Source organism: Bidens hawaiensis, unplaced genomic scaffold (genome assembly GCF_021521415.1).
Source record: "Bidens hawaiensis isolate Kalapana, Puna unplaced genomic scaffold, B.hawaiensis_p1.1 tig00001960_1, whole genome shotgun sequence".
Taxonomy (NCBI): domain Eukaryota; kingdom Viridiplantae; phylum Streptophyta; class Magnoliopsida; order Asterales; family Asteraceae; genus Bidens; species Bidens hawaiensis.
Window position 1 is genome coordinate 620,023 of NW_027491108.1, and position 60,948 is coordinate 680,970.

Consider the following 60,948-nt stretch of genomic DNA (forward strand, 5'->3'; position numbering starts at 1 on the left):
TCCTAAAGTCTCTCTCAAGTCCAAATTTTAAATAATTCTAAGAAAAAAAGGGCTACTTTAGGAATTCTCTCTCTAAAAAAGGCTATTTTGGGAATTTTCTCTAAAATCAAATGTTAAAAGTTTCGGTTATTAAAATTAATCATCATTTTTTATGAAACATAAGTCATAGAGCCTTAAGTTCGCCATTATCCTAATTTCCATATAACGCTAAGACAGTAAAATATGGTTAAACATGATGAAAAGATCCCAAATTCGTCTATATACGATACTAAATATCTTTGGAGCAATGAGTATGCAACTATATTATTATCATAAAGAGCAATGACCATGCAAATAAATTATAAAGTTAAACCTTTGGAGCAATAGCCAACAAAAAACTAGAAGGGGTATTATATAAATTTCTTCTAAATACTTTGGGACCTAATTAATTATAAAGTAAAATTTGGAGGGCCTAAATGAAACAACGGCAATTAATTCCTTATAACAACACGTGAGCTGCTCTTCTACTTCATCTTCATCCTGGTGAGCTGCTCTTCTACTCCATCTTTTTCGCTAGCCTTCAAATTCATTCTAAGTTATTTTCGCAGCTCCATCTTCTTGCTAAACTCAGGGGAAACATAATATAACCTCAGGGGTAGCATTATACATAAAATGTAAAAAGAAAAATAGAAATTCCATTACACCGGAAAAGTTGAAGGGTAGAAGGTGCTACCCCTGCCTTTGCCTTATATCCGCCACTGGAAGGAACCCATGGCGTTTGATTTCTACATTCTTCATCTCTTTTGTTCTCAAAATTGGACCATCGTAGGGTTTCGTTTATCATACTTACTTGAAAACAAATTAAAATTAAAAATAATAATAAATCTGTTTTTAAGTTAGAAACTATGTATTTCTTCTTCTTAAATTACCTCTATACTTCAGATCTGTTAGGTATTTCCTTTTTAAATAAATATTTATTGAATGTTATTTACTCTCTTTTCTCGAAATTGGACCATCATCGGGTTTTGTTCATCATACTTACTTGAACAGAAATTAAAATTAATAATAAATTTGTTTTTTACGTTAGAAACTATGTATTTCTTGTTGTTAAATTACCTTTATATATGTATTGCTTAATAAATTTGTTTTTTAAGTTAGAAACTATGTATTTCTTGTTGTTAAATTACCTTTATATATGTATTGCTTAGTTTACCTCATGCTGATGTTAAATAGAGAGCATGTATTAATATTTTCCTCATTTATTTTTAATTATTTAAAACTTAAAATAAAACTAGTGGCTCATATTCATTTATCTTATTTTTCACAGTAATCTCATTTCTCTCATGTACCATATATATATATATATATATATATATATATATAGGGTAAGGATCCTAAGAGAATCATTGGCAAATTGAGAACTTTGAAAACCATTTTGGACAACTAAAAAACCCTCTAAAAAATATTAAAAAAATTATAAAACAAACAAAACCGAAAATTTATAAAAAGTAAAAAAACCAAAATTCTTATATTTCATTCCGGTTTCATTAAAAAAAAACAAAACTTTTTTTTCTTTTTAATTCGTATTATACCTATACACATATGTATACTTTCATTTAATCCCTAGTTATGTAATGTACACATATGTACATTATCATTTACCTTAAATTATACATATGTGTATAGGAAAAAAAACATGTGTGTACATATATGTATATGTATAATTTAGTTAAACCGGGAATTTTTTTTTACGTTTTTTTAGAAACCGGGATGATAAATAAGAACTTTGGTTTTTTTACTTTTTTTATTTTTGTGTTTTTTTTGTTTTATGATTTTTTTTATTTTTGGGTTTTTTTGTGATCCAAAATGGTTTTCATAGTTCTCAATTCCCAAAAAGTTCTCACATTATCCTGATCCTATATATATATAGGGAGAGTATCAAGAGAAAACTCATCTTTAGAGAGAAAACTTAAAAACTCTTAAAGAATTATTTTTAACTAAAAATTAAAAAATATTTTCAAATTTCTATTTTTGCCATCATTTTTATATTTCCTTACCCTTTGCTCGAAAAAAATAAAAAAAATCTCGCTGTAATGCACATACGTATTACTGTGCTATATTGTTATATTACACATGTGTATTACTATGTATTTTTAAGTTTAATAATGTTTAATTACATATATTCAATATTTGTGTATTGTATGTGTAATAGTGTTGTCTTATATGGAAAAAAATAATAATAAAATAAAAGTCGATTTAGTGCACATGTGCGTTAATATTGTATTACACATTCGTACTAATGTGTATTCGATGTGCGTATTAGTCTTATATTGTATATATACAATAGTGTGTATCAAATATGTGCAATGATGTTGTATTCTATGCAATACAAACATTTTTGCATATATGCAATACATGTGCATTACACCGACGAGGTTACCGACAAGGTTTTTTATTTTTTTTTATTTTTTGGAACCAATAACAACATATAAGATTAATGAAAAAAAAACTTCAAAAATTTTTTTTAAAAAATGTTAAAAATAGTTTTTTAGGAGTTTCTAAGTTTTTTCTTTAAAAGGAGTTTTCACTGGATCCCACCTCTATATATATATATATATATATATATATATATATATATATAGGTAATTCACACGGTACTATCCATGTGAAATATAATTATCATGGATTTTAATGTTTGTGAAATAACCAGATTTATGACTTTTAAAAAAATATTTTTTTAACCTTATTAAAAAGCTATAATAAAAATTTTTTTTGTGATTGCATAACATTTTTGAAAGACATTAAGTTAATAAATTGTTTTCAAACTTAGTCCCAAACTACACAATTTTAATTCTTTACGTGAACCACAAATAATGCTTCACGTAAAGTTATGTCTCTCATTCTTATCCCAAAACTTGATATCAGTTCGCTATCATAGATTCGTAGGCAAAACTTAAATATGAAAACATAGCAGGGGATGAATAATTTGAAACTCACTTGAGTTGTGAGAACCCGAAGGAACCCCATTTAGCTAAAAAAAATAACTAACTAAATAAATAAAAATTAATAATAATGTGTGTTATATATAGGTTACATTTACTAGAAAATGTTTTTAACATTTTTAAACACGAATCGACTATTGAAATAGGTGTAACGAGCTGTAGCATTACACAAATTTTCGCTATTCGCGATGTACTGTAACAGATAGTCAGACCTATTTCAATTGTTGATTCGTGTAAAAAAAGAATAACTTTTTACAGCTATTAAATACACGTTATGATGCTTTTTAGCATACATGAATGAAACTCAAGAAAACGAAAGAAATTTACCTATTGGAACAAAAGGCCCATCCAGGACGCTTGCATGCATTTATCATTGCGTTTCTCCAAGAATCAATCTCCTCAGTTTTCCTCCCAACATGCAGGTATTTATCTAATGCCCCGGAACGGCCCACTCTATTCTAGCACATCGCTTGGATTTACATGGTAAATAAGGGCATCACAAGCCCTTCGTAATGTGCCTCCATGGCATGTGCGAGCTGCTCCAAGCACATGGCAGAGTGCGGAAAATTTTTGCTAAAGATTACTTTAACAAGTCGTGAGTGTCTGATAGGTCGGAGTAACTTTTGAAGGACTTTTTCACAGTAATGAAATGGATCATTGTCCGGGTAAGGAATAGTTCTTTTTTTTACGAATGGCTTCATAAAGATAGTTGAGGAAACCGGCTCCAACATCTTGACCTCGGAAGATAAGAATGACATCGCTCTTTCATTTGTTAAGGTAAAAAGATGATTCCATTGATTTGCTGTTAAATTTCTGGAAGTGGTGCGAGTTAGTGTAATCAAAGTTTCACAGACACAGATACACAATACACATGATTATGGTCAGAACATTGTAAACAAATATCATAACAAAGGGTTTTAAGTTAGGGCAATGAATTATATTAATAGTGGTACCAAAATGTTAATCATATATTATTTGTGTTCATTAGATCTTCATCTTCTTACACATGCTCGTTTTTCTATAATGAATGTATTAGATTGGTTATATATTATTTATCATTCAAATATCTTTTAGTGATATCGGAAAATTCTTCCGGTCAAATGATCCCGATTTTACTAACGAATGATGGAGATTTGGTTGGGGAAGTGATGGTTGGCGCAACAACAATTTGATGGTTTTGTTGATTAATGCCCACTGCCGTTACCACCAACGAAGTTTTCCAAGGTGGATTAGAAACAAGGCCATGCTTGAACTGAGTGTGACTGGTGCGATTATGATCGAGTAAAAATATAAACCTTTTGAACTTGTTAACTGCGACATATTAAAAACTGTTTTACTATGACGAATTCTTGGTAATTTCAAGTCTATAACAATTTCAACTAACCCAAGTGATTATTTACCATATATGTTTTGTTATTAATGTATTCTTGAATTGGTTTTGATGCACATAAATGGTATGCTATAGTTGTGGGTAATAGAAAGAGTAGTGTCGACCAGTGTAAAGTATATATTTTTCTAGTGGAATATAGTTTGGCATTTGTTTATTTTACAATTTTGTATGTTTTATTTGACAATTGAGTTACCCACATAAAGCCGTCCCGTTTAAGTTTATCTTGGACTGTATGATAAAAGTTTTTATATATTGTGAGTGCGACAAGTCGACAACACAATTCAAGCTGGTATGCTACTATAGTCCATAGACACCAGTCCTCTTTCTGCGTAAACTATAAGTTATTCACTGTTACAATTTACAGCTATAATGAGATGCACATAAATAAGCTGTATTTTATCTTTATCTTTTTTTTTTCCTATTCTTGTTTTTTTTTCATTACGCATTTTGTTATTTTAGCTTTTTTTTTTCTTTTTCTTGTTTTCATACTTTTTGTAGTTTTCCTTTTCAGTTTTTTTTTAAAATTTTATCTTCAATTCCATGTTTCATGTTTGATTCTCATATTCTTGTCTTTTTCCTAGGTTCTTTTTCCGTATCGTTTGCTGCCAATGTGATGAGTGATTGACATTTAATTTTACTCTTATAAAAGTGAATTCAAATAAGTTTTGACGTTTTTAGCTTTTACTTATGAAACGATGATGGCATAGGCCAATGTTGCCCTATCACCTTTTAATGATGGCTTCTTTCCTGATTTTTCATAGAAACCTTGTCAACTCGGTATATTATTTTAAATATATTTTTAACGTGACGTAGTTGTAAGAAGTCTAAGTTTTTTAATGGAGACTCAGGCTCACAGACAATACCGGGCATGGGTGGTTTTGTGAAGAAAGACTGAAATCTTTGTGCTCTCCAGTTCGATCTTAAGGGCGTCTGGGTTTTACCATCAATAGGTATTCTGACGGGTGGGTTTTCCCGAGAACTACTGATAACTTGGAGGCACTTAACGACTCCGTACGACTGGGTTTAGCTAGCAGGCAAAGGCATTTCGCCATTGAATTACCTCGTCCAAAGTATCTAAACAATAATCTGGTTTGTTGGCTGTTTAAAAAAATTACATATTTAAAATTTTAGTATTTTATATGAGTTCATTGTAATTTATAATGATTTTACCTTGGTTAAAACCAATTTATCTTCATTTTTTTAATGTGGTATTCGCTTTACAAAAAAGCCTTAATTTTATTTTATTCGGGGGGTTTTTACAAATTTTTTTTTTTTTCAGTTGATTCATAAGCCACTATCACATGAAGCTTATCTAATACTCTGTTCTTGAATGAGTAAAGTGTTATTTTCGTCCTTTTGGTTTAACAAAAAATACGAATTTAGTCCAAAAAATTTAATTTTTTGCATATGGAACATCCACGTTTCCTAATTATTGCCAATTACATCCAAATCACTAACCACGTTAAATTTAATCGTTAAGTCAGGGATAAACATGTCTTTTCACTCTTTCTTTATTATACGAGTAAAGTGCCAAAATCGTCCCTGAGGTTTGGTTACATTTGCGAATTTCGTCCATTTTTTTTTTGCAATTTGATCCTCGATGTTTCTCAACCGTTGCCAATTTCGTCCAAATTGTTAACTCGGTCTAAATTCAACGTTAACTGAGGGGTGTTACTGTCCTTTTATATGTTTGTTAACCTTATTATTATTATTATTATAATTTATAACACTATATCACAAAACATTTTGGACTGATATCTGCTGGTACATCCATCGGTAATGTGCCCTAAAAATGTACCCTATTAGGGCAGGTGTGCTGGGCGAGAAAAAAGGGCGATAAAGGGGTGATATTTTTTGGAACCCCCCCCCCCCCCGGTGATAAGAGGGGCAACATGGGGGGGGGGGGGTCGACGGATATTTGTCGCCTGTCATTGTTATGTGTGGTATATATATATGTGTATGTGTGTATTGGACGCCACTTGTCAAAACCGTTCTCAATTTATAGCCCTCACTAAGCATAGCCTTAACACCAATCTCTGTTTGTTTTTAAAAAACCGTAAGTTAGTAGATTTGACATGGTTGACACATCAATAAAATACGATTGACCTATTTTCATATAAATAAATTTATAATACTGGATCACAAAAACATTTTACCACCAGAGCATATTTCAAACCCAAAATGATAAAATCTATTAGCATCTCTAACAATAATTTGTAAATATCATAAATACTTTTAGAAGTTATTGAATGTTTTAAATATTATTATGTATATTATATTATAAGTTATAATATAAATATTATTTGGTGTGACTGAAAATTTTGAAAACGTGTTTCAAAAACCTGCATTCCAGTTAGTAGCTTTCTGCACAAATGGAATCCTTTCTTCCATCTTTTCCCTTTTATATATATATATACCTTTCTTTTTTCTTTTCAAACATTACAAATCCACTCTCTGGTCTAATCTTCTTCCTGCTCTCATATTTAGACTAAAAAGTGTGGATTTAATTTTACTTTCAATTTTACAGTGTCACGTTAGCATCACGTCATACCTTACTACACTTCACTTTTATCCATAATATTATGGAAATAGTTACCAATTCACCACTTTCCTCTTTGTTCAAATAAAATAATAATATCTATATAGCTAACTTAATTTAATGTAACTAAAACTAAATCCGTATGAATAAAAAGCATAACGACCAAACTCGACACATATTACATTCTTTCCGTTTATGTTTTTATTAATTATAATATAACTAAAATAAAACATCAAATTATAATATTAGTTGTGAAAAAACTTTTGTGTCTCAAAATAAAAATAACATAAGTTTTTAATATATTGGTATAATAATTAATATAAAACATAATATAATATTAGATTTTTAATAATATAAATATTAGGTAGGGTTAGGTTCAAATAAGAAGTTTGATTTTCCTAAGAAGGCTAAGAATGAGGGTATTTTTGTCTTAACACTTTTATATCAAAACCCACTTACTTTAATCTCAAAACCCACTTACATTAATTTCAAAAAACACTTACATAAAACGAACTTACATCTTCACTCATCTCCTACACCCACCACCACTTCACCGCCCACCGCCACCACACCCGTCACCCACCGTCACCACTTCGCCGGAAAAGTTCGAAAAAACACAATGGAAAACACTATGAAAAACACAATGTAAAAATCACAATGGAAAAAAACACTACAAAAAAAAACATAATAATAAAAACACAATAAAAAACACAATTGTATGACACAATGTAAAAAATATAATGAAAAAAACACAATGAAAAATAATACTGTTGTATAACACAATTTTGTAAAACACAATTTGTAAAAAACCCAATAATTTTTTTTTAATTTTTATATTACAATATGGTACTCATATTAAAGATAAAAAGAGACTCGTTATTATGGTGAATTTGTTTTTCAATAAAACGGTAGTAATAAAAAGTTATGGACGTTTTAAAATGATGGAGAATTTGGCATGTACCTTGCATTTGGAGAGAGAAAGTCAACAAGTGTGTTATTCCTTTTATACTTGATTTCCTCCTAAACTAATCTCAACCCTCCGTGTTTAAAATCAATGACCAAAATTACTTCTTATCCTTCATACAAAAACTATTCTTCCTGTTATAACCCAACCCATAAATATTAACAAACACCTTCTATTTTACCAAACACTTCAAAATCTTCTCCCATCCATCTTTTCCAAGCACTCCCATATTCTCCAACATTTCCCAATCTCTCTCACTGCACCATACTTCACCACAAGAAACCCATGGCGTTTGATTTCTATATTCTTCATCTCTTCCACTTCCCCTTCCCTGTGATGTAGGTGCTGTTTGTTTTTTTAGAGGTAAAATGTCTGCAGTCTGCGGACCACATCTAAAGACATCTGTAGCAGAAGAGGTGGACCAAACCTCTGCACTTTGCAAGAAAAAGACTGTTTGTTTTTTAACGTCTGAAGGCTGTTAAAACTTTCAATATAAGCTCTATACCAAAAACACAAATTATCCAGCAACATGTAAAAATATATAAATCTAAATTTTATACCTCTGAACAAGCAAATTATAAAACTTACATTAACAAATTTCCACGTGAATGTTTTTTCCTCAAAAAGTTTCTTCAATTGTTTTCGAAAGCAAATAGTTCATACATAATGAATGAAACGAGCCAAAACTCGAGCTTAAAACAACTCACAAGTCGATGACATAAACCTAAACTTTCTACAAACCTTTTTTAACTAAAAACTTTCTATAGACTTTTTATAATCCTTAACTTTCTTCAACCTTTTTCAACTAAAAACTAATAATACTTGAACAATTATGCAAAATTATAATTGAACAAAAAAAAAACTAATCAATTAACAACTCAATTGAACAAATCAATTAACAAGAATTCAATTAACAAAAAATTTAATAACTTAATTGATATCTGATGGAAATAATGAGTTTAGAAGAGGTTGGAAGACTATGGCCCAAGTCTGTACCAAGAAGAGGGCGCGCAGACGTTTTTTAATGAAACGTCTTTGAAAAAACAAACAGTCTGCAGAAGGCAATGTCTGCGCGTGGTTTGCGCGTTGCAGACAAAAGACGCCAGGAAGATCTTTTGTAAAAAAATAAACACTACCGTAGTCTAAGCTTCAGATCTGTTTAGGTATTCCCTTTTTACTCAATGTTATTTACTCTTTTCTTATCATCATACTTACTTGAACAGAAATTAAAATTATTAATAATAATAAATCTGTTTTTAAGTTAGAAACTATGTATGACTTGTTGACTTCAAATCTGTTATGTTTAGATTACCTCTATGTATGATTTTGGGAAAATGTATAGTATATATTTGTTATTTTTTGGAAAACGTATGGAGAATATATTGAAGGCGGCATTTACTGTTCATGTTTTATTGAATCGTATCACTTTGTTTTTTCTATCACAATTTATTAACTGAATATTATCATTGGGTTTTGTTTTTGTTGTTGTGCATCTTCGTCATAAACTCTTGTACCTGTTTATGATGTTTTGCTATAGTGACTAATTCATTTAACTTTCATCTCTTTATCATTTTTTTTAATTATTTATTTGTTTTAACAGTTTTTCTTCTTGTCTTTGTCAGGAAAGAGTTTATTATATTTCCTGAAGAGGAATTAAATTTGAGGGTTGTGGCTTCGTTTGGGAAGAAGATGAACTGGCCTCCTGCTGACAACCGGGTGAGCTAGTTTTTATTCCTGTTGCATCCTAATGTTATTATGAATTACAATTATTCAAAACTTCCTAATTGGTTATTTTGTTACTCATCTTTTCGTTTCAGTTTGACCAGCTGGTTGAGGCTGTTTTTGGTAGTGGCCCATTGGCGGGTGTTGTCGTCGATGGGATATCGTCAAAGCTTGCTGATGTTAACGTTTTGTTAGCTTTAGATGGCCATATTAGTCGGATCAACAACCCAGCAGTGAGGGTTCTGGCGCAAGCTGGCCAGCTTGCTGTTAATGAAGTAATCAAGGGAGCTGTTTATTGGGTTATTGCTAATTTGTGTACACCGAAGCCTGCTGGGGAGGACAAGGAAGAAGTTGGTGGTTCAGCAGGGAAAAAAGATGGTGGTTCAGCAGCAGATGGTTAGAATGAAAACAAAGGTGGTGGTGGTTTTTAGTCCACGGTTGTGTTTTTTGCATTATGTGTCGATCGTAAACTCAGTTTCTTTGTATATGTTTGCTTTTTGGGGATTCTAGTACTCGTATGGATGAATTGTTTTGTGTTTCAAGTTAATTGTAACATGATTGTAACCATAACCGGGAAGACAAGACGGTAGCATCTATCTTTATTTAGTTATGGAAAATTAGACTTTTCAACTTTTTTGCTTTGTTTATTGTTGTTATTAACACATAATTGAATTAGAGATGGTTAAACGGATGTTAGGTAATTTACAGTGTCGACAAATGGTAGGCTGGGCCTTGCTGTTTGTGGCTGTTGATCGTTTTAAGTAGTGATATATTGTTGTTGAGGAGGGTGAAAGAGATTTGGTCTTTTGGACAAGCATGGTCAACGCATACACGATGCACGGATTGGAGATGAGAATATTAGTCCGGATGATGCAAGTTTCTTGGCAATTGTTTATGCTTGTATCCATTCATTGTTGGTTGATGAAGGTAAAGCTTTTTTAAAATTAATGGTGGATGGTTATTATCAGTGGGCCGAACATTATACTTGTATGGTTGATCTTCTTGGTCGTGCAAATAGATTAAAAGACGCAATCTTGCCTATTAAAAACATGAAAATTATTAACCAAAACGCTTCCATTTGGCGGTTGCTTCTTGCTGCATGCGAGATACATCGTAACATAACTTTAGGCAATTTTGCAGCCAAAAAGCTTCTTGATTTAAATCCATACGATATAAAGAATTATGTTATCGTATCAAATTTCTATGCTTTATGTGACCAAAAGGATGATCTTGATCACATAAGAAAGAAAATGAGACAAGAGGGTTTGAAGAAAGATCCCGGTTGTAGTTGGATTGAGATCGGGAACAAGATTCATGTTTTTATAGTTAGAGATAAGTCTCATCTGGAATCGGGTGAGATTTACATGAAACTAGGTAAAATTAATGATGTTTTGAAGAGGGTATTTAAGTTTGGGTTGTGCTGAGTTTAACCCGACTCGGCTCGGCTACAACCTTATCTCATGAAAGTCATAGGTTTGACTTTACTTTTGTGAATGTATATGTGGAGAAGGCATTGCGTAATGTAGAGATGAAAAATAAAGAATCTGTGTATCAGGCGTGAATCTGAATTTGCAAGAATTCTTTAGTGTATGGTATCTTGGTATCTTTCGTATCTTATTAATTATTTATTAGTTTCAGCAATATGCTTTGTTGACTTTTGCAGGTTTTCGTTGTAAAAAATACCAGCTATGTATAACAGATGGGGAGATCATAATGTTGGCTTTCATTTGGGTTAAAAAATGTATCAAAGTGGAATTCATTGGTGTGGGAATCGTGGCTAGCAAATCCAATAAGCTGCTTGTAGATGAATTGGATTTTTCTTAATATGTGAGAGCTGGATTGAGCCATTTAGTTTCTCTTAGAATTAGATCTGGACTACTGCATTATTTGGAAAAGTTGAAAGATTGACTTTTTTACCCTGAGTCTTTGTTTGGGTTTGTTTTGGCCATATGTTTTGATTGGTGTACTCAACTTTATCGGTTTGTTTGGTTAATTCCAAAAACACTGTTTTGTTCAGTTAATTCAGTTTAAGTTTTTTGACATTCGGTTAATGCAAACTCATTGTTATTACTTTCAGTTTAACTTTTTCAGCAAAGAACAAAGGGTGTTTGACATTGAAATATTATTACCTAGGCGTCGAAGTTACCTTTTTTTTTAACTCAACTTATAGACCGGTGCTATAGTAGTAACAAACATCTCTACTTAGTGGATTATAGCAAATCCATTATTATTACATTCAAACTCATAGTTAAAATATTGATTTGTTAAGTTAGGTAGGTTAGTTTGATTTAAGGGTTTTTTTTTTCTTAATATCTTGGCTTTCTTATTTCCAATATTCTTTTATTGTTTTTTTATTCACTTTTGTTTTAGGTTTAGTGTTCTTTTAACTCTCATGCTTTGTTTTATTAATGTTTCGACGCCAATATATTTTAATGATTCAACGCCCCCGCCGCATCGCACGGGTTCCATACCAGTATATATATATGTGATTACAAAAAACGTTTCACCACAAGTCTTTACAAGAGCATACTCCAAACCCAAAATGATGGAATCTATTAGCATCTCTAACAATAATTTCCCTATCATAATACTTGGAAACAAGCTTACTAAAAGTATGACAATCATCACAAACACGAAGATTCTTTGTAACATGAATTGGGGTTCCTTGTGTTCTAAGTAACCCATAAGCAATGGCCAATCTTTCACTATGACCATTTAACATCTCTCCTTTATCTTTCTCAGTATACCCTCCTACCCTCTTCAAAACATCACTAATTTCGCCTAATTTCATGTAAATCTCACCCGATTCCGGATGAGACTTATCTCTAACGGTAAAAACATGAATCTTGTTCCCGATCTCAATCCAACTACAACCGGGATCTTTCTTCAAACCCTTTTCTCTCATTTTCTTTCTTATGTGATCAAGATCATCCTTTTGGTCACATAAAGCATAGAAATTTGATACGAGAACATAATTCTTTATATCGAATGGATCTAAATCAAGAAGCTTTTTGGCTGCATAATTGCCTAAAGTTATGTTACGATGCATCTTACATGCAGCAAGAAGCGACCGCCAGATGGAAGCATTTTGGTTAATAATTTTCATGTTTTTAATAAACAAGATCGCGTCTTTTAATCTGTTTGCACGACCAAGAAGATCAACCATACAAGTATAATGTTCGGGCCACGGATCTAGACCATAATCATCCACCATTAATTTGAATAAAGCTTTACCTTCATCAACCAACAATGAATGGCTACAAGCATAAAGAATTGCCAAGAAACTTACATGATCCGGACTAATATTCTCAACCAACATTTGATTAAATAAACGAACGGCTTCTTTCCCGAATCCATGCATCCCGTATGCGTTGATCATGCTAGTCCACAAAACCAAATCTCTGACCTCGTTCGACTTAAACATGTTAAACGAACTCTTTAAACATCCACACGAAGAGTACATATCTACAAGAGAGCTTGAAATTGAACCTTGAGAAACAAACTGTTTTCTAATTATATACCCGTGAATTTCTTTTCCTTTTCTTAATGCTGATAAACTCAAGGCAGTTGAGAGTAAGGCGAGTAACAAAACTGAATCAGGCTCGGTTTTTGTTTCCTTCATGGAAGTAAAAACATCAAAAGCTTCACTTGCAAGCCCGTTTTGTACGAGACAACACATTATACTTGTCCAAGAAACAACATTCTTTACCTTAATAAGCTCAAAAACGTGAACCGCGTAATCTATACATCCGCATTTCCCATATGTGTTAACGAGTGTATTCACAAGAACAAGATATTGTGCCCCTTTCCGTATTATACGCGCGTGGATTTCTTTCACACCCGAATTTGACTTCAATTCACCACACGCTTGCAGAATGCTTGCAAGCAGTACCGAATCAGTTTCTATTCTGTTTATTTGAGCTTGGCGAAATGACGATAACGCCCTCGAATAATATCCGTTTTGGGCATACCCTGAAATAATGGTCGTCCAGGAAATATTATCTTTATATTTGATGCTTTCAAATAGGGACTCCGCATAGCTCATTTTACCACACTTTGCATACATATCAACGAGTGTATTACAAACCTGCAAATCAGAGACCATCATTCTTTTCAAGGCGTATGCATGAATTTCCAGACCGTTTAACAAAATCCCCAAACGACTGACTGCAGATATGATGCTTATAATTGAATAAAGGTCGGGTTTTTGTCCCGCATTTTGCATTTGGTGAAACAGATCCACAGTATCGTCATAAAGGCCGTTTTGAACGAATCCGGATAGTAAAGAGTTCCAAATAATACTTTCTTTTCCATCCATAGAATAAAAGATACTTGCAGCTTCTCTCATTTTGCCGCATTTTGCGTACATAACAATCAATGCATTCGTCACATGTGTATCTTGATAAAGACCTGATTTTAAAAGAAAAGCATGAAGCTCCTTGCCAGATATTAGATACAACGACTCATCACAAGCGTTAAGAGTGGCAACGAAAGTATACGCGTTCGGCAGAACATTAAATATCTGCATTTCTCTAAACAATTTTAACGCCTCTAAAGACAACCTGGAAGCAAAATAAGCTGAAATAATCGAATTCCACGACACCACATCGGTTTTTACATCAAGTTTCTCAAACAACATCTTTGCCGAATTCGAATCCTTGCATTTTGCATACATTCCCATTAACGAATTAATAACATACATGCTACAAACAAACCCTAATTTAACAGCCGTGGCGTGAAGTTGAGCCCCGCAACAACGGTCTTCAACCTCACCACAAGATTTCAAAACCGACGTAAAAGTACTCGCATCGGGACGAGTTCCCGACATGTTAATATCCATAAACAACTGAATTGCTTGAAAGGGGTCTCCATTTGTGATATAAGCTCCAATCAAAGCGTTCCAAGTGAAAACAGTTCTTTCAGGCATTTCATCGAAGACCTTGTGTGCATCCAACAAGGACCCGGATTTCCCATATGATAACACGAGCTTGGTGCTTAAAAAATTTGTGTCAACAAGGTGAGAAGATTTGATGAGATGGGTATGAATTTGTTTGACTTGTGGTAAAGATTGCCTGGTGACACAGCGCTCAAGAACTGAGGCATAGGCGTGCGTTCGTTGATCGTTTGTAAGTGAAACGAAAGCTTGTTTGAACGTCAATGGAGGGTTCATCTTTACGAGAGAATTAATTGGGTCAAAGATTGAGGTTTATCATCATCACTGTATGGGTGACTTCACTTGGGATATATGTCATGGATAATAAGTGCAGGGGTTTGTTTGTATATAATAAAACTTGGAGGTGTGTTTTGTAAGTTTCTAACTAACTAACTGAAGTTAGTAGCTCGGATATATAACCGTTTTATTGAACCTTAAACAGTGGATTGAGTAATAAGAATGGCATGTCAAATTCAACCTTATTCTACTTTTCATTTAAAATATATAGGATTACCGCTAAAACAATTAGTCATAAGTAGATTGTAAGATTAAACTAGTCGCAACAAGTTAACTACTAGTAAACTACTCGTATTGGAAATACAAACCGGAAAAACTACTCGTAACGACTAATTGAGCTTTCAAACGAACTGTTCCAGTTAGGCTTTTGTAAAACTAACCGGTTTGATGTCTTTGGTAAACAAACACCTTGTCATGGTTAGTTTGGCATTGATTACGAGGCATGCAACTTCTTTATTCGTGGCGAATAAATTATTAGTGAACATGCTCGTTATGGTCAGTTTATGGCCACGTGACATGTTTTAATTGGCTTTGCAAATTACTCGTGTGCTATCATAATATATTCGTCACGACTAGTTTATAATACATATTTCTAGAATTTCTTGCAAATGACACCTAAAACTTGAAATTTGTTTTCATAAATGCTTATTTTGGGAATTTTCCCTTTTTATTTTTATTTTCAACTATATAAACAATATTTCATTAAAGATAGTGTTTACATTGATATAAAAGGCATACAGGCAACAAGTTACGATCGAGAAACAAAAATGTTTGGTTGGTCATTGGTGGCCAAAGGCGGTACTGATAGTGGTTGGCGTAGTTGGTGTTTTATGTCAAAAATGATTTTGTGTGATTGTATGCTAACTATGATGACTTTGTTTTGAAGATTTTGTGATAGAGTGTGTAAGCAAGCTTTACGCTCATAGTCGCGATACTATGTGCATAAGTGGAAGTGTTACTTGTGTGTAACGGGGAACTTTCGTACATATTTATGTTTGTGTGCTAGACATGTGGAATCGTCATGATAAGTGTTCATGAGATATTAATGGATGGATTAACTTTATAATATTGGTTGTTGATAGTGGCAGACCCAAAAAGTTTTTTATAACAATCGGAAATTTTTTAACTCGGTACTTAATTGATTATTGGTATATATAACTTTTTTCCTCAGTCTAGTTCGGGCGTTTGGGTTGAGTCAAATCGGGTCGTGTAATATAAAAAAAAATATAATTAAACAAAATATCATCTAACAAAAAAAGTACGTAAAATGACGTAAAAAAATACAACTAATATACAACATATCTAAAGTTGTTCTTTACGAGTTTTCGCTTTTTGAAATATAATCATAACATAATCTAGTTTGACATTTCTAAGCAAGTCTTTTTCAATTAAACAAATAGAAATATCATTTAAATTCTCATCACCATCCTAACATATCTAAAGTTGTTCTTTACGAGTTTTCGCTTTTTGAAATATAATCATAACATAATCTAGTTTGACATTTCTAAGCAAGTCTTTTTCAATTAAACAAATAGAAATATCATTTAAATTCTCATCACCATCCTAACTAATGATACAATCTAACCTTTGGCGTATTTAATTTAATTACATAAAATATGCGAGCTTTTTTTAATGACCAACAAAGCGATAATATTAAAACTTCTAGCAAGACACTAGAAACCCTCCAAAAGGCCAAAATACAAAACGTTTTGACGGTTTAAAAAAAAAAATTCATAACCATGTAAACTAAAACTAAACAACAAAGTTCATAGATAACATATACAATAACAAAAAATAAATAAATACATAAAAATTAAATGTACCTCAACTTGGTACATAGAACAAGGAGAAAATTCTTAAAATAGTCCATTTTAGTGAGAGAAGTCTCAAAATAACCCTTTTTTCCTTAAAATCTTTTTTAATTTTGACTGTCAAGACGCATTGGGAAAAGATAAAAATTAAGATGAGATTTCGAAAGAAAGTCAGGTAAAAGACGAGATTTGAGGAAATAATGTCGGTAAAGTCCAAATTATTTGTAATCTTGGAGCAAAAGTTCAAATTTTTCAGAAACTTTTTTACTCAAAAAAACCGTCTTGAGAGACTGGTTTTTTATGTTTCCTACCTTTCCCGTCCAAAATTTTAAATTCTTGAAAAATTATATTTTTACAATTATACCCCTGAACCACCATCACCACCTTGAACCACCACCATCACCGATGCCGTCGGCCCCACCCCATCACCACCACCGTAACTACCACCGTCACTCACCATCTTCCAGATCTGCTAGTTTATTTTATTTAGAAAGAGATTGTTCTATTTCCTATTGTTTTCATTTGATTATTAATAAAAATGAACAAAAAGTTCCTAAACAGAAGGAATGGCAAACAATAATAATGAAGAATCAATATTGGGTTAGAAATTACCAAGCCATGGCCTTCGGGTAATGAAGAATCCAGCAGCCCGCAATTGCGAGGCTGATTCGAGTTCCGCAACAATATTATTCTTGGCATAATCTGCAGCAGCATTATAATAATTAGGGTGCGTTGTATGTGTTGTGTTCAATTTTTTTTGTTACTGACGGTGGTAGTGACGGTGGTGGTGATGGGGTGGGGCCGACGGCGTCGGTGATGGTGGTGGTTCAAGGTGGTGGTGGTGGTGGTTCAAGGTGGTGATGGTGGTTCAGGGGTATAATTGTAAAAATATAATTTTTCAAGAATTTGAAAATTTGGACGGGAAATGTAGGAAACATAAAAAAAAGTATCTCAAGACGGTTTTTTTGACTAAAAGAGTTTCTGAAAAATTTGAATTTTTGCTCCAAGATTACAAATAATTTGGACTTTACCGACATTATTTCCCCAAATCTCGTCTTTTACCTGACTTTCTTTCGAAATCTCATCTTTATTTTTATCTTTTTCCAATACGTCTTGACAGTCCAAATTATAAAAGATTTTGAGAAAAAAATGGCTATTTTAGGACCTCTCTTACTAAAAAAGGTTATTTTGAGAATTTTCCTAACAATAAAATAGGTATGCAAGAATTATGGACCGGTGTATTGTCAATTGTCAACTTTCTCTGACCTCTCTATATCCACTATTCAGCTCGCTTGGTTAATAGATAAAGCCACAAAAAGACAAATTTATAATATGAACGTATTAGTTATTAAATAAAACGACTTGGACTTTTCTTTTTCTGAAAAAGCCCATAGTACACTATAGAATGATGTTTAAATAGATCCATCCAACATCTATTTAGCTTGTCTTCTTCTTACACTTCAATAACTAGTGAGGTGTTGGGAATTTTGGTTTAACAGGTTACCTGGTGTGCACGGTTAAGTTATGGGTTTTAAAGAATGGATAATTTGTAAACAATTAAACATTATTAGATTTAATTGTTAGTTACAATTATTATGTTATATTATTTAGCGATCCTAGTCATAGTCTAACATGTTACATGATAGGTTAGATTACAAATACCTGATATTGAAATTGTAAGAGTTGTGAACTTTCTCAATAATACACGTTTTGTGTGTTTTAACCATTAACGTCCCAAGTTCATTTTTGTTATGGTAGTACCAATTGTTTTATGAGGCACTGAACAAGATAGCTACACCGTCGCTGGCCGGAGAGGCAGTGAACAAGACAACTACATCTTAGTTTCATTGATTTAGTTGTTAATATATTATGTTATTTGTTCATACATATTTCATTGATTGAATATAACTTCTAAGTGGACTTATTTAAGATTGATCGAACAGAATAAAACGACTTTGTGTTGAGTTTTGTACATTCGTTTTAAAATATTTTAACGGTGTGAAAACAAACAGTTCTTGATTCTCATCGAGAACATCAATCAAGAGCTCAGTTGCAACGATAGCAACTTTATGTAAGTACAAAGACCGCCCATGATCATACACCCTATATTGGACTCGAGACAACGGTTGACCGCTTTAGTTTGACCAAATGAACAATACATGTATGTTAGTTTTTGAAGCTGTGTTATTTTGCCCAAATGCCTTGTAAGGTTAACTAAATGCACAAAAGTATCACCAAAAAATTATGGCCCCTATCTTTGTAGTGGACCGAAAACATATGTACTAAGTGTTGTAGAAATCACTAGTCAGGTGGTGGATGGGGACTAGGGATTAATCAGGATTCATCAGATCCGACTTTAATATTCAATTTTTAGTTTATATATGCACACATTTTTATATGTAAATTTCAATTTTATATATACACATATACATTTTGGCTGGAATCTCTTTAGAAATTGCCGAATTTGGCTGGAATCTCGTGGGAAACTGCCGATTTTGGCCAGAACCTCGCCATAAAACGTCGACTAAGTCCGATTAATTGTGATTTTGGTCGGATTTGACCATTCACCCGATTTGGCTGACTAGCTCAAAATTAATCGGGGGGGGGGGGGGGGGTGAGAACTAGCGATTAATTTGGGATTAATTGGCGCCTAGTTGGGATTTTGCAATACTGTAATACACAAACTTGATTAACCACTTGAACTTCAATTACCATTTTGACCTCAACCTGACTCATGCTAATTATCAAATTTGCAGCACATCTCCCTCCATTGCACAAAACTATACATATTCAAATTATATAATCTAAGCTTTAATTAACCCCTTCTATATACACACGCACGCGTGTTTATCAAAACAAATACAATAAACAACGTATCATGTGTCCCGATAAGCCCGTCTCATTTTTCATGTACTCCCGGGCTAGCCCATTTCTCACTAGGGTTAACGGGGAAGACGAAAACATTTCCATATACCTAAATTACCCCCGCCTAAAAGAACTTCTCATACTATCATCGGGCAACGCCCACGATATCAAATGGCCACCCGAATCACCACTCAAAAGTTGCTTCAAATCACCCGTGAGGTGAAGGGCAGTAACTGAGTGCTTGTGACCCCTTAACACCTTCCGAAGGACCAACGTGTACTCGGGCACATCACCTAGCCCTAGCCCCAACCCTAGCCCAACCGGTTGCACATTTTCACTAGAGTTATGAACCATTTGTCAAACCTTAACCGCACCACTTTGGTGACCCGACACGTACCAGTTCGTTTCCATCCAATCTGAAAACGTACACGTGGTCACCGACACTATGAAGTCAGATGGAAGTTGTGATGCATTCACAACCGATAAACAATCACCGTTTATACTCCAAACCGCTAACATAATCCCCGCACCCGTCACGATCTCACCCGTTAATTCGTTCATATAAATAGCCGAAACCGGACAAGTGAACATGGGTAACTTTCTGATAAACACCAAGGAGCTAAGGTCCCATAGCACCACGCTGCAGTCATCAGAACCGCTTATTATAACCATGTACCGTTGGCAAATATGAAGACACGTGATTTTAGCCGAGTGAGCCGAGAGTGATTTTTCCAACTGTAATGTACGTGGTGCACGGGGCCCGTTGTAGCTACCGACCCGCCACACACAAACCAACCCATCATCTGCACCGGTTACCAAAACCTGACCATCATGGCTCGCACTCGCACACTGGATCTGGTTCCCACCATGTAGATTTTCGTGTGTCGACGGAAGTTTATCTTGATCGTAGCTCAAGTATCTTAAACTACGATCTGGAAAACCCCATGCAACGTAAGTCGCGGCGTATGGTCGGGGTTTTAACAAATTATTGGGGCCCACCATAAGAATTTTGTCGTTTGATGTCGCGATTTGCGCGATTGAAGATGCACTTTTGCGAATCTCGTGTGGGACGAGATAGTTGGAATATTTGAGTGGGTTTATTGGGAACCTTTTGTTCATTCGTCTTTTCGGGTGGGCCCGTTGGAATAACTGTTTTGGGGTTTGACCGAAGTGGTTAATTTGGGCTAAAATGGAAGCTTTCATGGCGGGATTGGTGACTGCGTCTATGTCTACGCTTCCTTCGTATGTGTAATGGTAGAAGACGTTAACCGCTTCCTCTGCCGCCTGTCAAAATAAGTAATGTTTCGATAACTGATTATTGTAATTTGTTAATATGTTGATATGTACCTTTCCGCGTTGTTTGTAACCAAAAATGAGGTCGATCCAGTGATGTAAATTGACTGAAACGTAATCGGATTCGAGAGCTTCTCTATGCTTTTTTATAAACTCTCGAGCACTACCGTTGGCCCATGGGGGTAATATAACGTCTCCAACCTGTGTTTGAAAAACACATTAGCAAGTTGTAGCGGTTCAATGACGGGTCAAATGGTTTGAATGCCTTAACCTGATAGTAACTCGGTTTCACTATTTGTTGTGAATTCTCTTACGAATGTTGAAATTTAGGGACAAGAATGGAACATATATGAAATTTGTTCAATCTAGGCCATTCAATTTAATGGAAAAATCACAAAAATGGAACAATATTGAAACTTGAGTGGCTTTTATAGTTGAAAACAAGTAGAGATGTGCACGAAACCGCAATAACCAAACAGTAACTGAAATAACCAATGTAAGCAAACTGAAATAAACGAACCCAATTAAAAACAGACGGTTTGGTTTTACGTATTTTTAAACCAACTTTTCGGTTCAGTTTTGCCTTCAACCAGAAAACGAGAAAACGGAACTGAACCGAAAACATTTTAAGTAATTAATGAGAAAGTAATATATAATATAGTGTAACCCAAAATTTTCAAATCGAAAAATGTAATAATCAATTAGTTATTAATTAACAAAAAAAATTAGGCCCAAGTTTCATGCTCATACACAATACTTTGGGCCGTTTTTTTGTCAGCCCAAAAACCAAGTGAATTTACTGGAACAAAATTGAAACTTGATGACTAATTCATGATTTTATCCTCATTTTAATATATAGTACTGAAAATCATATTTAACACATTAACAATTCATAAAAAAGTATAAATATACAAAGATATTCAGAGGTCAACCTAGCCCAGCTTGTTTTGACCCATATTAAAAAACACATGTTTGACCCATAACCTCTTTTGACAACTTACTCTCAACATTTGAAAATTACAGAAACAATTTTTAAAAGAAATTAACGAACACAAACGAAAAAAGTCAACCGACCTTTTCTCCTGATTGTTTCTCACCAAGGTCAAGATCAAATCTGTTTTCCAAGAATTCCGGCATATAAAAGAATTCTGGAATAAGTTCTTTAACATCGGATGTGTTGCCTCTTCCAGCAGCACTTGACCATGTGTCCCCTACACTGTTGAAGAGGCGGTCAGCATGGTCAAACTGACCACCCTGCAGTTTTTGATTCTCAGTGCTAAATGGTGGCAACCTTAAAAGATAGAAAAGAACAATCCCGGCACTAGAATAATGAGAACCATAGTGAAATTTTGGGATCTCAGGATCGTCCCAGCTCTCAAACCTGCCATAAAACACAAAAGATAAAAAAAGGTAAAATAAACCCAAGTTCCTAGACAACAAGTTCACGATTTCCCAAGTAGAGCTGTTTGAAAAGCTCGTGGCTTGCTTTAAAATAGCTCAAAACAAAACTCCCTCGAAATCGGCTCTTTTGTAAACGATCTGAGAAGAGTCAGCACAAACTGTAAACAAGACAAGCCTGAACCAAGCTAAGCTCGGCTCTTTGCCTCACTTGTTACACTCGCTTAGCTGACTCTTTAAAATTAAAGCCCAAATTTTAATATATATATATATATATATGTATATAGTTATGCGCACTATTTGTATGTTAAAAATTTATCATATTTTATTTTATATATCAGTATGTGTGAAATTATAAAATGAAATCTTTTTAAAAGTCAAACGAGTTGGCCCAACCTTTTTACGAGCCAAGCTCGAGCTCAACATTTCAGCTCGTTAAGATGAACACCCGAGCCCGAGCCCTACCTGGCTCGGCTCGAGCAATTCACAAGCCAAGCTCAAGCTCAACATTTCAGCACTTCAAGTTCACGAGCCAAGCCTGAGCCCAACCTGGCTCGGCTCGGCTCGATTCGACTCGTTTACAACCCTATTCTCAAGTTAACAGAAGATCCCAACTTTATGATGCGGGTGCTATTGGGTTGATTCGGAACACTTTGTATCCAAACTTTTGATAAATAATTAGTCTGTAACATTCGATTACAAAAACTATATTATTTCAATAATAACCAAGCATTCTGGATAAAATGAGTTAGGAGGTTTATATTCATTTAACCTAACTAAACTTATTTACCCCATTAGTAATAAAACACAACCAGAATCAACCCATTCATTAGTAATCGAATCTACATTAGTATATATAAATGAAGAATTCAACCTTCTCTTGAACTCTTCTTCTCCCTCTTCTGTTTGACAACCCATGGACTTGTTAAGTTTACGGAACGACTTTTCATTCGTTAAGTCGAGATTTTTACTCTCATAATCTGCCAAAACCCAAGGGAAGACCGGATACTGTGTAAGATCACTATACCCGCGACCCGCAAGCGTGTTGAGATGCATCAGGTATTGGAAATTACTAATTTCTCGAATTTGCCACCTCTTGGAGAAGGACTTGGCCATAATCTTAAATGCATATTCTTGTTTCATTGATCCTGAAATTGTGGTATCCAACCTGATTTTAAAAGAACAAAAAGTTTCAGTAACTTCTAAACCCATTATGTAAAATCAGGTCAATTCGGGTCATATAATAACATAACCTTAAGCATTTGGAACCACTTAAATGTCATAATACAAACAGGAAAATCATTCTTGTAATATTTTTTGTAATTCTAATTCATATTTCTTACTATTTACGGGAAATAAATAACAAGGTATTGCCACGTTAGCCTGGCCCACTTTTACTTGCCTTATAAGTTTACATGTTTTACCAAACCACCCATGTTGCCACCTATTATTAAGATGTGAAGATACCAAACATACCCTAAAGAGAGAAATTACAAATATAATATGCAAAAAGCACAAATAACTGGTGATTGTAGGGGTGTGCACAAAACCGAAATAACTGAACAGTATACGGAATAACAGACTAACCAAACCCAACAAGGAACCAACAGTTTGGTTTTATGTTGTTTTCAAAAACCGGTTTTCAGTTCAGTTTCAGTTTGGCTATCAACAAAAAAAAAATGATTTTAAGTAATTTATATAAAAAAATTATAAATGTAGCCCAAACTCTTTTTGGCTAAATGTGTAATAGTCAATTAATCATTAACTGATTAAAAAAAGGCCTGCAGTTTCTAGCCCAAATGGTAAAATCAGAAAAACTAAAACCGAACCAAGCCCTGTCTAAAAACTGAGACCGAACAGTATACAAAAACCCAAAAAAAAAAACAGGAAAAAAAAAGAACTATCATTTTAACAAAATTTGGCTCAGTAAACCTACCCAACCCACATGTAAATACTACCTCAATAGAAAAAAAAAATTAATTAAAAGGCATATAAACGACATACATGCTGTTTCTAGGAAGATTCATGGCCAACAAATTCTTAAAAACTTCTTCCCGCTCTTTCTTATGAAAAACCAGAAGATCATTACACCCATCCATACTAAATATCTCAACCGCAACGGGACGCAACTGATAATCACGTTTCAACATTTCATGAACACTATTAAGCTTCCACATCCTCCACAAATGAGGAATATTCCCACTATTACTCACCTTTTCCTTCCCCCATGCGCCACCATTGTAGGCCCACGCCCTCCCCTCACTGTGTGATTTTACCATCATACCCCAACATGGTGTTGACTTTGACTGTGAGTCAATGGAGAAATCTTTTGTCACACCTATCGCTTGATCGATAACCGAAAGGTCATCTTCGGTTTCCTTCTCACATATACAACCCGATTCATCAATGTAGAAATTCTCAATGACGTATAAACAAAGCTCACCGATAAGAAATATCCCGTCATGTTTATCGAGACCCACGACGCGTTCACAGTTGTATTTGAATTTTATTTTCTCGGTTGGTAATAAATAAGGACGGATCAAATACTCCCCATTGTTACTCGATTCCTTATCCACTTTATCCTCGATTGCCCTAATTTCATCAAATCTTGTTGAAGGATTTAAGATTGACTTCCTTGGAGAGTTTAATGCTGACTTTTCTTGAATACTTTCTGACATCGTTGCGGTTACTGAGCCGGACCGGATACTGAATTCAGCAGCCGAGTGAAGACTGCCGTCGTTAATGCTACTATCACAATCGTTAATATTATTCCATCCCACTTTCACACCGTCGGATACCTTAAATATCGGTTCGTCATACAACGATTCGTTTAACAAAAGATTAGCAAACGGGTCCGGTTCGGGGACGAGATTTGGATCGATAACATCGGTTTCGATTTTCTCCTTCACAAATTCGAAATTCCCGCTTAGAATATGCTGAACCATGTTTACTTTCAGTTTGCACCGCTCCAACTTCTTCCGCATTCGATATGGGCCTTCTATTGGGCAAAGTTGCCATTCAGGCCCGTTGTTTGTAACCGATTTGGGTAACGAGAATATACCTTGTTCATGCATAAGTTGTTGAAGATGTGTTTGCCACTCGCTCTCGGCGTGTAGGACCCACCCATATTTATCTTGAAGAATGACTCGTAACTCGGTCGACATCACGTCACGAACCGATTCCAATGCCAATCTCCTCTCGTTAACCTGCTCCCAATGTCGTTGATCCAATTTCATCGACTCCCGTAATTTTCGCCCAATTTCCTTCTTGCGTCGACCTTCCAGTCCTTTTATTATAACTCCTGGAAACTTAATAGAACCCGCAACAATCTGGACCCACATAATTGCAGCACATTGTTCCAAAGTTTTGTTAACAAGTAGTTCTGATACATAAAGCCATTCAAAAAACGCAGATACATTTCCAGTAAGCAGAAGGTCAAACCCACCGTGTAAAACATCCAAAACCGGGCCATGATTCGGTTTTGAAACGAGCAGGTCTTCAAGCGCAGCCCGCCGGTGCACCAGAAGATGCTTGAGGATGTCCACAGCTAAGTTTCGTGCACTCGGTCGTTGGTCGTGTAAAAGTGAGATTAGGTTTATACAGAGACAGCAAGTTAAATCGGTGTCACGGTTACACGGGCAGAATATTATTCTGATATGAGCTACTAATAATTGTAAAACCGCGCATATGTCCATCACACTGTCTTTTTGTGAATCGTTAACTATTAATCTCTTTTTCGGTTCCATTTGTAACCCTAATCGTGACAGAAACTCGTCTTCCCTAATTGATATTAAAAAAGATGGAAGAAAACAGTACATTATAACTCGGTTCATGTTTTTGAAAACCGTGTACAAGTAACCCTCGAGTTGCTTTGTTCCTCTCCCGATTGAGAGAATCCCTTTACCAGCTGGCGGTGCCTGTTCAATTCTACCGTCTTTATTCGCCAGCTGTAACATCGAAAGCAAAAACTCGAGTGTTTTCAATACCGCAGATGCTTGAGGAAACGCACCCATATACATACGGTCAACTATCAAATTACATAATGCGTCTAGATTCAATGACCAACGCATTTTATCAAGTTTTTTCTCATCTTCGTCATCGCGCAAAAGCCGTCTTTCTAGAAAGTTCATGAGTCTAGTAAGACACAAGCCTTGGAAAACGAGTACGGAATTGGGTTCGGCATACAACGGGACGGTATCCAAAATAATTTCAATAAACGGCGTTGCTTTTATCTGTTCGGTTACAAGATCCGCAAGAACTTCCGCCATGAAATCTAGAATGGCGGTTGCTGCCACGTAACACGGGCCGCCACCGTACCCAGAATCATCAACATCAAGAAGCAGCTTCGGGTTGACTGTAGCAACCGAGTTTGTTGGGATTTGGGATACGGGTTTCCATTCGGGAGTTGACCCAAATTCACTGAAAGACACGGAAGATACCACGGAAGGCGACGCAGCGGATCCTAGCCAACATGTGAAACTGAGAACTTGTGATGGAGAGGGTACTGACTGAAACCGAGAGCCCGAGCGCTCGGATAATATTGGGAAAAAAATAAATGCTTAAAGACGGAGAACGTGGTGACCCTGTTGGGTGTACCTTAATGGGAGCGATTTTGAGGTCATCGAAATTGAATTCCTTAAATTCTTTCAATTGATTACTGTTGGATGGCGGGTCAACTTCTTCAGTAGATTTTTGTGATTCGGGTGGGGACAAGACGGGGTTATTGTCAGTTTTGGTGGTATCGATGTTGTCTGGATCAACAGGGGTGTCTTCAGAACTTGCACTTCCTTGAACTGCAGGAAAGCTTGTGATACTTGTGGAGGGTTTAACAGGTTCTTCTAGATCAAATGGCAAGCTGGAAAATGTGTTCTGTGAACCACCATTGTTGTCATCTGCATCATTTATGTTTTTGTCTTCCGTCTTTGCTGACAGCTCTTTTGTCATCATCACAGCATGAGCAGACCTACAATGTTATTCATACATTTAAGGCATTAACCATTTATTACGAAGGTTTAAAATTTTGACAAAAAGTACTAAAATTTGCTTGTTACCAACCCGCCCAGAAATAATAATAATAATACAGATTATACATACATATATATATATATAGGAGAAGTATAGTTTGAAAACCCTCTTGAGTTAAGAAAACCTTATGAAACATCGTTTTTTTTTGTTACATGTAATATATGTTGTTACATTTAATACAAAACATCGAAAACATAAAAAAAATGTTTTGCTACTTTTTTTAGTAATTTTTATATATGTTTTCAGGAGAGAGAAAATGTAAATAAACTTTTACATTTTTTATTAACTTTAATTGTGGACCACAAGATTTAATCTTTAATTAAAAACATGTGGTTGAGAATGGGTTTCTAGAGTTTTCACAACTCAAGTGGGTTTTTATCCTAACCTAACCCTAAATATATATGTGTGTGTATATATATAGGATCAGGATCATGTGAGAACTTTTTGGGAATTGAGAACTATGAGAACCATTTCGGACCACAAAAAACCCAAAAATAAAAAAAATCATAAAACAAAAAAATACACAAAAATAAAAAAAGTAAAAAAACCAAAGTTCTTATTTATCATCCCGGTTTCTAAAAAAAACGTAAAAAAAAAATTCTCGGTTTAGCTAAATTATACATATACATATATGTATAATATGTACATATATGTACACACATGTTTTTTTCTATGTGTACATTACATAACTAGAGATTAAATGAAAGTATACATATGTGTATAGGTATAATACGAATTAAAAAGAAAAAAAATCGGTTTTTTTTATTATACATATATGTATAATATGTACACACATGTTTTTTCCTATACACATATGTATAATTTAAGGTAAATGATAATGTACATATGTGTATATTACGTAACTAGAGATTAAATGAAAGTATACATATGTGTATAGGTATAATACGAATTAAAAAGAAAAAAAAATTCGGTTTTTTTTTTTTTTAATGAAACCGGAATGAAATATAAGAATTTTGATTTTTTTACTTTTTTAAAATTTTCGGTTTTGTTTGTTTTATAATTTTTTTAATATTTTTTTAGAGGGATTTTTTAGTGGTCCCAAATGGTTCTCAAAGTTCTCAATTTGCCAATGGTTCTCTTAGGATCCTTACCCTATATATATATATATATAGGATTAGGTTCATTTCAGAAGTGATTCTTATAGTGAGAAGTGATCTCAACCATTAGATTATTAATCAATGGCTGAAACATTATTGCATTTATTGTAATTAATAAAATTTGAAAGGCATTAAAATAAATATGAAAAGGTTGGCTTAGGTAGAATAAAATAATTAATTATTTAATTTATCTCATCTAGCCCTAAATAAAAGCTCAAAGCATAAATATCCAAAAGTTTACGATTTGTAAGTTACAATTTAATTATTTTATGTTAGTGTAAGATCTAATTTTGTTCTTTTTTCACCAATAAACAACTTTTAATTTATAAGATTTAAGCAAAATAGTATCTTCATCATTGATTACTCTTTTGAAAAAAATAATAATAAATTGAATATTTGTAAGACGGAAAAAAATGTGTACGAAGAAATTGAAAATGTGTAGGAAAAAAAACAAGATGTGTATGAGAAAATTAAAGATGTGTAGGACGACAAAAAAGTGTACGACGAATGTAGATGTGTAGGAAAAAAATATGTTGTGTATGAGAAAATTAAATGTGTAGGAAAAAAAATTAAGATGTGTATGAGAAAATTAATGTTGTGTAGGAAGAAATTGAATATGCGTAAGAAACAATTGAAGATAATGTAGTTGTTTAGGAAAAAATATGTTGTGTATGAGAAAATAAAATGTGTGTAGAAAAAAAAATTAATGATGTGTAGGAAGAAATTGAATATGTGTAGGAAACAATTGAAGATGTGTAGGACGAAAAGCATAGGTACGAAGAAATTGAAAATGTGTAGGAATAAAAATTAAGACATGTATGAAAAAATTAAAGATATGTATGAAAATTTTGAAGAGGTGTAGGAAAAAATTGTAGTTGTGTGGGTGAACTCAAGAGATAGGGTCAAAAAGATAAATTTATTGTATTATAGATTTATTGATTTTTTTAATCTTTTAGTTATTGTGATTAGATTAATATATTAGTTAGAAATGTAACTCATGTGGTTTAATTATATATATTAATTAGAGAGAGAATACATTTATATTATTTTAATACCATTTTCATATATTTTAATGATCGAAGATTGAAAATTAGATGAGTGGCCCAGATTGATTTCTCGCACTTCTCACTGTAACTTGACTTCTCGCAAGATCCATCCCCTATATATATATATATGGTAAGGATCCTAAGAGAACCATTGGCAAATTGAGAACCATTTTGGACCACTAAAAAAATATTTAAAAAATTATAAAACAAAAAAAACGAAAATTTTAAAAAAGTAAAAAAACCAAAATTCTTATTTTTCATTTCGGTTTCATTAAAAAAAAACCGAATTTTTTTTTTCTTTTTAATTCGTATTATACCTATACACATATGTATACTTTCATTTAATCTCTAGTCACGTAATGTACATTATCATTTACCTTAAATTATACATATGTGTATAGGAAAAAAACATATGTGTACATATATGTATAATTTAGCTAAACCGAGATTTTTTTTTACGTTTTTTTTAGAAACCGGGATGATAAATAAGAACTTTGGTTTTTTTACTTTTTTTATTTGGTATATTGGTTTTTAATGGTCCCAACTATTGTCTTTTGGTCACTGCTGGTCCCAACTAATGAATTGGCTACTTATGGTCCCAACTTTTAAAGTATTTGTTCCTAATGGTCCGCGACTAACAGAATCCTAACGCCGTTAGTTTCAGGTCGTCGGGAAAACGTTTTGGGCCGGAAAATTCAAATTTGTTGCCGCAAAACACCACCTAAACACCGCAACCACCACCAATGGACTCACCGCTAACCAACTACCACCACTTGAGCACCATCAACTGATGACAATGGTTCTAAGGTTTCCGACGACCTCAATAACTGGGGCTTTTACTAGAAAAAGGTTCCTAAAGGTCCGATACGAAGTTACCAAGATGTTTGGGACGAAAATGTAGAGTTTTCGGGAAAAAGTTGAGTTTCCGGCCAAAACCGTTTTTCCTGCAACCTAAAACTAACGACGTTAGGATTTCGTTAGTCGCAGACCGTTAGGAACAAATACTTTAAAAGTTGGGACCATTAATAGTCAATTCATTAGTTGTCAGCAGTGACCAAAAGGCAATAGTTGATATCATTAAAAACCAATATACCTTTTTATTTTTGTGTTTTGTTTGTTTTATGATTTTTTTTATTTTTGGGTTTTTTTGTGGTCCAAAATGGTTCTCATAGTTCTCAATTCCACAAAAGTTCTCACATGATCCTGATCATATATATATATATATATAGATACAAGGGAAGGATGAAGAGACAACTACTTAGAGAGAAATCTTAAAAACTCCTAAGATTATTTTTAATTAAAAGTAAAAAAATATTTTCATTTTTCTTTCTTTCATTCTTCTTATATTTTGTTACTCTTCACCGGGAAAAAAATAAAAAAAAAATTCAATGTAATGCACATATGTAGCTGTGAAATCTAGTTATATTGGTGTTGTATTACATATACGCACTAGTGTGCAATAGTCTTATATTGCATATATACAATAGTGTGTATTAAATATGTGCAATAGTGCTGTATTCTATGCAATACAACACTCTTGCATATATGCAATACAACTATTGCACATATGCACTACACCGACGAGAGTTTTTTTATTTATTTTTTTTAACAATATCAACATATAAGAAGAACGAAAGGAAAAAAAAACTACAATATATTTTTTTTTTAAAAGTTAAAATTAATTCTTTAGGAGTTTTTAATTTTTCTCTTTAAGAGGAGTTTTCATTTGAACCCACTATATATAACAACTTTAAATGTATATAAATTAACTAATAAATTATAGGAAAATTGGATTTTAATAATCCCAACTTTCTGTTATTGGCCGATAATAATCCCAACTCAGTTTATTCTCACAAGTGGTCCCAAATTTAAAAAAGTTGGCTCTCAATGGTCCTTCGTTAGAAAAAACCTAACGGCGTTATGTTTTTTCCTAATTTCAAACTGATTATTTAGGGCTTTTGATCAGAAGGAGGATACGAGTCGATTAGCGTAAAACTTAGCTTGAAATGATGCTTCAAATGGCTTGATTAGTGCTTCAAATCGGGTGTTTGAACTTCAAATTAACAAAAAATTAAGCTGTTTGGAGTATCGTTTCAAGCGAAGTTTTACATCAATTGACTTGTATCCGTCTTCCGATCAAAAGCTCTAAAAAATCATTTTGAAATTTGGAAAAAACTTAACGCCGTTAGGTTTTTCTTTAACGGGGGACCATTGAGAGCCAATTTTTTAAAATTTGGGACCACTGGTGGGAATAAACTAAGTTGGGATTATTATCGGCCAATAATAAAAAGTTGGGATTATTAAAATCCAATTTTCGTAATTTATATAGCTATAAAAATAACTATAATGCATTATGCTATATACTAAAATTATATTATAATCAAACTATATGTATAAACAACTTTATATGTATATCAACTAATCAATAAATAAAAACAAGTCAAGCCGAACCGAACTCGAGCTTAATAAACTACTCATGAGCCAAGCTCGAGCTTTAGAGGTAGAGTTTGAAATAAGCCGAGCTTGAGCTTTAGAAATAGAGCTTGAAACAACTGAGCTCGAGCTCTAGTAAGCTAAACAAGCGGACTTGGATCCTCTTGTTTACAGGCTAGAACTTTCTAATTAAGAAAACCAACAACAACCAAGAAAGATAAAGTAGAACCTGGCACAAGAGAAATAAAGATCCACACAGCTCTCAATAAACTCAACCCGTCTACAAACAGCAGAAAACGGAGGACACATTTTCACCAGGTCAACCATGAACCTAATAACAGAAGCTGTAGCCGCCGGAGCCGAAGCTTCACCGCCCATAAGGCGTGCTGCATAAGTTTTATGCATCAAAGCTTCACCCTGAAGATCACCAGCCATATCAGTATATTCATCCACAAGCTCCGCCACAATGCCACCATCAACTTGAGTCCGAATCGACAACCTATCAAATGTTGATTTTGCCATTGCAATAACAGAATCCAGAAGTTCTAAAAACTTAAGTTCCACATTATTTCCATCATTTGGTATTAGCGCGTGAAAGTCAAGCATGCGGACTTCTGGTAACCTTGGATACACAGGCTTTCCGAATACCAAACAAAATAAAACATAATAAATATCGGGAGTATCATAAAAACTCGGGAGCACTCGCATTAACCCTTGATATCCATCACTTGTTCTAAATTTGTAAGCAAATGTAGGAGATGATGATGTAAGACAAACACCAAGAAGAGTCATGATCCATCTCATACTTGTGGGATGAACACCTTCATCTAGAAAACAAGTTATTAACTTCGATGAAACAATCTTATGCCATTGTTCAAGCAACTCTTCAGATGCAATTGTGACCAAAAGATCGATCAGCATCTCGAGCAACATGTTTCTAACAATAACATGCTTCCCCATTGATTCTCTCATTATTTGAATCCGTGAGGTCGGTTTTGGTGGGTCGAAAGTCATGATCACAAACCGAACGACGTGTTCAAGCTCAGAAATGACGAAACCGTTCCCCAAGATAACTCCTAAAAGCACAACTAGCCTTTCCAACACGGGAACCTCAACATCACCTCGTTGTAGGGTTACAAGGAGATGTTGCACAAGGTTAATTCTTCTCAAAAGTGTAAGATTATGATTTCGGTACCAATGCATCGAGACAAGATTTTCAAGAAACCCGAGAAGTGCAATTTGGATTGGGATTTCGGCTGCTACCCAAACGGTCCAGTCTAATAACACGTGTTCAACCATATCTGGATTTGAAAGAACCATGCAATTTGATGTTTCAGTTGGTATGTCGTTATCGAGCTCTGAAATAAGGTTAAAAGTGTCTTTTTGCATGGAGAAATCATCCATATCTTCTTGAGAACTAGCTGAAAACGCATCATCATGAAACTTAGATAAAGTCAATTCGTCAAAGGCGGATTCGTTCTCGGTCAACGGAGGTGAAATAGTATTCTGGACTTCTTCCAACTTTTTAGGTTCGGGAAACGAGGCCTTGCAAGCAGTGATTTGAAAAAAGATATCAAGTGAACGCGTGTCGAATATTGACATTCTTGAATGCAGAAAGAGGGCTAGTAAGTGATAGCCCCTGAATGCTTGCATGTCTCTAATGTTTTGTGGGTTTTGATTGAGTGCGCATGCGAGCAGCATAAGTGCTGTGTGTAGCATGCCACTGGTTTCTGCTACTTCAATTAGAGCTAAAACAACAGCTATTCCACCAATCGGACGCAAGGTTTCACCAATTGTACAATGCTTACATACATAAACATCACCATGAAGACGTCCAAAGCGCGGTATACCTGAAGAAAGGTTATTTATAAACTTTAGAAACCGCATACAGAGAATCTAATATAAGTTTTATAATAAGGGAATTCTAGACGGTTGTTATCACTCACAAATTCATAACTAAAAGGTCAAAATTGCCTTTACTTTTATGATATAGACTTATTATCAGTCACAAATAGAAGTGTAAACAAGCCAAACTGCTCGAGAGCAACTCAAGATCGGCTACTAAAAGCTCAAAACGGGCCAAGCTTAAAAGAGCTCGAGCCTAAAATTTAACTTGTTTAATAAAAGAGCTCGAGCTTCCCCGCAAACCTGAATGAGCCTATTACTTTTATAACTTTTATTTAATATATTTATAATTAAAAAGACTATTATAAGCGAGCCGAGCTCAAGCTTTAGAAACAGAACTCGGGCTCATTTACACCTTTAGTCAGAAGTAATAGACAAACCTCCAATAGGGGAAGCAGCAGCTGATAATGGATCAACTAAATTGAGCATTGACAAAGTTCCGGAAGCCGGAAACGCTTCTGTAGACGTTCCATCAAATGCAAATATAAGTTTTCTTCCGGACAGCTGTAATGACAGGTACCCTAATCTCTCAAAATCCCAAACGATTCCACTCCGATCAGTCTTAGTGTTCCCTAGCTTATTACCACTCTCACCCCTTTGACTAGTCAACACCAAATCTGTTTCCAAAGAATCCAAAATAGCCATACTACCCCCACGACACGCCTGGTTAGGAACAAACTGCAAAATATTCTGGTCTTGAAAAAGACCCCTATACCCTCGGCCCAAAATATACATGAAATAAATCGAGCCAGGTGTCAATACTTCTTCAAAAAGATAACAAGATCGTAGGGTCCACGAAATGTCACTGGCACGCGCGCACGTTATCGGTGTGCCAATTATTACTTGTAGACTCTTGCCAATTGGAGATGGAGAATAACCTAATCTCCCTGTGTCTCGAAGCTTTCCGTTAAGATAGACGTATGCGACACTCGCTTGGAATAACCCCGCCAAAGCGTTCGGTTTGCTATGAACCACTGCAAGATGATGCCATTGATCTTCGGTCAAATCCAACCCGGAAAAAGTCAAAGATGAAGAGTTACTCGTTGCAAGGGTCAAACTTCCGTCATCTTGAAGGCGAAGTTCGGCTAAGAACGTATCACCGCCCTCTATAGCACCGACCGAAAATAGGCGTAGGGTTTGTGGGCCCTTGGTGGTTGTGGTCGGGTTTGGTTTTAAGAAATTGCGGTACTGGAACCAACAAACGAATGAATAACCTGCAGCTGGGGGCCACGAGCGCTCGCCTAAAGACACATGGATTGATGCATATCCGATTTTTCTCATATCCAATTCTACAAAGGGTGCAAGAGGGACGGTTTCTGAAGTCGTGTCTTGTTTAATAACAATCTTTTCCATCATGTTAACAAGAATGTGGCCGGGATTCCTTTGTCTCGCTTGAAGAAGACATCTTATGATTGTTCTAAGTTCTGATGCTGATAACCTGAAAACAATGCCTACTCTTTTGATTTATGGAAATTACCTAAAAAACCGGTTTCCGTATGTCACGTCAAAGGTTAACATGGTTAAAAGTTACTAGGAGTGTAAACAGGCCAAGCTGCTCGTGAACTACTCAAGATTGGCTCGTTAAAAGCTTGAATCGATCCGAGCTTAAATGAGCCCGAGCCTAAAAATAAGACGTACGTGTCTTTTAAAAGAGAGTTTGAATCGAGCTGAGCTCAAGCTCGAGCTCGAGCTCTCAAAAGTTAAACAAGCTGAGCCCAAGCTCGTTTCACCCCTAAAAGTTACCAACAAGTTGGTTGCTACAACATCATTTGACCAGTTATGGTCAGATACTCAGATCACCTCAACCAAAATGTTTGAAATTTGTTTCCCTTCAATCAACATGATAAAGACAATATTTTCTGACCTAAAAAGGTTAGTTATCCTTTTTTTATGGATTTAGCCGTTAATAATAAAAGTTTCACTCCACAAGACTTATGCATGAGAAAGATGAGCAATTTAGATAAAACTTCAAAAGAAGATAAAGTTTAACCTGTAAGCCCCAAGTATTTCAACAATCTTTAAAGCAGGGGAAAGTAGAGGGGATGAACCCAAAAGGAAGGGATATATTGTCTCCAGAAGAAGTTCAACACAGCCTGAACAAAAACACACATGGCAAAATAAGTAAGAGTTGTTCTAAAAGGAGCTGGAAATTTTGACCCGCTTATGAGTTATGAACAGGGTATGTTTTACATCCGACATGCCAATATGGTTAAAACAAGATTATGTTAAAAAGAAACAGACCAGCTTGTTTTTATTCAAAGCATATAAAGACGTTCCCCTTGTCCCAATTCCCAAAATAAATAGGATTTAAGCTACATGCAATTTATGCATTTTTAGTTAATAGAATGCCAGTTTTACCCTTAATGCATTACAAATACCACTGAAATGCAACATTTACGATAAAGTTAATTAAGGACAAAATTGGGAAAGTTAGTAATAATAATTATCTACTTTATAAAGGTAGAGAAAAACACTGTAATAAAATAAAATAGTGGGAGTATACTAAAACCTTTGAGTGATACTGAAAATGTCCATTTTGTATCGAACCCTTTTGACTAGGGGTGGCAATCTTGACCCAAACCATTTCAAATGGGTCAATTTGTGTTGTTTTAAAAATTAAATGGGTTGGTTTGGGTCAAGGATTTTAACAAAATGGGTCATTTGAAATTTCATCTTGTAATTTTCGGGTCAAATTGGGTCGCCATATTCAAAGAAATGGGTCGATGTGGGTTAGTGTCCTAAGGAAATGTGACAGGTTTCGGATCGGAACGGTTTTCCGCACTAGCCAGGTTTCGGCACGAAACGAGTTTGAGATTGGAACGGGTTCGGTTCAGGTTTCAAGCCACCACGAGTTTTCACATAGGACGGGTTGGGTTTTGGTTTCTTTTGGTCGATTCCGGACTCGTTTTTGGTTTTTTGTTTCGTTTGTGTTCGTTTTTTTAGTTTCGTTTTTGTTCGGTTTCAGTTTTTTTTGGTTTCGTTTTGATCGATTTTTTGATTTCGTTGATTTGGTTCGGTTTTGTCTTTTTGTTTCATTTCCGTCAACTTTTCGGTTTCGGTTCGATTTCTTGGTGGTTTTTTATTTTTTTTTTATTTTTTATGGAACGAGGACAACGAAGGAAACATTTTAGTTTTTTTACTTTTTTTGTTTTTGATTTATATTTTGAGTTATTATTTTTTTATTATTATTTTTGAATATTTTTTTGAGGGGTTTTTGTTATTAATAGGAGGAAACCCCTTAGAAAAAATTCAAAAAAAACAATAAAAAATCATAACTCAAAATATAAATAAAAAACAAAAAATCTAAAAACACTAAAATGTTTCCGTCGCTATTCTCGTTAAAAAAAACCCTTCTTACTCGTTCCGACCCTAACCTATTATGACCTAAACCAAAACAACCCTTGTTTTAGTTGACCCATTCTGACCCAAACCCATTTCGACCCATGACTCGTTCGACCCAACCCAACCCATTTGCCACCTCTACTTTTGACCCGTTACCAGGCCCCGCCATTTGGCAACCTAGGAGTGTAAACGAGCCAAGCCGCTCGTGAGCAACTCAAGATCGGCCTGTTAAAAGCTTGAATCAATTCGAACAAACAAGCCTGATCCGAAAAATAAGCTTTTTAATAAACAAGCCCAAGCATGAGCTTCACTTATCAATCTCGAGCTGGCTCACGAGCCTATTCTTTGCATAATTTTTATTTAATATATTAAATATGCATTTATATAATTATTATTATTATTACTATTGTATATAAAAATATGATAAAAATAACTAAATAATAGTTAAAATATATATAAAAAAATAACTAGAAGGCATATAAACTAACTAAAAAAATATATGCGATGCTCGAGGTTTGGAAAATTACTCAAAAGCCAATCTCGAGATTTAGAAATAGAGCTAGAAACGAATCATGCTCGAGATCGAACTCTCATAGGTTGAGCGAGCCATGCTCAAGCCTTGGCGTTACATATGTAAAGAAAGTTAGTTACCTGAAGATGTGAGGTTTTCTTGATTAAACGGACCCGCATAAGCAAGCTCTTCAATAAACTTCAGCAACTCAAGCTGCAATTTTGGAGAAAATAGTAACACTAAACGAATCAATACCCTAAGTGCACCAGCATTATACACTCTTTCCTTCCAAGCAGAAAACGAGCCTGATTGAGTAACTATAGGAAAACTAGCCGATAAGTTCCTGACAACATTCGTTTCTGGGGTCGAAAAAGGCGGGAGCACAATCTCGAGTGCGAGTTCAAGAAGCAACTGCATTACTTGCCTTTCACACTCCACACAAATCAAACCCGACTCTGATAACAGATCATAGAAACTGTGAGATGAGAGAACTGAATTTAACTTTTCCCTGTTAACAGGATTATTGCACACGCCAGCTGTCATCACTCGCAGTAAGTACGTGAAAACTTTCATGCAAAGAGACGAGCGGAATCTATGAAGTGTTGTTAATAGAAGAGAGAACCCAGTGGCTTCACCGAATACTCTTTGAGCACATCTGTTGGCTCCTAATACACGCCATATTGCTCCAAAAAGATCACATTTTGCATCATCTTGAAGATCATATTGAGATCCAGAAGAACTAGTGACCATCCCGCTTTTTGAAATTTCAACCAGTGTGCTCAGTTCCTCGGAATGAACCTAATGAGCATAAAATTGGAGGTAAATTTTGGGCATCTTTAAAGTTTTGAGGGTTTTTGTCAAAGAGTAATCATAATAAGTTTACGGGGTTTTCTCTGCAGAAAAACATGGTTACCTGAAAAAAATATATTAAATTGGAATTTTATTTAAGTTCTTAGGGTTTTTATCAAAAAATAATCTTAATAAGTTTACGGACTTTTCTCTGCAGAAAAACATGGTTACCTGAAAATAATATTATATTGGACCAAAAGTAGTTACTTTTTATGGCACTAACCCTTAATAGTAAATGTGTTTCATGAACTGATGAAAGATTAGTAATGATAATAGAAGCTTAAAATCAAACATTAAAAACAAAACAATAATCAAATATAAAACTTAACTAACCTGAGCAGAATCTTCAACAATCAAGCACGATAACACGCGCAAAACACCGGGACGGTGAATATCCGACACCAAAAACGAAAGAGCCGCGTTTACACCATTAGCCGTACGAAACGTCACTTGATTATATTCTGCTTTCTTCAACAAATAAAACAAGCAATCCCACGAAATGGATACCGTGCCTTCATTTTCAAAAAGCGATAACTTCCCGGACCCAGTTTCCAACAGCTTTGGAGACGAAAGAATCGCATCTTTACTGTCTAAATGTTTCTTATACCCACTCGAATTTGACTTCCTTTCTGGATCATCAATGTTATTATTGTCATCGGGACCCACTAAAAACCTGTGCTGTTTGAGATCACCTAACAAAACTTCCAACACACCAACTTCACGTAACACCTTTTTGTAATGTTGATCAAATGATAATAATTTTATATAGAATGATAAAATAGTGTGTTTTAATTCAGATGCGATTTGTTGTTGTAATAAGCAGCAAAGAGCAAGTAATTCTTGTTCAGGTATGCAGTTAACAACCGTCACTGCGTATTCAAGAATTTTAAGGATAATTTCTTGTAAAGAAGGTAAAAAACCGCCCATATTTAGGATCAATAATGGAACGGTTCTCAACTGCTGACACAGCATGTAATTCTCAAGATGACATGAAAATATTTTGAACATTCGGTTTAACACTTCAGCTTGTAGCTCTCGACAATCAGCTTTTAAACAAATGTCTTGTAATACTTGGATGGCGTCGATGTCTTTGACTTTGTAACTGTCTTTTTCCCAACCGTGGTCAGAAGACGAGGTTTGACTTTTGCGGTTATTCTTTGACTTGGTCAACACGGTGTCAGTTGAGCCTGTTTGAGATAGACTGACTAGAACATCCAGCAACCTGGAGAGAGTGGGTGAAAGAGCTTGTGATGTCGTGGCGTCTGTTGCTGAGTCAAAAGTTTCATAATTGTGATATTTTGAAAGAACTAATGCAAAGTGAACGAGGTATTGGTATCCGTGTGCGTTACGCACGTCTTCCCTGAGCCTGATGTCACCAGCCTCTACAAACCATATTGTTTTCAGTAGGCATAAATGCATAATGAGAACTTTAGACAATCATATGGAGTTTCTTTATAAAAGTTAGAATTTTATTTTTTTTTCAAAATTTTAGGCAAATAAAGCATATATAAACCTTGGTTACCAATAAGTGTGAAACTCTTTTCCAATTAACTTGAAGTAGAAGGTGATAAAAAATTCACTAAAAAGATCCTAGTTTCATAATAGTTAAATTTGAAAGAAAAAAAATATTCACTAAACAGTAACCAAGATACAAATATGTTTCATTTTCCTTAATTAATTTTAAAACTTTTTAACATTTATAAAAAGAATGCATAGGATTGGAACACCTAATGAAAGTTGAGTGACTTCAATTTTCCAACATATTACAAAGGGTTATTCCAGATTTCCAATGCTAGTCTGTTCTTTTAATAAAAAAGATTTAGGTCTGTGCAACAAAATGCACTTTGGGAGACTTTCAACCCGCTTGACACACATAACCTATTTACTCCTTTCTTTTTAAGCACTTATTTTATCACACATTACCTAAAACAGCTCATTCATCAAGTAGATTAATGACTGAAAGATTGCATAAGAAATGCAGTTTGACTTTATCAAAGAGTCAACTTACGTTCCAGCTTGAAGATGACAGAAAAAACAACTGACCAGGTCTATATGACAACTGTATGCATTCAAGCAGCATGTCCACAAAACCCATTGTATATGCAGGGTCTCCAGTTTCTGGTTTGAAGTCCCTCACACTGATTAACAATACTTTCATCTGCAAGTCACTAGTAACTGTATCATATCTGTTGACTTCAAGTGACAGAAAGAAAATGTTTACTCCCTAACCACTTAAGAGAATGAGGTACAAGCTACCTAGATACAAGTAGTCTATGCATGAGATACACGTTTATAAAGCATCATTTTACAAAATCAAAAATAAAGACCACATATTAATAGAAGAACCAGTATAATTCAGTGGGATAGAATGTGATTATTACCAGCTGATGCTTCCTTATATACTTTGCAGTGCTTCCATTGTCATTAGCCAAAAGAAGACCAAGTATCTGAATAAAAACTATATAAGATACATCTATTGATGCTAAAATAATTAATATAACAACCATATTATAGGCTACATTATTAACTAATTAAGTTTAAAGGACACCTGCATTGCATGTCTGTGTAGCTGAATACTGTGCAAGTGTGCAAGACCTTCTTTATATCTTGAAATGAATATCAAAGATCCATTAGAAACCATTTCAAATAGTAGTTGAAGTGATATGTCTTCAATTAAACTCTGAGCAGCTGCAGGATGACCTGCCAATGCCTTCATAATATGCACAATACTACCTTCTACCTTCAAGAACGTGATCAAATATAGTGGCATATTAATATATGCGTTATCCATATATAAATAGTAGCATGTAAATGTATGTGTATACCTCAAGCCGTCGATCTGGACCTGTGTTTTCTGTCTCGTCTTCAATGGAAGTAACCTTATGCCTCATATTTTGTCTATCGGGACCCAAAAAGGCATTGAGAATATGAACGAGACAACACAAGATCCCAGATGCAAGGAGAGATTGTTTATCAGTAGGCTGCCAACAACGTATATAAGTCCATATTTCAGATTAATATATTCAGGGTTAAGTTAAGAATATACCCCAAATACAAGGTATTCGACTGCCTGCAAAAGATTTGAAACAGGTTGAATTCCATCCTACATAAACATGCACACAAATATTATTACAGATTGAACAAACTTATAACTCATTCAAGAAATACAGAAAGAATTTGAAGGCAAACCTCTGTGACCTCTGAAAAATAGTCTATCAAGCTTTCAATCTCCAACACTCTTGCTTTGCTACTCAATCCTAACTTCTCAATATCTGTAACAAATGCTCTACCGACCACAAAACAAAATATGTGTGTATCTACTATCCTGCATAAAAGCCATGTTTGGTTAATTAAATACATCATAAGTTACATAAATGATATAGATCTTCTGTAGAAAGTATCAGAACAAGTGTGCAACGGCTTTCATGTTCATTTTCATTTAGGTTCGTGATATGCTTGTAATAGTTCAGGGTTATCTTTTGTAATGAATGAAAGTTCAGGGACTAGAATTGTAAATGATCCAGTTGTGTTTAAATTCTGTTGAGGACTTATGCAAAAGTTGAGAACGAATAGAATCTAAGAGAGAGGGGAATTGTTCTCAACTTTTGCATAAGTCACTCGTTAATGATTCAGGTTTAATACACAACTGGATCATTTGCAATTCTAGTCCCTACACTTTCATTTATTGCAAAAGATCACCCTGAACTATTATGAACACGTCAGTTCAATACATATGCAATTGCTGATAATGCACTATAACTTTAAATGGAATAAAGGAAAGACATGAAGACAGGTGAAGAATGAAGATGATGTCATACATAGTAATCAATTGTTCTACATTGGAATGTTGCTTTACAAATCTACAAAAGACGTCAATGGTCATATTCAAGGCCTTTTCTTTCTCCTGCATAAAGAGGTACAAATTCATAAACATGCAACAATAATAATTATGCACGAGAAAAACTAGAAAGATAATTGTGCACATGAACCTTCTCTGTAGACGATGAACGAAACTCTTCCCAATATCTCTTAAAGTCCAATTCCAATTCATATTTGTCTCTGTGATACAAGATGATAATAATCACACATTTTACATCAATAATCACTTTTAGGAAATTAGGAATGAGTGGTAATTTACATAAATAATCACTTCTAGATATTTTAGTGGTTCAAGACAGTAATGTTCCACTTCAATGTAGACATAAAGATTCTTTTTCAGTTTTGTGTCTTTGTAATGCTATCTTCAAAAATTTAATAGCTTCATCTAGTAATCCTAAACATTTTACTCTCAAGTAAAAGGAACTTATAAGTTGCGGCACCAAAATTAACTCTAATAATCAAATATGGACTCTTCTTTTGGACTTCATTATTTGCTTTTCAATGTTATTTGACACTAAATTTACTAATTATTTGCTTTTCAATGTTATTTGACACTAAATTTACTAACAATTTAAAGCATCGTTATTGTGTTCCAACATCCGCTCACTCTCGTTAAATACAACATTTATATTATGACCGCCACACCTGATGCAAAAGAGGAATTGCAGGTGCAATAATGTGAACTATGGTTAATATGCTTAAATGATAATAAGTATGACACTCCAATATACCACCACCAGACTTTTGGCAAACCTTTTCAAAAATTCACACAACTAACTTTCTTTTTCAAAATACAAATCGTAATGTAGGATAATGAAGTAATAACAGAGCATGATCGGTTTTGCATATTATATTAACAGCATCTTTAATATCCAGATTATACATATCCAAATTTGATAGGACGCAACATGCAACGACTTAAAGCTAATGTGTATCTCTTAAACCCTCAAAGCATTCCATCACAAGTTAAACAATCTCATTCTATACTAATAATATATCATCAGCAACAATAATCAATTTGCATCACATTAATATCTATCTATCTACAATAATAATATCACAAAACACAGAAGAGCCCTAACCTTGAAGAAGAAGAAGAAGACGACGAGGAGAAGTAATCGTTTGTGGCATTATTATTAGTATTATTATTATTATTATTATTATTATTATTATTATTATTATCATTGAACAATGGCGAATGGGAGGCGGATGGTGATGATGACGGAGATGACGCAGAAGACGCAGTCCCTGTTAACCCTACCTTGTCCTTAAAGTCCTTAATCAATGCTACCCATTTCATCCTTTAATTACCTCTCATCCGCCCCAAATTCATCAATTTGGCGCCAAACCGAATCCAGAGCTCAAATATCCACAAAAAACCTCCGATAAATGCTCGCGATAGAAAACAATACGCGGAAGTTAGGGTTTCGATTGCGGACATGAAATTGGAATCGAAAAATGACGTAAAATGATTATCGGTGCGTTTAATTAAAATTACAATGCCTGCCGTGATTTATGGTGAATTTGGTGCCCTAGTTCGTGTGATTGTCGGCAGACGGCTAACTCGTTCGTCGAAAAGCTTAATAACTAAATTCGTCGGAGAAACTGCTAAACCCTTTTGATTATTGATGATATCATATATTCATGTGTGTTTGTTGTTGATGATTTTGAAATCAAAGGGGGTGAAGCTATGTTACCCCTTTGTGTATACAATAATGGCAATTTAAGTCCATACGTTATGTTATTATGAATTTGTTATTTAACGTTTTGGTTTAATGAACGTGTGTGTGACGTTTCATAGTTTATGAAATGTGTTTGTCGGCGTATGCTTTATGGTTCTCATTGTGTTTATTGATAACATATTGGTGTATGTATTCATGTAATGAGGTTGATTATGTTAGTCATTTTTGTCAACTTGTAGCATTCTTACGATACAATAAAGTTTACGTTAAGTTCTTCAAATGTGGATTCTGGTTTCGAGAATTACAATTATGGGGTCATGTGACAAACTGTGATCATATTCTCATCAATCTGTCTTTAGTGATATCATGATTAAATGGTCACCATTAAAGTATCATACATAAGCCCGAAGTTTTCTTCATTAACGTAGTGTATATAAATCATTTTTATATCATAACTGTTTATATAATCTAATTTAAAAAGGCAATAATTCAAGATTATGTATCATATTTGTTATTCACTTGGATGGGTAAACTACTATTGACGACTAATCGATTGTGTCACATGTTGTTTGACCTTAAACTACTCCAATTGGGAGTATAAATCTCAAACGGTTGGCTTAAATAGCTTAGGTGGAAGTAAAAAAGAAAAGATGCATTAGCTTAGGTAAATTAAAGGCGGGCAACCTAATTGGTTCTAGGGGTGAGCAGAAAACCAAATTAACCGAACCGAAACATTAACCGACGGTCAATTTTTTGTATTTTTGAAAATCCGAATTTTCGGTTTCGGTTTGGTTTTCCATTTTTAAAAGAACCGAAAAAAATCGAACCGAACCGATTGATGGTGATGAAGATTATGAAAATGATGAAGACTAAGACTAAACTTTGAATATGAACAGGATGATGAATAAAAATTAGGAACTTTTAGTGTTTATTTATTAAGAACTTTGTTAACGTGTGTCTATTTTTGGTTTTTGTATTTAATATATTTGTGGTACTCAAATACATTCTTACAAGCTTAAAGTCATCATCTTCATTTCTAAATTTTTTTGCAATGTTTACACATAATTGAAAAAAAAAAACCCGACTATAACCGAACCAAAATAAACCGAAAAACCGAAACCAAACGGTTTGTATATTATAAAAACCGAGGACTTCGGTTTCGGTTTTACCTAAAAACCGAACAGAACCGAACTATGCTCGGTGCTAATTGGTTCACCGACTTTTACTCATTTACGAGCAACTGAGCATAGTACAACATATGATCTTTTTATTAACTTTATTTTGATTAGTCAGCCCTTTCTCCACTTATAATTGTGTGAATATATAAACTTTTCAAATGAAATTTATAATCTTAAAAATCTTACATTATTCAATTCATAAAAATACAAATAATAATAATAATAACAATAATACCAAAATTCATTAAAATATCTTAAGCTACATTTGCTCAGCCCTCAAAATCTCAAATACAACTAAAAATCATTATTTTCTAAATTTATCCTCCATTTTTTCGAAACCGTCACTAATAATCATCATTTTCTCTATTCATCAAAGTTTTATTATTATCTATTTTCTTTCACTCCAAAAAAAACTAACTAAAAAATATTAGAAAATGCTTTTTGGGTAAACACTAACCCCTCAACTATGAGAGAGTAGTGTTGTTTCTCCTAAAAGTTTCAAAGATTGGGATCTGATTTAGCAATCAAATAACATATTTTTTTCATTATTCCCTTATAATTTAGATATGAGCTTGTTAATGAGTATTGAAGAGGCTACTGCGAATGCTCTTAAAACTACTTTCATTCACAGCCTAACCCAATCTAAAAAACACAACCAAACTATTCATTAAAAAAATTGTTTTCTCTCTTTTCCACCTATACAACCCAACTAAACCCAAAATTTTAGATATAAAAAATAATAAGTTGGATAAAATATATTTCACATTCATTAAGCATATTTAATAACATAGATAATTTAAGTTACTATCTTGGCATGAAATATAAATTTATAGTTCTAAAAAAAGGGAAATTACATAATTCAATGTTAGAATTTTGTCATATATGCTCATTTAGATCATTTTTTAGAGCGTTATGAACTTTTTTGCAAAGTCATGCCCTATTAGCCATATAACTTGATAAGTATGCAATCTGTTGAGTAAAGTGTTGAAAAGGTTGTTCATCGTCTTCGGTAGAGCTTCTTCGTTATCGGTTATAGAACGGTCAAATAGAAATTTGGATGGATCATAATATCCTTTTTCCCACACAAGAAATGGGTGTCGAAGAAATGCAAAACGAGCTTGTAGAACTCCAATCTCTCGTTCAACATATTTTCTAATGGCTTCTTGATGTTGAGGGAACAACTTGTGTGTTCAACATATTTTCTAATGGCTTCTTGATGTTGAGTGAACTGTGTGTTCTGAAGTTGTGGAGAAATTATCGACTTGATAAAGGTAGCACATGAAAAAAAATATGTCATCATCGAGATAATATGCCATGTTATTTTCCCGATCATTCACATAACTCATATTTGGTGATCACCTCACGATACATCATTAAAAAAAGATGCGATGGACGTTAATATCATTGCATGAGCCTTGAATGCAGTATGGCACGGTTCAAGTGATTAGATGGTGTGCAAGATTGCCTCTAAATAAGCGATTATATGGCGTGCAAGATTGCATATAAATATGACCCTCCAAAGACAAATATCCATGATAATGCTACATGTACTTTTGTTAGCAAGACGTTCGGATCACCCAACTATCTCGGCTTAACCAATCTTCTCTTGCAACACGTGTGGGCAAGAGTGACTTGTAGACGACGATATCATATATCAGAAATAGAAAGTTATAAAATTACATAAAAAGCTGCTATACTTATAAAAGTTTAATACAGTTTTAACCATTACACTTGCTATAACTTTCAAAATAATCAACACTATATCTTTTTAATGACTATATCAAGTTTGATCTTATATAACCCTAAGTACTGTCACAACTCATCCTTGTGCACCAGGGCTTTACCGCATGCCTGTGCCAATGGAACCACAATAGCACTTAAATTATCAGTACTACCCCTCTCCAATGCTGTCTTCACAATGCAGTTTGCCAATGAAAACGAGGGTAAAAAGGGAAATCTATCATATGAGGAAACATTTTCTTGAGTATCTTCATCTTCAATAAGTTGACAAACATTTTCAGGTGTCAAACTCTCGAAAACACCATCACTTGCAACCACCAAATACTTATCTTTAGCAGTTATGTTTCGCCAGCTCACCACTTCTGGTTCAGCAATCACACCATACCTAACCGAATCCGACCAAAATTTTTTATAAAAATGAAGGGCATTATGGTCATTATATCACTTTTGGGTGGACAGATCTATATAAATGGACATTATTGCATAGTTCAATAGACTCCATGTGTATTTACCAAAATGGTGTTGGTTAACTTTATTATGTATTTCTTAACAAACGTACTAGGAACTCGTTTTTATTCTTTTATTCCATCCATTATCTGTTTTTTAACACGAGCTGATTGAAAAAAAAATAAACGAAAATAATTATAATGATTTGGTAAAAATAAAAAGAACTATAAATGGGTTGATCAAATTAAAAACAATATTAGATTGATTGAAAAAAAAAATTAAAAAGAAGTATAACAAAATAATTTAAAAAAAAAAAGATTAACAAACTCCTAATATGTTGGTTAAAAAAATACAAAATAAGTTTACAACCACCATTTTGGTAAATAAGTTTTACTAAAGATGCAATTAAGTTTTTAAAATGTTTAACATGACATCTCATTTTATAAAACTTGAGTGAAGGCTTTAAAGGCTCACCTTTTAAGAGAAACATCACCAATGGCTCGAGAAACGGCCAAAATGCCATTGACACGTGGCACATCCCAATCAAGAACAAATCCACCTGCCCCTTCGATTCGGGCCCGTTCATCATCTCTATCGGGATGATGATCATGAGTCAATTGTTCAGCATACCCTGCCGATTTAACCAAACACAAACCAAGTGATTATCTGATTTTAATTCTTGAAGTAACAATAATCACTTTAATAAAAATAAAAATCAAAACACTATGGTGCTGTTTGTTTTTTTAGAGATAAAATGTCTGCAGTCTGCGGACCACATCTGTAGCAGAAGAGGTGGACCAAACCTCTGCAGTCTGCAAGAAGACTGTTTGTTTTTTAACGTTCGCAGACTGCTAAAATAAAACAGAAATTTTTAAATAATATGAAATTTAAATAAAAAAGCCATTCAACATTGAAATTTACATAATAGTCAAAAACTGAAATAATATTCAATAATTGGTGGTAGATGGGATATGTTAAGTAGAACACCATTGTTGTCATATGCTTTTACATCAATTGTACCTATAGTGTTATACAGAAACCAAAGAAGGTTGCCATTTTGTAAACGACGGTTTTTAACAACTTGATTCCATCCATCAGCAAACACAAAGTCTCCATCTTCAACTTTGATTCTTACTTCCCAGCTGTGGCGTTCATCAAAACACATTTTAAATACTCCAGCATGAAGTTTGGCCATCAAAGCGAGATTGCACTGCTTCTTTTGATATAGCCTGTCAAGAATGACCTGCATTAACATGTTAATTAAACTTAAATATAAAAATCTAAGTAATATTAAATACCCAAATGTCCTTCATGTTCTTGATTGTAGTATACCGAAGCTTGCCGAATAACAGTTTCCCAATACTGCTTACACGGGCATCTAATTGTCCACTGCAATTCTTCACTTTTAACAAATAAAACAATTTCTTTACGAACAATATTTAACTCATTCATTATGTTATCCCATCCATTCACCACACATTTTTTCCCGTATACTTGTAATGCAACATTCCATTTGAAAAGGCTGTCGTGCTCAATGTTGATGGCGCGAGGAAAAAGTTTGAAACTGCCACAATCAAGTCCTACCAACTTTGTTAGCAGTTCCTGTAATAATAATATAGGTTGCAATGGCATATTAAAATATTTAACATATTAGTAAATAAAAAGTATTTAAGATATGAAATTATTATAAAATGTACCAAAAGTGGATCTACAGGATTTTCAACAACGACAAAGAAACATTTGCTCACACATTTTTAAACCGTGACTGTGAAAAAAAACAAAGAATGTTATTTGACATCAAACAATAAAAGCTCACATAACGCAAATTCATTTCAATGTAAAAATCGTCTGGAAAATAAATGGATTATCAAGTCAATCGTGTATGACATGCATAAACCGTAATTCCATACACATGTAAGACTTAACCATTAATCGTTTTTAGAAATTCATTAAAAAACCTAAACAGCATAAAAACAATAATCCATCAACATTCCATGTTCAATCAATTGACTAATTAATCTATTGAGGTTAAATGGACAAAGAAGCTTACCTTGTTGATAGATCATGGACAAGAAATAGTATGGTTTGTGGTTTACGCTCGATTTACGGCGAAGGAGGCAACGGGCGGAGGAGGCTGGGGTGGAGGAGCGACAGCTGGCCGAAGGTGGAGGAGGCAGGTGGCGGTAGTGCATTGGAGGTGGAGGGGGCAGGGGGTGACGGGAATTGCGTTTTGAAGAAAAGGGGGCTAGGGTTTGAAAGAGCTGATGGAATGAAAGAATTTGAGAATATGTTAGAAGATTTGAGAAGTGGGTAGTTCATGTTTGCGCGAAAAAGAGAGCGAAATGTCGTCCGGAAAACAAACAATCTGCAAAGCTAAACGTCTGCACGTGCGCGTGTTTGTTTTTTCACAAAAGAATTTCCTGGCCTTTTTTGATTGAACATGGAATGTTGATGGATTATTGTTTTCTTTGTTGTTTAGGTTTTTAATGAATTTCTAAAAACGATTGATGGTTAAGTCTTACTTGTGTATGGAATTACGGTTTATGTATTTCATACACGATTGATGTGATAATCCATTTATTTTCCAGACGATTTTTACATTGAAATGAATTTACGTTATGTGAGCTTTTATTGTTTGATGTCAAATAACATTCTTTGTTTTTTTCACAGTCACGGTTTGAAAGTGTGTGAGCATGACAAAATCTTTCTTTGTCGTTGAAAATCCTGAAGATCCACTTTTGGTACATTTTATAACAATTTCACATCTTAAATACTTTTTATTTACTAGTATGTTAAATATTTTAATATGTCATTGCAACCTATATTATTATTGCAGGAACTGCCAACAAAGTTGGTAGGACTTGATTGTGGCAATTTCAAACTTTTTCCTCGTACCATCAACATTGAGCATAACAGCCTTTTCAAATGGAACGTTGCATTACAAGTATATGGGAAAAAATGTGTGGTGAATGGATGGGATAACATAATGAATGAGTTAAATATTGTTCGTAAAGAAATTGTTATATTTGTTAAAAGTGAAGATGAATTGCAGTGGACAATTAGATGACCGTGTGAGCAGTATTGGGAAACTGTTATTCGGCAAGCTTCAGTATACTACAATCAAGAAGACATGAAGGACGTTTGGGTATTTAATATTACTTGGATTTTTATATTTAAGTTTAATTAACATGTTAATGCAACTCATAATTGATCATTCTTGACAGGCCATATCAAAAGAAACAGTGCAATCCTGCTTTGATGGCCAACTTCAAGCTGGAGTATTTAAAATGTGTTTTGATGAACGCCACAGCTGGGAAGTAAGAATCAAAGTTGAATATGGAGACTATGTGTTTACACGATGGATGGAATCAAGTTGTTAAAGACCTTCGTTTACAAAATGGCAACCTTCTTTGGTTCGTGTATAACACTATAGGTACAATTGATGTAAAAGCGTATGACAACAATGGTGTTTTACTTAACACATCCCATCTACCACCAATTATGGAATATTATTTCAGTGTTCTTTGACTATTATTAAAATTTTGATGTTGAATGACTTTTTTATCTAAATTTCAGCTTATTTAAAATTTTCTCTTTTATTTTAGCAGTCTGCAGACGTTAAAAAACAGTCTTCTTTTTGCAGACTACAGAGGTTTGGTCCACCTCATCTGCTACAGATGCCTGCAGATGTAGTCCACAGACTGCAGACATTTTACCTTTGAAAAAACAAACAGCACCTATGTAAGTGGGGTCGGGGTCTTACCTGAACACAAGATAACTCTAGAATCACCAACATTTCCAACTAGCACTTCTTCATCATTCAACAAAAGAACAACACTAGCCGTTGATCCCGCGCTATATTTCTTCTTATATGCTTCCTGCATTCTCATAACAAATAAAGAATGCATCATTAAGAGATTGGCTTTAATAAAATCTTGAAGAACAAGTTAATTACAGTACTTGCCATTGAAAATTTCCGATCAATATCGCGAATCGCGCCCAATACTGCTTCTTCCAAGATTTCATGTAAAGATTTGTCATCAATTGCTAGTAAAACTCCATGAGAACTACACCAAAGTCAAAGAAACAAGTTGACCAACCACAAATCTTAGTGGCAGCAATTTGTACATATTTACACATAGTGTTGTTTAAAAGACTCGAGGCTCGCTCGAAATTGGCTCGTTCGTAAACGAGCCAAGCTGAGCCACGGTAAAATTAGGTCGTTGGCTTGCTCGTTAGGCTTGTTTAGCTGGTTCATTGGCTCGTTTAAATAAAAATATAAATTTTAATATGTACAAACTATAACCTAAAAGTATAACACAAATTTAATATGTTTAAAGTATAAATTCTACATTTTGGATTAAAGATATTGAGGTGTTTTTTTTTTAATTTTTATATATATATATTAATGTGTAAAAATGTAAAACTGAGTACTTATCTTTAAATGAGCGAGTTGGCTCGATGAGCCACGAGTTCGGTCAAGCTTATTACGAACCGAGCTTGAGCTTAACATTTATCCATCCTGTCTAGCCCGCTCATTTTTCAACCTTCAATTAATTTAACCATAAAATAATCATTGATCCTATGATCACTTCATGGAGCTTACCATTGTGTTGATGTGATTAAATCATGATGATTATCAAGATTTGATTCTTTTTTGAAAGCACCTGCAATGAAATGAACGAGAAAGTAATCTAGCAAGTGTTGTTTAGCCGTTTCACTCGCTTCTACACCTCCATGACCATCAAATAATGCAAGTAAATCGACCTTAGCTTCATTTATTTCATCTTTCCCTGCAATCGTGTAAACGTAACCTTTTTCATTCATCATCAACATTTAATTATATATACATACTTTCACAGTATTATTTGTAAATACCAAGAGCTGATAAGATGATGTAAAACCATCCGGGTTTGTGTCGGTTCGACCCGTCAACCCGCAAACACAACCCATTTATCAAAACACCACGAAATCACGTTGTTTAAACTGTTCTTACCGATTAAAGGTAAGCGTATACCAAGATTACAGGCAACCCGATCCTCTTGGTACTTCCTATGCCCTTGAAGACTGGCAAATTGACAAACTTTAGTGGAATATTTGAGAGATTGGAGCCATTCGGCAGCACACTCCGGAGACTGAAGAACAGCAGGAGCACCACCCTCATTGTATGCGATCATACACGCTGACACCACAAGTCCATCAATGGAGGAGGAGTATAATAATAATATTAATATTAATATTGCGGCAGGAAGAACACGTAAGAATGTTGGAGCTACTAAAACCCCAATTTTGACTTTCATTAGTCAGTTTGGGAATTACATTTTGTCTTCAGGAAGATAACATGGTAAAGTTAAAATATAAAAAAAAACAAAACTGATAAAGATAAAGAATAAATCTAATCCAATAATCTTAATAATCTTATACTTATTAATTTTAAAAAATAAATTGATGAGAAAAACATAAATTAATAATTTTTTCATGCAACATTATTTTTTAAAAAAGAAATTCATCATAATAACAAGTGTTTTTTATCTTTAATATTATTATCATATTGTTATATAAAAAAAATAAAAATTAGTGGGTTTTTTATATTGTTTTTTGATGGTTCATTATGATTTTAATTGGATTTTTCTATGAATTGTGTTATAGATTTTGGTCATTGTGTTATCAATTGATACTTATATTAAAGATAACAATTAAAACAAAGATTACGTATTGTGTCTTTTTGTTTGTCATTGTGTCTTTGTGCTCATAATTTGTCTTTCTACTTAACATTTTGTTTTAGTCATTGTGTATTACGTTCATGCTATTGTGGAATATGTAGTTTCCATTGTGTTTTACGTTTCAGGTCATTATGTTATATGTATTTACTATTGTGTTTTACGTTTCAGGTCATTGTGTTATATGTATTCATCGTTGTGTATTACGTTTCATGTGATTGTGTAACATGTATTCATCATGCTGTTTTATGTATTAGATAATTTGTTGTTATTTTATCATTATATTTACGTATTATTACAACCGTATTATTAGCATTTAAAAAAACACTATTATGATTTGAAAGACACAATGATGAAAAAAACACAATAACAAACAGACAAACACAATGACGAAAAGACACAATGACGTATTTTTTTTTAATTTTTATATAACAAAGTCATACTCATATTAACAATAAAAAACGATTGTTATTATAGTGATTTTTGTTTTAAAAACTAATATTATATGAAAAAGTTATAGATGTTTTAAAATGATGGGGGAATTGATATGTGACTTGCATGTATAGAGAGAAAAATTACTTTTATACCCTTTTACCTTTGGTCCTCACTTGACACATGTCAATCAATTACGCCTTTTTTTCCTTCTCATTTTTGTTGGTCATTGTAGAATAACTCAATCCAAAATAAATATTACCAAAATGTTCAACATATACATTAATTAAATGTTTTTTAGAGAATTTCTTTTTTATGTTTAGGCCATCTTGGAGAGCCTCGTTATCCTGCTCTGGCCACACTACGTTGCTTTAATTGGGTCCACGCTAGCTTCAAAGTTTGGCTTAGACGTTCCCCTAAGAAACCATACCGTCGACTGTCACTTGACAGTCATTGTGTCGCCACAAGAGCATAACTCTCTGGCGTAACACATGGTGGGACCAAAAACCAGGTGGGTTTGGGATCCAAACTGACAACCTCGCAAGGTCTGACTCAAATCCTTAGCTGCCACCCAAAGTGACAAAAATGAGAATCGAACTCAGGTCTCTGCTTGAGAACTCAAGACTTCCTATCACCAAAACTTTAAAACTTTCTTTTGTTATAATTTATAAAAACATAAATTATTATTGTTGTTACTAGGAATAATTTTTAGTGTTTTTTTCGTTAATGAGCTTGTCAAACTTACTAATATCATGAACGCAGTCCTCCGAGTAAGTTAATTTTGCTTAAACTAAATTGAGTTTAAAGAAGTTAACAGGCCTTTATAATATTTGTTGATTCTATTTGTATATGCAAAAGGTAGTTTTTACCTAAACAACATATGATATCAACCTAATTTTTGTTATTAACCTAACATATGGCTGGGCCGAACAACAGGATACATTTCATAATCCTATCCTACACATTATTATTAGTTTGTTAAAAGTCAATAAAATAAAGTTCAAGTCAAAGTGTCATGAGATTGTGATGAAATGGTGGACACACCAAGTTTTGTATTCTATTTTTTGGCAAAAAAATAACATGATTTAATTAAGGGGATTATTTTTAAAGCAAACAATGGATTAAATGGCAAAAATCACATGGACCAAAACACTAACGCTTACAACTTACAAGATTTAACACATATTAATGCACAAACATTAATGTTGACAACTTACAATACTCATTTCAGCATACACAAACCAAAAAACCTATCTTTGTGTAACATTGCATGCATATGAACTCACTAATTTGTTTTATAATTAGGGTTCTTGGCAATTTACACGGCTTCGAAGTTGAAGCATTTCTTGATGGTTCGGGTCAAAAGACAGGGCAGCCCGGCAGTCCCGCATGGCACCCAAAACATCCCCAATATGTTCATGAAACGCTGCCCGTAAATGCAATAAATGTAGGTCTGCTTTGAATGCAATCGCCCTTGATAGCTCGGCTATTGCTTCTTTCTCCTTATGATTGTCCATCAAGACTGAAATTTGACCACAACCGAATTTTAAGTGGGCCCCACAAGAATATAAAAAAAATTTAAGGGGTTTCGTATCTGACATGGTAATTATTCAACAAAACGTGTGTCGGTCAACAACCTAACCCGACCTGTACCAGATATTTACATGTTTTGACTAGAGGTGTAAATGAGTCGAGCCGAGCACAACTAGGCTCAAGCTCAAGCTAGGCTCGTTTCAAGCTCTATTCCAAAGCTCGACCTCAGCTTGTTAGTAGTTTTTCAAGCACGGGTTTGGCTTTGTTTATTATAAGTTTTTATTACATATATATTTTAATTATAACTTTTCTAGATAACATAATATATACCATTTAGTTACTTTTATAATAACTTTATATATAATATATTAAACAAAACTTATATAACAAGCCTGGTTAGGTTCGCGACTCAGCACAAGCTCGATAAGTGAAGTTCTTTTAAGCTTTGGCTCGACTCTTTAGAGAGCCAATCTCAAGTAGCTCACTAGCAGCTTGGCTCATTTACCCCTACTTTTGACCCGTTTAACAAGTTTCCTTTTAGGCTCCTTTTTTTATTTAACCAGCCGTTCAAAAGTAAATGACCAAAAGAACCTGCTGCGCGATATCTGTAAGGATAAACCCGAAGAGGATCCAAACGAGTGACCATTTCAAGATCAATCTTTGTTTGCTCACGTTCACAATACTCGGATCTCTTTTCATATGCAGACGCATTATTCCGCGCCTTCTCAATTAATTTTGTCATCTCCTCAAAAGCAGCAGGCTTGTCATTTCTTAAATAATGAACCCGAGCAAGTCCCTGGTGGGCCCGTGTGTGCCTTACTTTAAGTGCATTAATGTAGCAATCGGCTGCAAGGTCTAGTTTCCCGGAATCTACATAAACGCTTCCTAGATTGTTCAGCGCCTGCAATGATTTAAGTGTCAGTCTTCAAATGTTAAAGTTAATATTAATGATAAATCATACAAAAATCTTGAAGACCCAAATCATTATCTTTAATTACTGTTGACCAAAACAGGTCGGGTTAACTGAAAGTTGATCTGACCCTTGAATACTTCATCCATTCTTTCATTGAAATAATAATTAATTTGATAACTGTAGCAAATCAAAAGGGTTTTTAAACATTTTATGATTTTAATACACTTCAGATGACTTTTAACCCGTTTGACCCATTGAAACACAACCAAAATCGGGTCAGGGATAAAGATTGTTTATACATATAATACACTTCAGATGACTTTCAACCCGTTTGACCCATTTAAGATAAAAACATAACCCAAATCGACCCATTTATGAAAATGGGTCAAAATTTAGGGATAGAGATTGTTTACACATTAATACACTTCAGACGACTTTCAACCCGTATGATCCGTTAAAGAGAAAACACATCCAAATCGACACATTTAGGAAAACAGGTCAAAATTTAGGGATAAAGATTGTTTATACATTAGAATAAACTTCAAATGACTTTCGACTTGTTTGACCCGCTAGAGATAAAACACAATCCAAATCAACCCATTTGGGTAAACGGGTCAAACTTTAAAGATAAAGATTGCTAAAACCTGGACTTTCAGCCCGTTTAACCCTTTAGAGACAAAACACAACCCCAATCGACCCATACTGGTAGACAGGTCAAAATTTAGAAATAAAGATTGCTAAATCTTGGATTATCAACCCATTTTACCTGTTAAAGATGAAACAATCCAAATCGACCCATCTAGTTAAACGGGCCAAATTTAGAAATAAAGATTGTTAAAACCTGGACTTTCAACTCGTTTGACCCATTGAAGATAAAACAACCCAAATCAACCCATTTAGCTAAACGAGTCAACAGCTAGATATAAAGATTGTTCAAACCTGGCCTTTGCGAAGCCGGTCGGAAGGGCATTTAAGAGCATCTTGAAGAAGTGCTACAACGGTTGAAGAACAAGTAGGATCTTGGCTAGAATCTGCCAAAGCATATGCTTTTAGAAAAAAGGCTTCAAAAGATCTATTCAACTTAATAGACTCATCGGCTTTTTTCAACCCTTCATCACAATGGCCTGTGTCATATAATATCCAACCCTCATAAACTAAACGTTCGTGTTCACTCGATGCATGTTGGCATGCCAACTGTAAACTCCGCATCGCTGCTTCCGGACAATTTAACCTGAATTAAGATTAACAAGAAATTTAGCATGCACCACAATTGTTTTTTATGATTAAGTTGTTTATTAGAACAAGAATAAATGACAATTAGACACAGTACATTATGGCATCATTTTTCGTACGTAAGGCGCCAACTTTTTATAAAAATTAAAAATGGACAAAAGCGTGTGTGGATCAACCCAACTAGAGATGTTCAAAAACTTCTTAAACCGACCGTACCACCCAAACCGAGCTACTTCGGTCGGGCTAGGAGTAATATGATTCAGTTTACGGTTTGAAACCAGGTTTCACGGTTCGCTTTAGGGTTTTGAAACTGGCAGGGTAAACCAAACCGGCCAGAGATGTTAAAAAACATATATATACTTTTTTAATCTATATAATTTTTAAAAAAATAAAATAATTTTGTCACGTATGGAAATCTAACAATTATAGCATGTATAAGTTACAAGTTAGGCATTTTCACAGAGGAACCGGTTATAAGTTACAACCTGATTAACCGGTAATAGATTCGCCTGCCCGCCCGCACACGGTATAATAATAGTAATAATAATATACCTGAGTAGAAGCAAAGACTGTCTAAAATACAAGACCCCTTTAGCCGTTTCAGACTCCAACATCTGATATATCACAGAAAGTGACCCGATGTCATCAACAGCCGACCACCGATCATACAACTGTAACCAACAATCTGCACTTGTCAAACTTACAACATGCTCACGAACCAATGTTTGAAACTGTGTCGCCAGGACCCGCCCTTCAAACATCCTATAATCAGGACAAATAGTAACAATCGCTTGCACATCACTAATATCCGACTCATAATCTTCAACAACCAAATTAAAACAAAACCTCAGTTCCAAACACTCAACTGTAAGCTTAAAACCAAGAATCTTGTTAATTCCATCATTGAATCTTGAACATTTTGCTTTTTCATTAACGTAGCAGCACGGTACATGTACGGGTATGTTAAAGTCGGGTCCAAGTTTGTTGCTTTTACAAGATCTTCCAATCTTTTTTCATTATTTCCACAGTATAGCGATCTTTCTTGATACATCCACCCTAAAGGTGTGTAATTTGAAATAATCTTGCTGAGTTTGTTATAAGATTCAACCTTTTCACCCTTGATTTGACCAATTCTGGTCAAGCCAATGATAGAATAAACGTGCCCTTCGCTCAATGCAGCCCGAAAGACACTTTCGGCTTCGTTATACTCCTTCTTGAGTAACTTCACACATCCCAACATGTGACACGCCACCATTTTTTGTTGACTTTTTTCTGAGGAGTTGGCTAATTGTTCCAAAAAGCAGGCAGCTTTATCGGACCCCGAATCAAGATCCATAGCAACTTGGCTTAATAAATAGTAGAGTGAAAACGAAGAGGACCCCACCATAACCGATCTATGCAGATGGTTGACATTAGTCAACAAGTCAACTACGTGTTCATCATTAAGAGAATCTGGGAGTTCTTGAAGGAAAACCTGTGTAAAAGAAACTGGGAAATAAATATCTGAAGACTGTGTTTAAACGAGTCATGTTCGCGGGTTGGCGTGTTCAACGGACACCAACCCGAACACGACTCAACCCAGCGAATTTTATGACGTGTTTTTGTGTTGTCATAGAAATTTTCACCTCTACTCAATATATAGGAAACCAAAAACCTTAGACAAACCTGTAATGGACCTGTGGGCTAAACACAACTAAACCCGAATAAATAATAACAACTAGCAATAATCTTTATTTAGCAACCTGCAAACAAGAGGCAGCAAGAACCGGGCAATTATCTTCTAGAGCATATTCCATAAGCTCAACCGCATCGTTTCTTGATAAAACGAGTGTTGCAAGTTTCCTATCACAGGAATCTTTAAGACTCTCACAACAAAACTTACTTGAAAACACCATGATTTCTAGTAAAAGATCTGTTGGTAAATCAGGCAAAACACCCGTTGAGCTAAATTCACTAATCACCTTCATACCAGTTGGTGAAATGTCGTTTTTCGACAAATCAATAACCTCTGAAACCGATTCTATAAAACACCCGTTAAGCATAGAACGAAATGGAGGTGAAAGAGCCGCTATTTTTTGTCTGTCACAAACTATCTTTTCATCCCCAATTTGAAACGAAACGGTTCCTGATAAACAATTCGTTTGATTCATCATTGCACCATCAGGAAAACCAGTGTTTGCTACAGACAGGAGCTCAGAACCAATGTCTATCAATCCAAACTCGTTTGCACATTTTCCACAAGAAGAGAGTATATCCGATATAAGTTCTTCACCTCGTTTTTCATATTTTAACCATGCCCCGAAAATGAGGCGTTCGTGAACCGTGCTTGCTTTGAGCCAAGCTAATCTAAGGCTTCTTCTCATTGGTTTAACATCACCGAGGCCTTTAAAGACTTGAAACCGCAATAAATAAAGGTTTGACCGCTCATGTGGAGGGCATGATTCAAGTTCTTTGTGGATTTGGGCTAATACTTCTACATAACCAATAGGTTTAAAATATGGTAGAATTGATGGATCGGGGACTTTGATTAGAGATTCTCTGCAAATAACATAGGTTTAAAATTTGTTCATTTAGTTAAACGAGCAAACACGAACACATGTCTCATTCGTTCAGTTTTTTTACGTGAACGCTTGTTTACATTCATTCATGTAAGTTAGCTTACATTTGTTTTAGTTCGATCAATTACGTTCGTTAATGTATTCATTTTAAATTGTTTGGCACATTACAAATTAATATAGTCTTAACTCTTAATAACTTTTTAGGCCAACACACTGTTTTTCACATTACTTTTAACAGGTTTTAGCTTCGTTCTTTTACATCTGTGAATTGTTTGTTTATATTGTTAACGAATAAACATAAACAGCATGAGCATGTTCATTTTCTTAACGAACAAACATGAACACCCCATTCATTTAATTGTTTGTTTTCAATCGTTTGAGCAGTTAAAGTTAAACAAACGAACGAACACGAGCATGCTTCGTCCATGTGTGTTTGGTTCCTTTACAAGCTTAAACAAAAGAATGAATATATGCATCTATCTATAATCAAAGGGTGATTGGATTTACGTTTCAAAAGCGATTATGCGATATTGAATATTCAAAATTACCATCAAAATAGCAAATGGAAAGCTTACAATGAAGAAGGAGAGTGAGGTGGAACTTTTGAAAGCTTTCCTCTTTCAGCTTGCAGCCATGATTGCGGATTCAAAGCATTTAGATGTGATTCTTTACAAGATTCAGATGGGAAGAATGTCTTCATGGGGCATAACAGATGAAAGATTTCCAAGAACTCCACACAATATCCAAATCAGGGTTTTTCGAGGAAAATTTTGCAACTAGAATGAATCAAGAACATTTATAAGCTCAAAATTCCCAAATTTGGATAAAAAATATCCCAGTTTTCCACAATATCCAAATTAGGGTTTTTGAGGCAAATTATGTAACTTAAATCAAATAATCAATCAAAAGCATTTAAAAGCTCAAAATTCCCAAAAACCTATATTTATCTTAACTTGATTAAAATCTCTCAAATCTTCACAATGTCCAATTAGGGTTTTTTGAGGCAAAATTCTGCAACTTGAATAATAAAGAAAAATTAAAATCTCAAAATTCCCAAATTTGAAAATGGGATTATCTTATCAAATTAGAATTTTGAGGGAAAATTATTAAAATTGAATAAATTAACAACAATCAACCCTCAAAATCCCGAATTTTAAAGCAAATTCTCTTAATTTGCTGATGATCAGAGCTTTTTCTTTACCAAAAACAGT

General features: G+C 34.2%; 1 protein-coding gene and 3 pseudogenes across 3 annotated transcripts; all 4 read right to left on the reverse strand.

The window, feature by feature from the left end:
* Window positions 1–12,099: 12,099 nt before the first annotated feature.
* On the reverse strand, window positions 12,100–14,766 carry LOC143601764 (pentatricopeptide repeat-containing protein At3g63370, chloroplastic pseudogene; annotated as a pseudogene).
* Window positions 14,767–19,402: 4,636 nt separating this feature from the next.
* On the reverse strand, window positions 19,403–43,601 carry LOC143601231 (protein SPIRRIG-like; annotated as a pseudogene). Its single transcript, XR_013147617.1, has 19 exons — window positions 43,384–43,601; window positions 42,412–42,481; window positions 42,241–42,326; window positions 41,612–41,747; window positions 41,469–41,525; window positions 41,248–41,403; window positions 40,971–41,162; window positions 40,804–40,869; window positions 40,466–40,580; window positions 38,756–39,804; window positions 37,714–38,371; window positions 35,711–35,813; window positions 34,101–35,158; window positions 32,045–33,665; window positions 24,198–27,156; window positions 23,068–23,361; window positions 21,870–22,176; window positions 20,850–20,996; window positions 19,403–20,786 (listed from the first exon to the last, which is right to left on the reverse strand). The product of XR_013147617.1 is annotated as a protein SPIRRIG-like (transcript).
* Window positions 43,602–46,968: 3,367 nt separating this feature from the next.
* Window positions 46,969–52,648, reverse strand: LOC143601772 (putative protein phosphatase 2C 51). Its single transcript, XM_077079083.1, has 6 exons — window positions 52,345–52,648; window positions 51,955–52,141; window positions 51,309–51,415; window positions 51,112–51,222; window positions 47,823–47,979; window positions 46,969–47,286 (listed from the first exon to the last, which is right to left on the reverse strand). Exons 1-6 carry the CDS (start codon window positions 52,646–52,648, stop codon window positions 46,974–46,976), a joined length of 1,179 nt encoding a protein of 392 aa, XP_076935198.1. The 3' UTR covers window positions 46,969–46,973.
* Window positions 52,649–54,741: 2,093 nt separating this feature from the next.
* LOC143601242 (ETO1-like protein 1) lies at window positions 54,742–60,631 on the reverse strand (annotated as a pseudogene). Its single transcript, XR_013147622.1, has 6 exons — window positions 60,313–60,631; window positions 58,922–59,717; window positions 57,732–58,653; window positions 56,886–57,177; window positions 55,625–55,934; window positions 54,742–55,022 (listed from the first exon to the last, which is right to left on the reverse strand). The product of XR_013147622.1 is annotated as an ETO1-like protein 1 (transcript).
* Window positions 60,632–60,948: the final 317 nt, after the last annotated feature.

Coding starts and splice junctions, on each gene's coding strand:
- LOC143601772 (XM_077079083.1), bottom strand. CDS start 52,648: ATGAAAGTCAAAATTGGGGTTTTAGTAGCTCCAACATTCTTACGTGTT. Junction 52,142..52,344: donor TATACGCTTACCTTTAATCG/GTAAGAACAGTT, acceptor ACACGATTGCAG/GGAAAGATGAAATAAATGAA. Junction 47,980..51,111: donor TAGAGTTATCTTGTGTTCAG/GTAAGACCCCGA, acceptor TTAAATCGGCAG/GGTATGCTGAACAATTGACT.